Source organism: Scardinius erythrophthalmus (genome assembly GCF_964197995.2).
Source record: "Scardinius erythrophthalmus genome assembly, chromosome: 13".
NCBI classification, from domain to species: domain Eukaryota; kingdom Metazoa; phylum Chordata; class Actinopteri; order Cypriniformes; family Leuciscidae; genus Scardinius; species Scardinius erythrophthalmus.
The window spans coordinates 6,037,947-6,109,492 of record NC_138233.1 but is presented as its reverse complement, the minus strand read 5'-3'; the positions used below and the strand labels follow the sequence as shown (position 1 = coordinate 6,109,492).

Here is a 71,546-nt window from a genome sequence, read left to right as displayed (position 1 = left end):
TTAATCAAATTTGTTTGTTTTAAAATTGATTAAATAATGAGTCAAGAAAGAGATGGTAATGTTCATGTCACACTCAAAATTTAAACTGAAAACAAAAACTATTAAATACTGTTTTCGGGTCAATGCAGTGAAGCAGAAACTAAATAAAAAATAAATATTACATGAAAAACTTAAACAACTTAAAAATTAGAATAAATGATTATTATGAAATAAATCATTTTAATACTTCAATCAATTTAAGTTAAATAAAATAATAAAAAAATAGATTTTTTAAAAAACTAATAGAAATGACAAAAGCATTAAAACGAAGTAAAATGAAAATTTAAAATATAAAAAGAAACACAAAATATAAAAGTATATAAATAATGTTGCAAACTGCAGATTTTGTTCAGTATAGCCGGTCATCCAGGTATTCTGCAGTAAGAGTGTGAGAAGTGTGTGACTGAGTTTCTTACAGGACCGCAGTGTGTTCAGCATCAGATCTGTTGACACCAGCGCCATCAGGTGTTTGAGGAGCTGACACTGCATTCATCCGCTCTCTCTTTCTACGGCTCACCCTGCGGACCTCAGCTTTATCTGAAGAGCTTCTCTGAGGAATAATGGAAGCGCTCGTGTGTTCTGTGTCTTTGGACGACGTCTCATCAGGGTCTGTCACATGATCTGGAGGCTTGGGGTCGTCACACTGTTTTGCTGAAGACGGGTCTTTTTTAACTGAGCTTCTCTTAGCCTGTAAAACAGGGAAATACAACTTGTTTTAAATTCCTCTAACTTTAAGATTATAATCAGAAATTAATATTTAAGCACAAAAGCCACATATTTCAGTTCAGAAAGTATAAAAGAACTGTTTTCTGTTCTAATATATTTTAAAATGTTTATTCCATTACTCCAGTCTTCAGTGTCACATGATCCTTCAGAAATCATTCTAATATGCTGATTTGATGCTCAATAAACCTTTTATGATTATTATCAATGTTGAAAACAGTTGTGCTGCCTTATATTTTTGTAGAAACTATGAGACACTACCATTCAAAAGTTTGGGGTAAGTAATTAATACTTTTATTCAGCAAGGATGCATTAAAAATGTTTAAGCAGCAAATCACCATATTAGAATGATTTCTGAAGGATCATGTGACGCTGAAGCTGGAGTAACGATGCTGAAAATTCAGCTTTGATCACAGGAATAACATTTATATATATATATATATATATATATATATATATATATATATTTATTTATTTATTTATTTATTTTCACATTTTTGCTGTAATAAACGCAGCCTAAGTGAGCATAAGAGACATGTTTAGGATTTTTAACTGTATGCTTTGATCATCTATATTGTATGAATGTATTTGAATGAGTATCGGCCACGACTAAGCTTGACTCGTAGCACAGGTTTGAGGACTCACTGCTGCGACCCACTTCCCCCCGAGGTGTTGTCCACAGTCAGGGCACTGGGGCGGTTTGTGACGGGTGACGTATGAAAACACACACCCGGGTGTAGTGCAGTTGCCCCGTCCTCTCCGTGTGTATTTGATGGGCTGAGAACAGAACACGTATGAGAGTTACAGAACATAAACTGACCTTTTCATGCATTGTGCACAGAAAACTGGAATGCGGGTTTATTATATATGAAACGTGTTTAAAAGGCAGTGGATTAATATAATGCTTGTGAGGAAGAGTTTTGTATATATATTGTATATATATTGTTTTTGCTGATGCAGTAATGTGATCAGCTAAGAAAAATAAATGAAAAACACATTCAAAGTGTATGCACAACAACAACAACATTATTATTATCATTATTTTTTGTTTTTATTTTATTAATTTAAATTATACAAATTAAATCGATAAAGAAATATATTACTATTGGACTAATACGATTACTGCCAGATTGTAAAAAAAGTATTATTATTATTTACTTCTTTTTTGTTTTATCATTTAAATTATAAAAATTAAATACATAAAGCAATATTTTACTATTGCATTAATAGTATTACTGCAATATAATATAGTAGTTAATAATAATAAATCAAAAAATAAATATATTGCTATTGTATTAATACTATTACTGTAACAACATTTTTTTATTTAATAATAATAATAATTTTAATTTACTGAAAAACAATAACATTACAATACTAAGATTTATGTCTGTCTATATTAAACCATGCAGCCTTTATTTTGTAGAAAATCATCAGGGAGAGCTTAAAGCTTCTCTTTTGTCAGCAACAGATTTATGAATGATGATCTCATTCTCAAATACACGTTATCAGCCACTCAAACTCAGAGCAGAGGCAGAGATGAAGTTTGTGTGGAGAAGCATTTCCACGAGCCCCGGAAACACAAACCGGAAACAAGCAATCCATGCATGAAAGAAATGCATTTTAAATGCATTTGAAAAAGCCATTTTTTCCCTTTTATTACTTCTCGGGTAGGAAAATTTACATTTACATTTAGCCATTTAGCAGACGCTTTTGTCCAAAGCGACTTACAAATTAGGACTAAATTAAGCGAGTCATTGTGAAGAGGCAAACGCAACGCAAGAAGTGCTCAAAATACGAAGTTCAGTCCGATAAGGGAGGATTAAATGAAAAGGAAAGAATTTTTATATATATATATCATACAGAAAATACAGAAATCTGTATGAATAGGTAAACATCACATCTCTGTAGATGATTTACTGACCAGTTTAAAGGAGGGTTTGGGTTCTGGTTTCATAGCGCTCATTAACGGAAACATCATTATTGGGCTGGCCGTGCTGATCACTTTATTCTCGAGGCCCTGAGAAACACATGGCACAGAATAAATATTAATCATTTAGAAAAAATGAAAAACTAAAGCTGTACATTCATTAGTTTAGCTAATCAAGGCTCCTTCATTCAACTGCTTTATGTTTTAATGTGAATGTTGCAGTGATGATTGACAGCCCACCTGATTGGGTATTATGGCAACTAGATGAGTGGCATCTCCTTTGATCTGAGGCATCAAAGCCCCGCCCTCCATTCCATTCTCTATCGCTACGCCAACGTCACCATAAGACACTCGAGACTCCTCCCTCTTCATCAGCAGAGTAACAGCTTTGTGACCGTCCTGCCTAAGACTCGTCAGTCTGTCACTGGGATTGTGGGACGCGGTTGTGTCCTCACTGAGCGCCTCGATGGCGATGCACTGCTCCGAGAGCTCCACCTCACTGCCCAGAGTCATGGGGGACACCAGAGGCTCCTGCGCGGGGGCCCGAGGGGCTCCATCCACCGCCCCGTCCGTGAGGGCATCCATGTCGCTCTCGCCCTCGGCCCGCTCTCCTCCCGCAGAAGTCTTGGGCAGGAGCACATAATTCGCCCTCGGGAGGATCTTGCGGAAACCTGGGACGTCCTGAGACGACGCAGCTGCTGATTGGCTGCTCTGTGAAAAGAGACATAAAATTTACGGTCATAATTTTATCAATTAAAATATATTATTTATAAATTATATACATTTTAATATTTTAAATATCACACAGACACTTAAAAATGTATTATAAATCTAAAGACTATATATATGAAGACTTCAGATGCAAAAGCCTCTAAGTGCCATCTGAAATTTTCTTCTAGAATGATCATTTTTATCAAGCTCGTATATTTAAGTTCAGTAATTTCACTTTAATGAAAATTAATAGATAATTATCATTGCCATTAAAGTGAAATAACTGAACATAAACATACAAGCTTGATAAAAATGATCATTCTAGAAGAAAATTTCAGATGGCACTTGGAGGCTTTTGCATCTGAAGTCTTCATATATATATATACAATTTTCAGGTTAATTTAATACATTTGAATTGTGTGTATTTGTATGTATATATACAGTATACATACATATCTACATATACATTATATATATACACAAACTTAAAAATGTATTATAAATCTAGAAATTATATACACGCACATATTGTTTAAATGACAATTACATTTAATCTAATCTAGTTAATTCAAAAAATAGGCCCAATTTTCAATAAATACTTTAGTGAAAACAACAACAAAATAGGATTTTCTTCTTATTACCAGGAGAATTAACAGAATGAAGCACTTTTGAAATCACCATGAAATCAAAATTTACCATTCTTATTTGTTTATGAAAGACTGCAGTATTTATTATAAATGATGTATCTGTGCAAATTATTATTAGTTTTTAATTCATGCTCCTACTAATCTTTAATAAAAGCATCTTCCCCTCCCTCTTGCAGCTCATCTCTTCTCTTCTCTGATGATGTGTTTACCGGCGTGAGGGCGGGGCAACCTGTCACTCACATGAGATCCACCAATAGCAAACCACAACCATCCAATCTACTCCCCACAGACAAAATCCTGCCCGACATTTATTCTTGACCGAGTTTTTATACATCATAATAGAGAAGAAAAGACCTCCGTTTCATGCTGATTTTAATGTCAGATTAGTGAGACCTTATGAAGATCGTGAGACCGAAACGTTGCTAATAAAATTTTGATACACATTTGCGAGTACTGATAGTGTACGGGAGTTCCTTGTTTTTTTAGATTTACTTATTTGTTTTTTCCCCCACACGTCTATCACCTACAGGTGTGCGATGGTGATTGCTAATTAAATTCAGATTAGAAAAATGTATAGATAAATGTCATGGAATTAACCATATTTAGCTATTCGGTTAACTTCCACCACCCTAGCTGAAATTCATTTACATGGGTCTTCTCAAAGTGACAGACTTACAGGGTCGACGCCGTCTTTCTCCATGCGCGCTCTCTCCAGGTAATAACCTCGATCCGCCACGTTCAGCCTCTTCCAGCTGTCGCTGATGCATTTGTTGATCTCCGACTGAGGCAGATCGGGATGCTCCTGCTGAACGCTCTGATGCACGTCAAAGTAGTAGAGCAGGTACGCTGACCTGTGATAGCAGACAGGCTGTTAGAGCAGCTCAAATAACTATAGATGTTAACGCTTCTCGCGCCTTCAGCTTTCTCCATGAGGGTCTACCTGGGCTTCTTGGGTTTGTCGGAGTTCTCCATGCTGCTTTTGCTCTTGCGTTTCTTCTTGGGCGAAGGAAGCTCCAGAAGCGTGTAGCAGCTCTCCACCTCCATCTCTCCATAAATGGCCTCCATCTCTAGGAGAAATAGAAGAAAAGAAAAATGTCAAAATGTTTCAATTCAAGCCTTCAACAGTGTTTTTTTGTATTACCAAAAAAATTTGAGAGGTATAATTTAAAACTGTTCACCAGATTTATCCTGTACGACTGGTGATTGCAAGGTTTTTGACTTGAAAACATAGCACTGTACATTTATTTTATGATCGTATTGAATATTTTGGTGTGATTTGACTTTTATTTTGTTAAATGCTACTCAGGGAAAAGATGTGTTATGTTTCTAGGATATTGATGCTGTGTATGCTAAATGTATGTAGTATATATGGAAAATTCTTTATCCGCAAATGTAATGGGCATCACAAAAACCTTCTTTTACTTTATTTTAAAATAAAAATAGGTCACTAACTTCATTAACAGCAACAAGAAATAACGCAATAAAGACCAAATTACTGCAAAGCCTTAAATATATCCTTTGAACGATTGATTATTTGTCAATGCAAAACATGTATGTTATTTGCTTATCAAGATGAAGATATAGCCTAGGCTATCCTATTTACATGTTTTATTTATTTATTTGTATTCTTCTATTATTCTTCTTGTGTTTATCTCCAACTGAAATAATTCAAATGTAATTAATATGAATTATGCAATTCAAGGTGTGTAGTGAACTTTAATAATCAGTGTGAGTGAGACAATCATGGAAATAAAACAGAAGCAGAACTCAGCTGTATCAGCCTTCAGGAATCAATATTTTATTGCCAAATTGCTTTTTTGGTTGGAAATGCGTTTGCACCATGCCTATAAATAGACAAAATAGACAGATTATAAATAAATAAACAAATCTTTAATTAAAAAAAAGACAATCATTGGCATTTTTCTTTCTGCAAAATATATTTTCTTCAGTTTTATATTTCATTTTGGGGTGAAATATCCATGTTTACATGCTTTTTAAAAGGTATCCTGAAATTCCTTACATGATCCTAACGAACTTCAGAGAATACTATACTATTACTATAGTACACATACAAGACATGGTGCTACCACGGTACGTATATGCACTGTTTTGCTAGCATTAGTTACACAGCTGGAACAGATGCAGCAGGTAAACAACAAAAACGTTTGAACAACATCACGTGACACTCCTCAACAGCTTCATATAAAAATAAATACTCATATATGATTTTAACTGCAGTTTATTTACATAAAGCCACGGCTAAAGTGTGTATGCAGACATGTCAGAGTGTGTTTTATTCCCTCCCGTCACCGTGAGTGTGTGTGTGTGTGTGATGTCGGTTATTGTTGAGTGCTGATACTGACTGTCTGCGGCCAATGAGCGCGTGTCTTATTGAAGCCTTACCTGAATGAGCGCAGGATCGGTCCAAATCCAGCCGAATCTCTCAGCATAACACCGGTAAAGCCGCGGGATTGGGGATTTGGATCGTGTGTGTGTGGGGTGTGAGAGCTCAGAGCTGAGCCGGTGTTTTAGCGGTGTGTTTCCTGCAGAATAGTGCCGTAAAAATGGCGGAGGAGAGATCAGATGAACGACTGGAGGCCCAATGAGAGTTTGATCTACAGCGTTTCCAACTGAATAGAGTACGAGCTTTATTTTGCCCTTGTGTTTAAGCGATATTTATTTTTACTCTATTTCAGGTCTGGTACATATATGTAAAAACTAAGACGCAAATAGAAATCAACCCCTACAATCTCTATAGGATGATAACACAAAACTGCATTATGCCGCAAAGAGGAACGACAGTGATTGGTCAATCATGAACAGCGATTAGAGAAGTAACAGGTAGCACGTGACAACCGTCGTTCTAATAACACTGAGAAATTATTATTTAAATAATTAATTTATGTATGTATTTATTTATTTATTTATTTATTTATTTATTGCACTGTTTAGTTGTTCTGTTGTATGTTTGTAGAAACCACATAGTGGCAAATATCTATGGTAAATATCTGTTTCCTAGGAGACAACGTTTTTTGAAGGTTTATATACTTTATTAACAGAAAACCGATTTTTATTTTTTCATAACATGTCGTTTTTATTAATGCAAAAATACAGAGGTGACATGTTTATAAAACACATTTTAGTGTATAATACACAAAATTGAACAACAATACCCATTGTCAACAGAATACAGAGGGGGGAAATTAGTTAACAATTTGCTAACGACAGAAAAGGGTAAATCAGAAAGATATGAGGAAAAAGAATAAGAGATTAATCTATAATCAATTAATAATATTTATTTCTCAGGCAACATAAAGTAGTTCTAGCTCTGTTGGGAGCCGAATGATCCGTTGAGCCGTAGTCAAATCTCAGGATATGTTTGTCATAAAAAAAAATATCTATAATAATATATTTAAGTCTTTCCAAAAGAGGCATGTTTTAATAAAACGTAAATAGAAATCAGCCCCTACAACCTTGATAACACAAAACTGATAACGTAATGAAAAACTGCAGTGATTGGTCAATCATGAACAGCGATGAGGAAAGTAACAGGTAGCACGTGACATTGCCGTTTATCCCAGACCGGTCTGGACAATTATTTACACCTGAATAATGATACATTTAGTATATAATGAACAATTAGTGGAAAATATGTATTTAAAAATTTATATTTATCATTTCAAGCCATTGTACTAAAAGTAAAACAGCGTGAGTAACGTTAGTTGTGTTCGAGCGAGTCGTCATTCATTCAGGGCAAATGAATCGAGCGCACTGCGCACATTGAATCGTTTATCATTTCTGCAGTATGGCGGAAGACAAGGTGAGAAACCACGGTCTGTCTAAAACAACGCTTTTTTCATAATGAATTAATGTACAGATAGGGACAAATCGGGTATGTCGTTTATATTTAAGTGTTGTGTTATCAATGTCACCTGCTGTTTGGTTATTAGAGATGTTGTGACGCTTTATTGGAGTAATGTAAAGTCACTGCTGCCTTTCTGAACTCTTGGCATTTGACGGCTGTCATAGAAAGAAAAGCATCACACTTGTAAGATCTGATTAACTGCAATTACTAGAGATAAGAAATGTATAGAAACATCTTATTTTGAAAAATGTCATCTGTAGAATTTAGAATTGTGTGATTACAAAAAAAATGTAAATTGATCAAAATAAAATAATGTGTGATTTACAATATCAATAAGTATGTTGATATTATACTGAGTCTAAAACTGTCTTAAACAGAAAATACATCCACTAAATTACATTCATGTAACATTATTCAAGTCAAATGATTTATTAAAACATTATAATATAAGGAAATAAAACTATTCGATTTTAAACCTGCCATAGATAAAGAGTATGTGTTTGAAGTGGAAATATGTAATTATTATTTTTATTTTAATTAAAAGTAATAAATTAGTTATGACATACAAAAATGGCCACTGATATAGGCCTAAATTACATCTCTTTTATTTAAAGGAACACTCCACCGTTTTTTTAATTAGGGCTTGTTCACCTTCTTTCCTACATTTAGATAGGTGGGCAAATGCATTTTTGTCTCAGTGCATGCATTGTTTTAGTTTGACAGGGTCGGCGCTAGCTAAGCAATATCTGCCTAGGAAATCGCCTAGTGTAAATCTACATCGCTGTTTGTACTCGTTGTGAATACGCAGGCCACAAGAAGTAATTAGGTGTTTTGTTTTTTATATATATATATATATATATATATATATATATATATATATATCACTTTTACTCAGGACATGCTAGCTGGCAACAAAGGATTCAATTCATTATGCTAAGCTAAGCTAATGCCGACCCTGTCAAACTAAAACAATGCATGCACTGAGACAAAAATGCATTTGCCCACCTATCTAAATGTAGGAAAGAAGGTGAGCCCTATTTAAAAAAACGGTGGAGTGTTCCTTTAAATAGCTTGTGCCTCCACTATATCATAGTGCAAGCGTTATCAAACTTTTTAATGGTAAGGACCCCTAAACACAATAATAGATATGTTATATGTATATCCTCCTCTATTGTTTGATGTTAAGAGTCTTTGCATGTTTTCTGAAAGTTAATAAAAATAAAAGATCTGAAAATGTGCTTAGAAATTGAGCAAAGGGAGTTCATCTGTCAATGAAACGTAATTATAAAATGGATTGTTCCAGTCCTTGATTCTGATTGGTTGAGCTGCGTTCAAAGCCATTTTAAATTAATATACAAACACACACTTGTATGAAACTTTTTGATAAACTGATGATAACTGTTTTATGAAAGCAATAAGCCATGTGAAGCCATGATTAACAGTGAATTTCACTGTACAGTAAATCACACCACGGCTTCTTAGGGTTTATTACTCTAATAACAGTATGTTGTTTTAGTGCATTGATCTGGATGTGTCAGTGGTCTCATGTGGTCTGATGTGTGTCGGATCCGTTTCAGGATCCGGTGACCCGACTGAAGGATCTGGCTCAGCTCAAAGACCAACTGGAGGAGATCCAGAAGAAGGTGGAGGATGAGGTTCAAGCTGGAATCCCACAGGTACCACAGAACCAGATCCACGACTGATCCGGCCCGGTCCTAACATACTGAGGAACACATACAGAAACTTTGGTTCTGCACTGTTTATTAGTTTTGCTTTAGCCGATAATAAATGTTGATATTATAAATCGACACAGTTTTGCCTATTCTTAAACAGAAAATACACACATTCATGTAATATTATTCTAATTAAATGATTTATTAAAACATAATATAAATTAGGAAAGGAGAGAAACCTGCCATAGAAGAAGAGTGTGTGTTCGGAAAGATATAGTTATTTTCATTTCAATCAAATGTAAATATAAATCCAGCCAAATATTCTTATGTATAAAAATCCATTTACACTGTGTGAGGAAAATATTAAATCTAATATTATTATGACAACAAAATTAAATAATTTCCTTTACATTAATATTATTATTATTATTATTATTATTATAAATTAACATAATTTCTGAAAAATAATTACTTTTATGTCATATACAGGTGAAACTCGAAACATTTGAATATCGTGCAAAAGTTCATTTATTTCAGTAATTCAACTTAAAAGGTTAAACTAATATATTATATAGACTTATAATTTTGATGATTATGGCTTACAGCTTATGAAAACCCCAAATTCAAAATCTCAGAAATTTTGAAAATGTTCATAAGCTGTAAGCCATAATCATCAAAATTATAACAAATGAAGGCTTGAAATATCTCACTTTGCATGTAATTTTCTATATAATATATTAGTTTCACCTTTTAAGTTGAAATACTGAAATAAATTATCTTTTGCACGATATTCTAATTTTTCGAGTTTCACCTATATAGCATTATAGCAGATTTTTTTGCCACAAATATATTTTTATTTTAAATTATTGTAATTAATGCCATGACCAGTTTTTAGAAAGCAAAATGAAATATTTATTTTAGTGAATGAAAAAAAAAGAATACGTTATACATACTTCATTAATGCCTTTAGTGAATTTTGTAAACAAAAACACACAGAACGTCTCCGTTTGAAACCCCTGTCCTAGTGGTTAAAAGTGGGCTGGTAAGCAAAAGATAGTACGTTATATAGATGTTGCTCTTTATATACTGTAATATTGACAGCTCAATGAGTGCACACTTCCCAGGCTGCAGCTGAAACTGTCCTGTTTGTGTTTCTTAGGGTGGGTCATTATTAGCGTCTCCTTTCCTGAAAGGATTCCTGGCTGGGTATGTGGTTTCCAAAATGCGTTCGTCTGCCATCTTAGGAGTCGCTTTGGGAACGCTGACGGGAATCTTCGCTGTTCAGAGCTATCAGGTGCCCAACATCGAGGAGACCGTACGAGACTTCCTGAACTCCCTGAAGAAAGGACCCAGTGATTAGAAGTGGACTGAATTCAGACTGAAGAGGAGAGCATGTCATTCAACGTCACATCGGAGCTCCTTCCCTCATGAACGAAACTGCTGATTTAGAAAAAACTGTGTTTTGAGGTCTATATGTGAGTGTGGATTTGGACTTTATAATGAAGACATCATGTAGGGCTGCACGATATGGCTTAGTGTGATTATCACATCGCAAAGGCTTTGATTCAACCAGATAAATATATGCTCTGCGTGTTTCAGAGTGAAGCGCAGCACTGTGTTTATTTACACACGCCGGTGTTTGCAGCATCTCAGAGCGGCTTTATGGTTAGTTTTTCGCCAAAATACAACTTCGATGGTTTAACGGTTGAAAATGAAGAAATTAAGACAGCCATAAATATTAGTATTGTAATTTTATAGTTGTACTTTTATTTATAGTTGTATTAATTTTCTTAAATTCTTCATTTCTACCAGTAAAATATTACAATAGTTTTTTATTTAATAATAATAATTGTCAAAAATATTAGTATTTTAATTTTACAGTTGTACTTATTTTTCTAGTTGTACTGTAAAATTATTACATTTTTTTTTACTTATTTTTTATTTTACCTTTGAAATATTACAATAGTAATAGTTTTTGTTTAATATTTTTATTTAGTCATTATTATAATTTTATAATTATATTGATAGATAATTACAAAATCTTCAGCCAAATTGTGCAGCCCTACAAACAAGCACAGCAAACCTCAAAACGTTTTTAAATCACATTTTACATTGCAATTTAAGCAGGAAAATCGCAAACCGGATGTTTTTCCCAAGTCGTGCAGCCCTAACATCATGTCCATTTTGTTTTATACTGCGCTGTTCAAGAATCAAGTTCGTCCTAGTGCTTTTTTGTTTGTTTTTTGTAGGGTTTGCTGAGTTTGTACTTTCGAAAGCAGATCGCGAGCATGATTGCGGTAGATAATGTTGGTTCTCATGAAGCAGAACCTCCTCTCAGAAGACGATGGGTCCTTCTCCTGCTTCTCCTGGTTCTCATTTACGGTTCCCACGCTCCCCTCATCTCGCTCACCAAAGTCGATGGTCACGTTCCCTTCAGCCCGTCGTCATGTGTGGTTCTGATCGAGTTCGCCAAGCTTCTGGTCTCATTCGCCTCCCTGTTGGCATCTGGGAATCTTTCCGCCCTCAAAGTGTCGGTGTCTGTGATGACGGTGGCGCCGTACGCCGTTCCTGCTGTGCTCTACGCCTTCAACAACAACCTGGTGGTGTTCATGCAAGCCTATATGGATCCCAGCTCCTTCCAAGTGCTCAGTAACCTGAAAATCGTGTCCACCGCTCTCCTCTACTCGTCCTGCCTGGGAAAGCGTCTCCGGCGTGGGCAGTGGATCGCGCTCGGGATGCTCGTGGCCGCCGGCGTTTCTCACAGCTACTCCGGTTTAGATCGGGAACCATCACTGGAGGACGAATCCACAGGCCGGCTTCACATCACATCCTGGGGTTTGCTGTTGGTGCTTGTGTACTGTTTCATCTCAGGATTGGCTGCCGTCTACACCGAGCGGGTGCTGAAAACCCAACGGCTGCCTTTGAGTCTCCAGAATTTGTTTCTGTACGTCTTCGGCGTGGCCATCAATCTGGCGTCGCATCTCTCCGGCGGCGGGCGGCAGGGATTTTTGGAGGGTTTCTCCACGCTCGTTTGGCTCATTATCGCGGGACAGGCCGCTAACGGGCTCCTTATGTCCGTCATCATGAAACATGGAACGGGAATCACACGGCTCTTTGTCATATCTTCTGCTATGCTGGTGAATGGTGTGTTGTCTTGGGGGCTTCTGGGAATACAGCTCACACCTTACTTCCTGTTTCCTGTTGTGCTGATTGGATGGGCTGTGTACCTGTATTACAGGTAGAGCGGACGACACCAACAACAAAATTAAATAATTGGCCTTTACATTGTCATCATTATGCTAAAACAAATTGTTGTTTTGGAAGATATGTAATTTTATTAAGTTGACAGTATATCTGAGATTAACACTTCCCACAAATATTTTTATTTTAAATGTAAAAAAATGTAAAAATGTTAAACATGCTTCATTAATATCTGGTGCAATTTGTAAAAAAATTAATAAAAATAGAGCGTACGCCACTGAGGACAACCACAAAAGACTTTTTCAAAAGACGTATATCATTGCGATTGCTTTTTTTATCGTTCTTTATGTATGAACCACAGCGTCTCTCTCATTATTTCATTTCCCTCTTCTGTTTTTTTTTTATTGTTTTTTTTTCTCAGCATGTGCCCTAAAATATCTCTGTTGCCTTCGTCCTCATTCTAGAAGTGCATCTTACTGTGAATGGACATCATCTCATGAAGACTGAATGTCTGCTGATTTGTTGTTGTTTTTATTCATATGCATCTGTCAGTATTTATTTTGATTAAATGTGTTGAAATGAATACGAATTGTACAGCGCACATATTTAAGACTATTATGCAAATAAATATATATGGACTTGGTAAGTGATTAACATGTCTAAAGGTTTTACTTGTAAAATATATACAGTACTTTAAATTTTAGACTTTTTTCATTTTGCAAAATACATACTGGGCAAAAAAATGGCAAATTATTTTGTGGTCTTTTAATGGTTTTAACCATTTTAAACTCAAATCACTGGTCAGGAAATTCGCAATAATTGCACAAATACTGTAGATAAAGTAGCGTAGAATTGAATAGCCTTATTTGTTTTCTTTAAAATGTTAAACTTGCAGACATCGTTTTACAGGAAGAAGAGTCAGTGTTGTTCCACTCAATGTCTTCAAACTGTTTATCAGTAGTTGAAAAATGTCTTGTGGTTCGTTTCAGTTTAATATGAGACTAAATATTCACTATAAAGTTCAAATCTGGACTCTGACCAGGACAAAACATGAGCTTGATGGACTTGATCTTTGGGCAGGAGCGTCTTGTTGAAAAATAACATCTGATCATTCCTAGATAACAACTTTCCCTTTGTGGGAAGCAAGCCATTCTGCAATATTCTCCTGTTCTTTAAAGCATTAATTGACTTTTCACAGTAAAGTAGCTCACCAATACGTAAGGGATAATGTAGAGCGAGGCAGTTGTTAATGCATTGAATTTAAATTTACGTTGTTTAAATAGGTTTAAACATGAATACGTCTATTAAAGAGTGTAGGCTATATGTGTACAAAGAGAATCGCAATGCTGACAAAACTTTTTTTAATAAAAGTTGCTGATAACTTCTGGATTTCATGGTTTGTGGTACAGCCGTGGATCAGTTACACGCTGCAAACGCAGCATATGTGAAAGCACTAAAGTGTGTGCTGCTCCTGTACTGCATACACACTCTGCACACAGAGTAGGCCTATGTGTGAAACAGGCGTTAACCTCTGCTTTCTTATCTTACACATCACACTCCACTGTTATGGTCGCCATTTCAGTAGATTTACTCACTAACATTGTTGTGGAAACACAATAAGCATGGAAACTAAAATATGGAAGTATCGTGCTAAAGCACACATTATATCAGCTGCAGTTCTGGCGCCTCAGTCCCAACACTGTAAAACTCGACGTACATTTAATGCAGCAGTTACACTCACAGGACACTGCACTTATTCGCAATCACAAAAGTTCATTATTTGCTTGTGCTTTAAGGCTTTGCCGGGTAAACATTTCATTGGCGTTATGATCTGACACGCTGCACTTTTTCTGAGCGCGTACACCCGAAGCGCGCGCACTGTCAAATAGCGCCAAACTGGAGTTTTGTTGGGTCAGACCCATCTGGGGTGTTGGGTGACCCTCCCCTCAACAAAGAATAAAAAGACATGACCCTCCCCTATTTTCCTCCGGTGATCCATTCCATAAATACCGAACGGTCCTTAATATATTAAAGCATCTTTGGTGTTTCCATGGTTTATACAGTATAAAACCGGAAATGATAGGTGATGCACAGACACGATCCATGTAAAACTGCTACATTTAGGATAATGTAAGTAGCCTACACAAATCAACAAAATATAAAACATTGTTCTAGTGATTTTTGGTTATTTTGATCCAAAAAATCTTGCATAGTGTGCCTTTAAATAGATATCAAATAATACAATGTATTTTAGTAAAAGAGTCCAGCTGTAACTCTAGTTTCCTCCTGCAGATGTCGCTAATAACCAGGAAACTGTCTGTCTTTGACACTTATTTGTTAAACATAAATAGACTTTAATTACAGTTAATTTTTATAAAGTTATTTGTTTAAAATTGCACTAAAGAGCTATAGGCTATCATCCACCATCTGTGTGTGAAAGATGAAATTGCATGTGATGTGTGGAGTAGTTTGAGTCAGTTGTGCTTCTTCTGTACGGATGAATCTGCTGGTTTGAGGAATCGTACTGGTTATTAACAATGATCACAGTATCAGAGCGGATCTGTCATGTTGTATCAAGACCGCTGACACTAAGAAAAGTGTAGGCCTATATCAAGATGCCATATGATCTACTGTGTATTATATTTGTCGCTGTGGGTTATTCCACAGGGGTTATTTAGAGACCAGTGTTTCTCAACGGGTCGCGGAGTGAAAACATCGACAAAAATACGAGTAAAGGAAGAGAAGAAGAGCCCTCAGTGAGAGATGCAAGAGCAATGTATGAGCAATATTCCTTCAGATCAGGAAAGAATATGTTAATCATGTCAAAAATATATTTTATAAGAATCAACATTGCCTTCTAACACTATAGAAGCAAAACGAGCCAAATAAGCCTTAATTTGTGAAATCAATGTTAATACTCTCTGTGCCTTTAATTCTATAATTGACACCTTTGCTATTACACTGGATAGGGGGAGACCGGGGACAGTTGCAACACTTTTTGCATTTTTTTCAGTTACTCAGAGACTATTTGGACTAGACCAACCAAATTTGTATATATTAAACTTGTATCTGTCTGCTAATTACCCATACCATTTAAAGATGATTATATAAGACATATCTTTCACAGTATTTATTTGAATGGAAGAAGTCAGATGTTGCAACTGACCCCAACCCAGGGACGGTTGCAACACAAACCAGGGACGATTGCAACACGTTAAAAATACCTTAAATTTCTCTAATTAATTTTAGCTTTTTGTCTCAATGAGCATATAATCCTGAAAATATGAACTGTTTTAGGCCTACTATAATATTATAGTATTATTTATTTCAATAATATTATTGTAGCCTATAATCTATTTATTTAGTCATATTAATCAAATAACAGTTATTGAGGTTTTTTTTGTGTATGTGTAAAACATAGGCCTACATAGATTCAGTGTGCAGATGTTACAGATGCTATTCAATCTCTCCATATTTCAGTGTCAGACAGGAAGAATTGAACAATTTGCAATGCAACAAACCTTTATTAAACATGCAATTTATAACTTGTTGCAACCGTCTCCAACCCTATCAGCCATGACAGAATATCATACGCCTGCTAGACACACTGACTTTTACACATGCTAACCATGTCACAGAAGTCAACAAAACAATAATTCCACCTAAGTAAGTTTTGATTAATTCATACAAAATGTCTGGAAAGTATGACAAAAAATATAGCCTATCATGAAAAAATGTACTTTCATACCTCCAAAACAAGTTTTGTACAATAAATGCAGCAGCAGATGCATAATATGTTTAGAATTATTCACAAAAGAACAATCATGATAATCATAAGCATATATTTTTTTATGCACCACCTTCCCACTTGCTGTTTTAAATGTATGATTAGCACTTTTACACTTATTTTTGGAAGTGTGCCTGAAAATGTTACGTCTTTTTACACCTTTCTAGTTTCACTGTCTTTAGTTAGACTTGGTCTATGTCAGTGCACCCATCATCTGCCTTCCCCCATATGAGGAAACTTCCTCTTTTCTCATGAAGCGGTCAGATATTTCCTCATGTGTCAGTCCAGAGTGAGTCTCTCTGTGAGGAGCTTCATGAGAGCCAGAACACAGACAGACTGAAGTCCAGACACTCATGTCCCCATCTGAAGCTTCATCCACACTCTTCTGCTGCCGCTGGGCTCTTCTGGAAACTGGACTTTAGAGAAATGATGCTCATCTTTGGACTGATGCTGATGCTGCTGCAAACTGCTGCATGTGAGTCAACTTTACAATGCTGTTCAATCTCATCAATCTCTCAAATAAAAACACTGTCATATAATATTACATTAACAGTGTTTCCAAAACAGTCTGCAGTGATCTATAGTCTTTGTGTTAGTGGTCTTATTCATAGTGTGTATTTGTGGAGGATTTACAAAATGTGAGAGGAAGTGTGTTTTACTGTACAAAAAAGTTTCATATTTTGTAAATGTAATCATTAATTTAAAAAAATATAATATGGGCATTCATCAAATCATGTTTCTCCATTACATCTGATGTCACAAACATCAAGACAGTATTTAAAAAGAAAGAAATGTCACTGTTTGACTGGATTGAACTTTTTTTACGTAATAAACCAAGTTAAATCTCCAGTAATATGTTTTATATTCAGTAATTCATGAGAGTAATTCCTTAGAGAAAAGATTTGAACATTTGTGTTTATGATGAAGATGAACTGAGCTCAGATGTTTCAGTGAGATCAGATCAAGATTAATTTAATATTCTTTAATTCTGTGAATGTTTGTGTAATTTGTGTCTGATTTTAAATTATGATGAGAGAAATATTTACATCAGCAGTAGGACTCTTATGTTGATCTCTCTCTCTCTCTCTCTCTCTCTCTCTCTCTCTGTGTGTGTGTGTGTGTGTGTGTGTGTGTGTGTGTGTGTGTGTGTGTGTGTGTGTGTGTGTGTGTGTGTGTGTGTGTGTGTGTGTGTGTGTGTGTGTGTGTGTGTGTGTGTGTGTGTGTGTGTGTGTGTGTGTGTGTGTGCGCGTGTGCATGTGTGTGTGTCAGTGTGTGTGTTTTGTTCTTCAGGTATGGAGTTTAACTGCAGGTTTAATCAGTCAGATCCCTGTTACGCTGCTCTGGATCACAAACTCAATCTGCAGATGGTGGATGCTGGAAATTATAAACTGAGGATAAGAAAGAGAAAATTCAATAACACAGTTGATCCAGTTTGTAGAGTAAGGAGTGACAGTAAAAGTGGGACCGAATGTGATCTTTATAATAACAGACCTGAAGTGACAGTCATTAATGGGACTCTGATAATAAACCGTGTGATCAGAGCAGATTCAGGGAATTACACTTTATTACTCGAACACTCAGACGGCAGAGAAACATCTGCAGATCTTCAAGTGAAAGTTGAAGGTACAATAACTCTCATCAGACTCATTACAATCTCATGATCTACAACGATCTCACTCTCATGCAAATGAATCAGTGGAATCTCTGTGAAGGTTGTTATTAGGGCCCGAGCACCGATGGTGAGAGGACCCTATTGTTTTTGCTCCGTTTCTTCTTCTTCTCCTTCTTCTTCTTCTTCTCCTCCTTCTTCTTCTTCTTCTTCTCCTCCTTCTTCTTCTTCTTCTTCTTCTTCTTTTTCTTCTTCTTCTTCTTCTCCAAAGTGAATCGCTTTTTAGAGGGCCTTAACGTGCTCGAAAACTCATGAAACTTTGCACACGCTTCAGAAGTGGTGAAAATTTTCGTGTGATGTGGTTTTCAAAATTGGGGGGGGGGGGGGGCAAATTCGGTAAATTATTGCCCCCACATTTTGCCCCGGCTCTAGGTTTCACGTACAGGTATGAAATTTGGTACATACATGTAATGACCCAATACCTACAGAAAAGTCTCTTGGAGCATAGCCCTAAACACAACATAAAGTGAGCTATTTTGAACTTCCTCCTAGATTTTGTGCATTTTTCGCAATTTCCTGATGTTGTACTTTAACCAGCTCCTCCTACAGTTTTGATCTGATCCTCTTCAAATTTGGTGAGTGTAATCTTAAGGCCTTTGCGACGTTAAATTGCGAAGATCTTGAGTTTTCGTCGAAGGGTGTGCCCTCAGCGGCCTGACAAATGTTCACCCAATTTCGGCCTTCTGGTGATATATGCATGATCAGATAAGTTCAATATTAATGTTGCTTGCAGTTCCGATGTTGCTAGGCAACCACAGACAGCCTGCAGTAACTCAGCCATACAATTTCCAATCTGCCCCAAACTTCACATGTTTGATAAGAGTCCTGTCCTGAACACATGACCATGCTCATATTAGGTTATAGCAATAGCGCCACCTGCTGGTAGCAGGAAGTGTGGCAAATACAAAATGTGCTCGAAAAATCATGAAACTTTGCACACGCTTCAGAAGTGGTGAAAATTTACGTGTGATGTGGTTTTCAAAATTGTGTGGGGCAAAATGGCTGATCCTCTTCAAATTTGGTGAATGTAATCTTAAGGCCTTTACTAAAGGTGCCGGGTGGCGGTGGCAGGGGTGCGAGGGCCCTTTTCATCGCTGCTTGCAGCTTTAATTATTATTATTATTATTATTATTATTATTAAAAAGGATCTGAACTTTCCATGTACTAAGACTATTTTCAGAATTGAAAACTTGTTGCTTACTGTATATTGCCTACTGTTTCAAAGTAGTATATGAAAGCATTTCAAACAGTAATTTGCTACACTGTTGTCACATGAATAACCTGCTGCATGTTTAATTCAGTGATGTCCAGATATCATCGCAGCAATAAATGTGGTTAAAAATGTCTTGAAATTGAGTTGTGACTGTAGTGTCATGTGACTGTCATGTGTCCCGCCCTACAGCTCCTATTGGCTCAGTGGAAGTGTCAATCATCTGCTCCTCCAGTGGGGTGAAGTCAGTGTCCTGCTCTTCTGACGGGGATCAGCTCATCTACAGCTGGACTCTGAATGGAGATCCACTGATGGATGGAGACACCAGCGTTGAGCTGAATGACACAACTCATGGAGACATCATCATCTGTAGTGTGAAGAACCACGTCAGTGACGGACAGAAGAACATTAGTGTAGAACAATGTCCTGGTGAGCTTTTCATACATAAATCTCCATGTATTTACTAAACTACAGCAACAAGAGTGAATCTCACAAAACCTGTCAAGAACATGTCAGTCACATTTTAGTCAGACACAGCAACATCAATTGCTGCGGCCACAGGATGGCCAACACTTCAATGGACACAGTTCATTCTCGCAACGTTTCTGGCTGAAAATGAGTTTATTTCAGCCCGATCTCAGCAGTAATTTGTGTTGAAGTGTTTTCAGTTTCGGTGATTATAGTGATGTTTTATTACAGGAACAACTACTGCAGCTGTGACCTCTCGTTTGACCTCTACACTGACCAATAGCACACAGACATCAGGACATGGTACGAGTTTTAAAGAACACGCTACAGGAAACATGATGGATTGATTTTCTTTCTAATTGTTGTTTTCAGTGTGTTCAGAGTCTGTGGTGTTTGTGCTGGTCTGGAGTTTTCAGATGATGGTTCTGTTTGGTCTGTTAGGAGGGTTTCACATCTACATGAGACACACGTCAGGTGAGAGACATTTATCATCATCATTGAGGATTTAACATGCAAATATTAAGAGATGATGATGATAATGTGATGCTTTTAGAAAGAAAACAGGACGATCAAAAACTGAGAATGAGAAGATTTGGAGAAGAACATGAACACACAGTAGAAGATTCATGAGACCAGCGGCAGATCTCAGCACATCTATGAGAATCTCCTCCTTTTGCTTTCCTGTTTCTACGATGTTTTCAGGCGACGCCAACAATTGCGAAGATTTCAGATGATGGCAACTTTGGATCGACATGCCAAACTTTCAGATATTATCCTATAATATTTTAATATTATCATTATATTGTAATCGTTAAGCCATATTACTGTGACACACTCATCTCTGGCAGATAACAGAATATTTCCTAAATTGTAACATTAAAACAAGCATTTTCTGTAAAGCTGCTTTGAAACATGTATCGTCAAAAAAGTGCTAGAAAAAAATAAAAAACTGTTGCTCTTGATCATGTCTTGGTTTTGTGGTGTCTGGTGTTTTGCTATCCGTGCTTTTACACTTCTGCTTGCATTTGCAGTTTTTTTGAAGATGTTAAACACGTTTAGCCACATGCGTGCTGTGATGCAGCAGAACTGAATCCACTGTGGACATGTTAAGATCCGAGAAAAATTAAGGCTGAACCCGTAGATAGCTACTCTTCAGAGAATGGGTGGGGTGAAGGGCATCATTTTCATTGCATGAATTATAAACATACACCAGTTTGAAAACAACCACAAATTTAGAAACACACACTTTTGTTCCCATAGACCCCCATACTCAGTGAAGACACAAGTGTACAGTCCCGTAAAACAACGTAAAAAAATAAGAAAATAAAATCAAAGATATATAACTATACAATATAGTATATATAACTATATAACTCACGATTTTACAATAAAGCATGTGTGATAGACTATGTGTGATATGTCCGGAGGGAATAACAGAAGGGAATGTGGGAATACTGCTGTTCCCAGCGGTGAAGATCATACAGTATCAGTATATGTGCATTAATCTTTACGAGATCTTTGTCATTATAATATTGATAAATATTCTTTAAGAATTGTAAATTGAGTCTGTGTTGACACTAAGTAAATGAAAATAAAACTGTTATATGCAAGCTCGTAAGACTTTTATATTTATATTTTTTTTATAATTTTCATTTTAATTAACAGAAAGTGCACATTGTTCAAATTTAAACATTTGGAAGTTTGCAATATAGGCTATAAAAAAAATGAAAGGCACACTATGTAATTTTTCGCCACTAGAGGTCGCTTTTTCTAAACAGAGGCGTAGCTTGATGACGGCTTGATTTCACGGGATCATGGGAGTTGTTGTCTTCACTTTTACAGCCGGTGGAGAATACGACGGGACTCGGGCAGAAATCATATTCATGGATGACCAGTAATGTATTAAAGATTTATTAATGTTAATCTAATAATGCCAATATTCCTATGTTCAGATCAGGAAAGAATATGTTAATCATGTCAAAAATATATTTATAAGAATTAGCTCTGGTTTCTTGGTATCACATTCTGCGTAGCTAAACACTGCAGTTTTAACACTATAGTGAATAAATATATTATATATATTGAAGAAAAACGAGCCAAATAAGCCTTCATGTCTGAACGTAATGCTAATGAGGCAAATTCAAACTTAAAAAGTCAATAGTGTCATTATTTAGCTCGAGTCAGTTCAGTGTTGATTCATTTCATCTCATCAATTATTAAATGATTTCCATTTCTAATCACTGAAAAAGCTTGATTTGATCTTTTACAGTTACTTATTGGGTAACCATGTTGGATCAGCGGTGTCATTGAGTGGGAATGTGCGTTTTCCGGAGCTGCTGAACTTCCTCCTGGAGCTGCAGGTTTTGTGAGGACAGGTGAACCGTGTCCTGGATGGCGTCTATGAGAAGAGCCCTGTACCTGCTCTCTGACATCCTCCTCTGCTCCTCCAGAACCTCACGAAACGCCCTGAACACCTGGACACGCGTGCAGAACACAGACCTGACACTAGATGGCAGCATTCAGATGGGAAATGGAAACTTGGGCAGTATATTGAAACAAAACTTTAGCTCATGAGTAATGCCTAGTCTTCACATTCAGAACTGGAAGAAGACAGATATTAATGGCGTCTTGTAACATGTTGGGTTTTCTTCATTTCTTAATTTGGTTTTCCAATCATTAAAAGCCATAATTGTTCAGTGTTGTCACCTGTAGACTCTCCTCTCTGAGCTCATGGACCTCCTGCTGGTGGTGTTGGTTCTGGTCCTCCAGGTCCACGTACGCTTGCTGGTTCTCCCTGCGCAGCGCCTCGATCTGAAGAACCAGGATGTGTCTCTCTCTGCGCAGGAACGACATCTCCCCCTCTACACCACTCACCTTCGGACGGGACAGGGACAGACACATGATCAGAAGAACGGCCCGTTTGAGGTCTTCTTGTTCATCTGCTCTCACCTGCTCCTCTTGTAGTTCTCTCTCCATCTTCATCAGTTCATCCTCGATCAGCCTCTCGTGAGTCTCTCTCAGTCTCGTTCTGCGCTCCAGGAGTTTCTCATGAACCCCCTGAGAGACAAACACATTCACACACACACAGTTAAAACTCCTGCTTTATATGTTTTTGTGCAATATGCTAACACTTTAAAATAACGTCCCATTAGTTAATGCATTTACTAAAATGAATGCTGGTTGAGTGCTGGACTGTGTTATCAGGTATCAGAGTTCCTGTCTCTTGATTGGCCACTCACCATGCTAGTGGCGTGTGATTGGTGGGATTCTCTGTGCGTCTCCTGTAATCTGATCTCCTCCTTCAGTTGTCTGATTCGGCTCATCCTCTCCTGATTCCTTTGAATGCTGGTCCTGCCCTCTGAAACCATCATCATCATCATCATCATCATGTTAGTGCAAGGATGTAAGTTCCCTCCAATAATTAGATATGAACACATTGTCCCCCAATATTTGATATTATTTATGTTGCTCTGCACAGCATTTTGCTTTGTGTTGTTAGGATGACAGCAAGTTTTCAGAGTTATTTTATTAAGCCGATCCGCCTCTGAGGTCTAGCAGTGCTCGTCAATGTCAAAATATTTGAGATGGCCAATCAAATAAAAGAAGGCGGGGTTTAATGTTCACAGAAGTTGAATATATATTCCAGCACGATGCTTCCATTCAGTGCTATTATTGTTAACTACAACTAAAACTATTAAAAGCATTTTGTTAATTGAAATCAAGTTGAATTAAATGAAATATAAATATTAGAAAAAAAATATATAACAAACAAACAAATTTGTAATTGAATTAGAGACAAGAGACTTTAACAGATCCATTTGCATATTAGGCATGTTAAATATTATACTGGATATTTTAAAATACAAAATATGATTTGCAGATAGTTCAAATGCATTACTATACAATAGATTCTAGTTGATTCTCTACTTTTTTTTAAAATTCCTTTAAATCCCTTATTTCTTTAATTTCTTTAAATGAATTATATATTTGTGAAAGCAAAAAATCTAGCAATGGTTTAGTCGTGGTTATGGTCAATATGTAACTGATGTACCAGTAATATGCATCTCCATCTCCTGTCTGAGGAGCTCCTGCAGATCTGTCTTACTGTCCGCTGCCTCACACACCTCTTCAGCTCTGCCTCCATCAGCCACCTACAACACACACACACACACACACACACACACACACACACACACACACACATACACACACACACACACACACACACACACACACACACACACACACACACACACACACACACACACACACACACACACACACACACACACACACACACACACACACACACACAATATCAACTCCATCAGCATTAAACTCATATTTCACAGAAAACACGAGCAGTTATGTATAGCTAAGATTTATCTTATTATTACTCTTTTGTTACTCACGGATATGTCCATGTTCTTGTGTTGAGCTGAAGAGAGAGAGTGAGAGTGTGTGTGTGTGTGTGTGTGTGTGTGTGTGTGAGTGTGAGTGAGAGAGAGAGAGAGAGAGAGAGAGAGAGAGAGAGAGAGAGAGAGAGAGAGAGTGTGTGTGTGTGTGTGTGTGTGTGTGTGTGTGTGTGTGTGTGTGTGTGTGTGTGTGTGTGTGTGTGTGTGTGTGTGTGTGTGTGTGTGTGTGTGTGTGTGTGTGTGTTTCACTCTCGTGAAATATTCATTACTCAGTGTTCACTTTCACCCGTGTCTGTGTGGGGCTGTTTAAATGTTGCATCAGGGTTATAGGGTTATATAACAAAGAAAAAAAAAACATTTTGTTACTTCAAATAAAGTAAACATTAACTGAAATAAAACAACATACAGTATACAAAAACTTAAACTTACTTTATTTCACCTAGCTGCCAAGGCAACATTTCTCATGTTTCATTCAGTTTAACTTGATGTACTAAAATAACTAAAAATGTAAAAAATCTAATACAAATAACAAAATGTACACACAAAAAATACTTAACAAAAACATTCAAAATAACAATAAAAACTAAATTAATACTGATTAAATTCATCTGTATAAGTCATAATCATGCGCTCAGTTTATTCTGATGTCTTCCGTGAGATTCATCTCCTCGCTGACCTCATATCTGTCTCTCATTTGCAAATGCATCATTTTAAGGAAGTCACAATGTCTTTTTAATCTTGTTACTTTCACATAAACAGGGAAATGAAACTGAGCATTTCTGTTTTGAGAAAGAGAAGGAAGGTTGAGATATTTAACAAGAAATAGATGTTTTAGCATCAGCTGAACTGAGCGAATCATTGGACAAATCAGTTTCACTGTATTCGTTTAGTGATTTCAGTGACATCACAAATTATTTCTACCATGAATTCATATGTGGACTTGAGGAGAACTGAGTTAAAATTCATCACAACTCTACCTGATACAATCAACAAAACTTCAGATATGATGAAAGAAAGTGACGTTAGTGAAGCAATTATATTAATCTATATATTATTATTATTATATTTATTTATACTGTATACTTTATAATATTGTATATTTATATATGAATTAATGTGTGTGTATATATATATACGTATACACACGTTTTCATTTTTATATTTTCAGTTTTATTTTCATTTACATTTTAGTTTGTCATTTGATCAGTTTTAAAAATATTAATTTGATATTTTTTCAATTTATTTTAATTTTAATATTATTTTATATACATTTAATTTCTATTTAGCTTTAATTCAATTTTATTTTAATTTGTTCATCAACTTAAACACATATGCTGATTTTATGCTCAAAAAACATTAATTATTATTTTCAATGTTGAAAACAGTTCGACCATTTTTTTCGAAATTCTTTGATGAATAGAAAGTTCAAAAGAACAGCATTTATTTAAAATAGAATATTTTCTAACATCATAAATGTCTTTACTGTAACTTTTGATCAGTTTAACTCATCCTTAATGAATAAAAGTATTGATTTATTTTATTTCTTTCCCCCAAAAATAAAATTAAAATTCTTACTAACTCCAAACTTTTGAAGGGTAGTGTTTAATGTTACAAAAGCTTTCCATTTCACATAAATGCTGTTCTTTTGAACTTTCTATAAATCATAGCATCATGAAATAAACATGTAAAAAACTGTTTTCAACATTGATAATAATCATTAATGTTTTTTGAGCATCAAATCATCATATTAGAATGATTTCTGAAGGATCATGTGACACTGAAGACTGGAGTAATGATACTGAAAATTCAGCTTTGATCACAGGAATAAATTACACAACTATATATTCACATAGAAAACAGCTGTTTTAAATTGCAATAATATTTCACAATATGACTGTTTTTGTTTGTATTTTTAATCAAATAAATGCAGCCTTGGTGAGCAGAAGATTAGTTCTTATTTTTTAATTAGGCTTTATTTTTATATTTATATTATCTTTTATAATATATGAATATTGTAACCACACTCCAAACTCGTAAGCAAGTTAGAACCCAGTTTCTGGAGGTTTATTACAGTAAACTGATCAGACAGCAGAAGATCAGTGATGGTGTTCAGGCAAGCAGATCTTCAACACAACAGAGATGAATACATTTACTCAGGTAAAGTCTCTTCTCTCTTTAAACGGTGATGAACAGGCTCTTTCAAACAGCAGGTCACAGTAGTTTTGTATTTTCTCTGTAACAGGGTTTTCATCAACACACTGCTTATACGTCCACACATCAGGATATAAACTGAAACTGAACTGAAGAGATCACGAAGAGAGAATCCTCCAGCTGGTAAACATCTCAAACACAGTTCTCAGATCTATCTATCTATCTATCTATCTATCTATCTATCTATCTATCTATCTATCTATCTATCTATCTATCTATCTATCTATCTATCTATCTATCTATCTATCTATCTATCTATCTATCTATCTATCTATCTATCTCTCTCTCTATCTATCTATCTATCTATCTATCTATCTCTCTCTCTATCTATCTATTCATTCTATTATTCAGTGAAAAGGATCTGAAAGAGGAAGTGCATGAGTCAGACGGGGTATTTAAAACCCCCTAATCTGCATGTTTTTCACATATTTACACATGCACTCTATGTGCAGCTGAATTATTAAATGATGAAATCATATAATTGCATATATTTTTACATTGATCAACATATATGCGATCTGAAAAGCACTTCATATAACTTTTCCTGTTATTTTATTGTATTGCAAAGATTTATTGTCTTATTTTATTGCCATGTGTGGTTTATTTAGTTTGCTCAGACAGCATATGTAATATTATTCAGTATATTTTAACCTCCAGCTGTGGCTTCATGCATTTATGTGCATATGATCTTCTACTTTAATGCACAGAGATCATTCAGATAGAGCAGGAAATATTCAATAATATTCATTCTTACACCCTTTTCTGGCTTTTCCATTATTTTTATAGAACAAGTCTTTAAATAAATACATCACAGATCACAGACACAGTCACATTTGGAAACAGCATGTGTTTATTAAAGGCCTTTTATTTACACTCTTACAATCGCTCTGATATTCATCCGCCTCGAACAACATGCCTTGGGTTAAAAATTAAAACAAAGAGATGGTATCACGCAGAAAACTTACTATAGATATTATTAGAATAAGGGTTATAGGCCAGCGTTAACATCTCATAGAACATCATACTTATGTGTATCTATATTAAACGCAGATCATAAGAGACCTTAAGTTGAAAGGTTATTAGATTATTTCCATTGAAGTACGTCCAAATGGACAGATTGATCCTCAGGAGCTGCAATAGTGACAGTTATTAAGATTTAAACTGTTATTCTTTATTGCTGGAGAAGATGGTCCTGTTGTGGATGCACTGGCTTTACTCTGGAGAGAGAGAGAGAGAGAGAGAGAGAGAGAGAGAGAGAGAGAGAGAGAGAGAGAGAGAGAGAGAGAGAGAGAGAGAGAGAGAGAGAGAGAGAGAGAGAGAGAGAGAGAGAGAGAGAGAGAGAGAGAGAGAGAGAGAGAGAGAGAGAGAGAGAGATGGGCATTAGTGCTGGTATTTTAGCTCATTATCACTACATGAGCGTTTTGGGGTAAAGCAGTAAATGACACACATAGAGACTCACCCAAAACATCAGCAGGAGCTGTGATGAACCATCATCAGAGAAATGCACAAAACACACAGAGAAAAGGATGTCAAGAATATTTACATTACAAGTGATTGACTAATTGATTTATTTTGATTGACTTTTCATTTCTAGTTTATGTTCCACTGAGAGCATGTACCTACGGTAAACTGTATTTACTGTACTACTTTGCATTTCATTCAACTCTTTCATGACAAATTATATTAGCAGACAATGTTGCTTTCGGGTATTGAAATAAAGCCGAAATAAAATAATAAAAATATAAATCTTAGATTAAAAAAACTTAAACTTAAAAAACTTGTTACATTGCAACTGACTAAAATGAAATAAGTTGAAGTTTAAGAAATAAAGTTTAAATAAAATAAATAATGAATTAAAGCTAAATAGAAGTTTTTTTAAATGAATAAAAATGACAAAAGCACATAATATGGATATAACAAAGTAAAATGAAAATGTAAAATTAAAAGCTAATTTAGAATATTGTTAAATATAATAATAGTATATAAATAATACTAAAATGAGTCCAGATTTATTTTTCATTTTTATGACACAATAAAAAAAAATAGACCTGAGTGTTGTTACATTGTTAACTGGAACTATTAAACATTTGTTTTCTTTATTTGAAATAAAGCTAAAATAAAATAAAATATAAATATTAAATGGAAAACTTAAAAAACTTGAATGACCATTAGATATAAATGTTGCCCTGACGACTCACTGAAATAATTAAGCTGAAGTATTAATATTACCAATAAAAATGTATTAAGGCTAAATAGAAATATGTAAATTATGCACACACTAATAAAAAAAATGACAAAAGCACATAACTAAATGAATAAAACTTAAACTAAAAATTTAAAAAGAAATGAAAACAATTTAATAATAGTATATAAATAATTCCAAAATAAAAGCATAATATAACATAGTCATAACATAGCAATTTGAGTGAGCAGATTTATTCTTTTACTGTACTAGGTACTGGTTTCTCAAAGGATCACATTAATACCCTTGTCATGAAGCGCACCTGAGTCACACTGGGGTCGCCCGCGCATGAGTGTGCCCGAGATCTCCTTGCCGTCTTTGTCCACACACCAGCAGTAGCCGGTGCTGTGCCAGCACTGCATGGGCATATAGTTGCCCTGCTCGTCACACTGAGGCTTGAAGAACCCGGGCCTCACCTGCTTCTCAGACTCCAGCTTACACTTGCTCTCCACCTCAACAGCTGCAGAGAGACACGCGTGTCACGTGGAGATCTGCGTGAGGTGTGTGTGAGTGAGTGTGTGAGTGTGTGTGTGTCTCACCTGATGCAGGTGAGCTCTTAATCTCCTCATCGGCGTCCACCAGCAGAGGAAGACTCCTCATTGGCAGATTCATCCTCTTCGGCATCAGTCTACCACCTTCGGACAGAACATGAAGAATTAGTTCAACAATAATGGACAAGAGCTTGTGAGACAGTATATTGGGAATGTGGTCACAGGTGTTGTTACGCATGACATTTTTTAATTAATTTAGTCAATTATGTGCTTTTGTCATTTTTTATTTTTTAATATATTAATTTTTTTTTAGCTTTATTTCAATTTCATTTTTATTTGTAATTTTTATACAAGTTTTTCAGTTTGTTATTTTTTCATCTAATATTTGTATTTCTTTTTATTTCAGCTTTATTTCAATTACCAAAAATGCCTATATATATATTTTTTTTTTTATATATATATATACATAAATAATGTAATACATATTATTTATTTATTTATCTATCTTGTGTTCTGGTGATTGTGTTGCTGAATTTCAAACATTACATATATTTTTTTTTTAGTTTTCGGTTTTTAGTTTAATTAATTTTTAATTTATTTAATCGTATGTGCTTTTGTTTTTTTTGTTTTTAATATTATTTCAAATAATTATAATATATTATATATCTTTAATATTAAATATTAATATTTCTTTTTAGCTTTTTTTTTCAATTTTCTTTTTCATCAACGTAAACATATTTTATTTCAGTTAGTTGCAAAGGCAACAAGTTTTTCCATCTAATGTTTATATTTAATTTTAGCTTTTTTATATACATAATTTTAATTATATATTTTATGTAATATTATATTTATATAATTTTTATTATATGTTAAATAATGTAATATATTATATTACATTTATTTTTCACATTATTTATTTATCCATCTTTCTTGTGTTCTGTAGATTGATGTTTTTTAAATATTGTATATTAGCTTTTATTTTTATAGTTTTGTATATTTAGTTTAAGTTTTATTGGTTTTTATATATTGCTTTTATGTGCTTTTTCATTTTTAAAATATTTAAATATATGAATATTTATTTTTGTAACATTAATACTTCAACTTAAACATATTTTATTTCAATTAGTTGCGAAGGAAACATTTCTAAAGTTTTTCATCCATCGAAATTTTTTTTTTCGGCTTTATTCAATTACTAAAAATGCTGCCAATATATTAATATTATTATTATATTTTAAATTTGTTTATAATATCTTATATATTTAATATATAAATAATGTATTACATTATATTACTTTACAATTATTTTTCACGTGATTTATTTATTTCTCTCTCGTGTTCTGTATGTTGGAGACCGTACCGTCCAGTTGTCCGCTGCCCTCTCTCTGGTTTGTGAAAACTGGCTGCAGTTTCTACAGAAAAGAATAAGAAACAGATATTCAGAATTGAATGAACAAAAACCCAAGCACCACTATTGACAACTATCATCCTTTGCTGTTTCTCCTCACCAAGAGAGGAGTGCTCTTTTTCTTGTCGGTGGTCTGGTCAGAGGTTTCGTCAGAGAAATCCTTCAGGAGGGGCATGCTGTTCATGGGAAGGTGCATCACTTTTGGGGGACCAGCTGACAGACGAAAGATGAACATGATATGCATGTAAGTCTCATTTGCCTTTTAAACAAATATTTTTGAAAGGTGTGAGGCCTTTATTTTATGAGAACTGGTATTTATAGACCTGGGACAATATGCATGAATAATTTGATGCTTGTATTTCTGTAAATTAATAGCATGTAAAGCGATCCGTGTTTGATGAATGTTTTTGATGCACTGGTTAAATATACCTGACATCTTTCGGGTCAGCTCATTCTTCAGCTTCTCCTGGCCGCTGGTCAGAGCACTGATGTGTTCCTTCTGGCCCCAGACGAAGTACGCGGTCAGCGCCTGACCCGCCAGCAGAAGACAGGCCAGAACGGTCAGTCCGGCCACCTTCAGCGCCTTTCCATTGGGGTTCCTGCAGACGGAGACACACACACACACACACACACACACACACACACACACACACACACACACACACACACACACACACACACACCATTAGACGAGGCGTTCTGCTGTTCAGGGGAGTTTCCACACTGAAGGTCACTGCTGTGGGTGTTTATCTGTAATAACACCATGGTCTGTCCGGTAACAAAAGTGCATTCCCCTTCAAGTAAAAGGGAATATTTTTATGATTCACGCCACTATCGTTTGAGATCCTAGGAATTTTTTTGTGGGTGATTTGCTTTTCATTTGATTAAAAGAAAAGAGAGGGAGAAACAAATCCTGCTTCTATTTTTGGATTATTTAATCTGAAAAATATTTGTTTAAAAGGCAAATGAGACTTATATGTATATCATTTTTGTAACTCTTCTGTAACTCACTTTGGAGTCTGCTAATTGAATAAATGTAAATCTATATGATTTAAATTCTTAACTAAAAATAAGATTGACTGATTCAGGTTTTCAGGAAGACTGAGAATAAACAACAATGAATGTCCAATGCAGGGATATTTTAGTCAGAATTCAAATTAAAACCATAAAAAAACTAATATTTTAGTTGCTTGAAATAAATAACATTAACTAAAATCAAATAAAATATGAAAAAGTAATCTTTTTTTTAATTTCACCAAGTTGCCAAGGCAATATTTCTCATTTTTATTTAGTGTCACTTCCTGAAAAATAACTAAAACTGAAACTAGTTTTAAAAATAACTAATATACATATGAATAAATAAATAAATAATATATGCCTATATATAAAATGACCAAACCAAACTACTGTTAAAACTGCTAATTAAAATTTAAATGAACATTTGATATGATATGATATATGATATGATTTGTTTGGGTATTTTATGTGCTATTTAAAAAAATTGTATCTTGTATAATAGTCTATTACATTCAGATTCATGGCGTCATATTAATTGAGACTATACATGGAATATTTGTAGTTTTAAAAATGTATTTGTCACACCACAGGACTTTTTAAAATGTAGGCTATTAGTGAAGGCAAAAAAAAAATATATAGTATCCCAAAATATAGAGTTAAACATTCATAAAATTCCATTAAAAAAGAAAATAATGTCAACAGCTCATAAAACAAAAAAAAACTTGTCCAGTATATAAACAACCAATCAATAACGGCAGCGCGTGTGACGTCACGGGTAGGGAGGCAGAGATTTATTTCCATCTTTCTCATTTTCCATCTTTCTATTGTGGAATTTTAAGATATGTATCAAAATGAGTTTATACTTGTTGCGTGCCTTTTGAGCCACGGAATAATTTTAATAATGATTCATTGCCATTAATAGGCCTAATTAATGCTTTTGTTTACACGCACAATACTGGAGTTTTGCATGCAAGAAAAAGTTTAAAGGATCATTCAAAGCATGCATTCTTGAACATTTACCCTCACAAATGCTATATTGTTATTGCTATCTTGCACTAATGCCATTTATTAATATATAGCCTACTGAAACTAACAAATTAGTTTATTATGTCCCACAAACAAACAAACAAATAAACAAACATCACCGTGTTGGTCCGCGGCTCAGGACGGTCTCTTGGCTCGGCACGCGCTGAATCAGCGCATCGTTTTGATGATCTTCCATCACTGCTGTTTCTAGAGTGAGTGTGTGTGTGTGTTTATTCCGAATGAAAGTCACTGTGACTTCCAGAAGGTTTTATGCACTAGCGAAACCCGCTTTTCAGGATGTGTGTGGCGGAAAGCCCCTGATTCTACAGATGTGAACCTGGACCTGATTCGAGCATCTTCACATCTGAAATGTGATTGGCTGATGAGAGCAGCGTCATTAGTTGATGGAGAGACTGAAACTTCAACTAATATATGGCCATGCGAAAGTGCTTGATAAAAACAAAACACTGAACATAAATATTCCACTTTCAGTTTTTTTACTAAAAAATTATCAAATATTTCAGGGACATCAATAGGGTGACACTTTTTAATAATTCCGTTAAATTACTATAAAGTTCATGTTTAGATTAAATGCATTCAGGTCCATATGAAAAAATATGCATCAAAGTGTGACATTCATATTTCTATCTTTCTGTCTTGCATAGCCTATTATATACAATATTATATTACTATATAGCCTTTTTGAAATTCACATATCAGGCTTATATACAGTAGGCTACACTTTAAAAAAGTTGCTGCCTTAAATTTTTTACTTGGGTGTTTAAGTAATTTCAACTTAAATTAGGCCTATAAATGAGTTGAATCTTGTATAACTTTTTAAAAAAAAGTTTAAAATTGCTTAACTTATTTTGATGAGTTAAAGCAACAAACATATTTTGTCCTTTTTATGTAAACTGCATAATGAGTAAAGTTTTATATATAGGCTAAGTAATGCAAGCTATTATAAAGTTTTATAGTCTTTGCAGAGCTGAAAAATGTTGTAGGCAACATCATGGTGAAATAAACACATAAACATGGTAAAATGTGAGTGAATTAGTGCAGGTTCTGCCGAGATACAGCTGATTCAAGCGTCCAGTTTCTCTGATTGGACACGCAGACCAAAACATTATGACATACAACATTCCTTTTTTCTAAAACACAGAACTGAGAAATAGAATCAAGTCCGCAAAACTCCACCATCCTTTCCAAGTAAAATGTCAAACATGAAGTGAAATCAGAGAGTATGATCTCTTTAGATGGCTTTTGCAAACTAAAACTCTGATTTATCAGAAATGTGTTGTGGAAGCCATGTTGTGTTGTTGTGTTGTGTCTTAAATGGTGTTTAATATAAGCAAAAATAACACTATTGCAAATGATTTTCTGTTGCTGCTGGTAAAAATAATCTCTGAAGGTGATTTTTGGGGTAATCTGTACATAATCAAATGATGAGATTTCCAAACACAGTTAAGTCAAATCTCAGTTTGAGGATCACTAAAGCAGATCATATGAAGGCTGACAAATATATGTATATATATGTAGGCTATATCAAATGAAATCATCAATATACACATACTCTTAAAATGCACAACATTTTTGCATAATATAAAACATATTTTTAAATTATATAATAAAAAAAAATTCTTTATTAATATATTGCCCAAATGGAGATGTCAGATCTAGTAGGGACACACACATAGTAAACATAAACACAACACAATGTCAAAAGATTTGCAAAATATTTAGTTTTGTTTCAAGGAAGCAGAGGAAGAATATCTGCAGACAATACTTTCACTTTTATTTTTGATTAATTAGAATATAAATCGAACATCACAGTTATTGAGAACTAATTTAACTCTTAAATCACTTTTAAGAACCAACTCATGTTATAATAATATTATTGAATACATACTATATTAAACAAACAACTGATGTTTTTGTGTTTGATGTGTTGTGTTGTGTTGTTGTTGTGTCTTAAATGGTGTTTAATATAAGCAAAAATAACACTATTTCAAATGATTTTCTGTTCCTGCTGGTAAAAATAATCACTGAAGGAGATTTTTTGGGGGTAATCATAATAAAATGATGAGATTTCCAAACACAGTTAAGTCAAATCTCAGTTTGAGGATCACTAAAGCAGATCATATGAAGGCTGACAAATATATGTATATCAAACGAAATCATCAATATACACATACTATTAAAATGCACACCATTTTTGCATAAAATAAAACATTTTTTTTAAATATTTATATAAAAATGATCTACTTTATTAATATATTGCCCAAATGGAGATGTCAGATCTAGTAGGGACACACACATATAAACATAAACACAACACAATGTCAAAAGATTTTTGCTAAATATTTAGTTTTGTTTCAAGGAAGCAGAGGAAGACAACAATATCTGCATACAATACTTCCACTTTTATTTTTGATTAATTAGAATATAAATCGAACATCACAGTTATTGAGAACTAATTTAACTCCTAAATCACTTTTCCAGTTCAATAATTTAACAACCAACTCATGTTATAATATTATTGAATACATACTATATTAAACAAACAACTGATTTTTTGTTTTGTTTTTTTTCATGAATGAGATTATCAAGATATCTTATAGAGGAACAAAAGAGTAGTTGAATTCAGATTTGCTGATTTCACATGAGAGTTAAAGACTGAATTCAGAAGAACCCAGCAAGGAATGCATTTCATAATTTTAAAGATGACTGAAAGACACATAAACACAATCGAAGGTGTGTTCTGTAACTGTTACTGTACTTACAGTGAACGCTCCTGCTGCTAAACTGTAAACAAACAAACAAACACATTTATTCTCCCTCATATAATAACCTTTTTCTGACTGTCTCTATCAGACACATAATTCAGGCAACATCAGAAATACATATACAACTGAAGTCAATGCAAGCATTTGAGGGTTTTGTAAGGTTTTGGATAGTAATTCTTCCCGATAGATTTGGCAACACTTGAGTCATTCTTCACTTTAGAGTTAATTATATTATGCATTATTATGTATATTAGTATAAAGTAGTCCTCTGGGAGCTATACAAAATATGGTTATTGATCAGAGAAGTGAACACTACTAAATTGTTAATCAAAGATTCTTGTTAATTAGTTAATACGTTAACAGTGCGTTACTAATTTGTTCCTGCAGTTATTCATAAATGACAGAACAGTATTCTCAGTGTTACCATCACATCTTCTCATTTCTTTCACATTCACTGTTATCAGCATCATGACTGCAGTGCTGAGGATACTAAACACTTTCCCTGAGGCCTTGTCCACACTATAACGTTTAAAAACAATGATGTAAGTTTAGTCATGTGACGCATTGAACCCATAGATATCACGTTTATACCGGTATTGTGCTTGTTATGTGCTTCACTTTCACACAGTTGCTAAAATATGTTACTTTGCACACTCTTCAAATCACAGTCCTGCAAAAATGACCGAAAATTCACTCGCATTTGCTGTCCTGCGGTAGGCTAAAACATGAGAGCAGTTGTGTTTTAGACCAAACATATAATGGTGAGTGTGTGCTATAGCCTGCGCATCAGCTGAGATATTCGGCTAAATAAAACCATCCTGCCAGAAGACTTGTGGGATAACCTGATTATGTCTTGTTCTGTCTTTTATCATCTCAGTGAGCTTTTATGAGGGTGAATTTGGTGTTTTCCGACGTTTCAGTGTGAAATTGTTTGGAAAACGCTATGAGGACGGAGAGCGTTTTGAAATGAATGCAGTTTTCAAATCTATCTTTATTAATGAAGGCCTAGACGTTGCAGATCCTCATATATTGTTCATCTCCTCAGACCATGAAATCACCGGCCTGAACTTTCCCTCTTCGCTTCCTGTTTTTCTGTTGTTCTTCCTCTATGTCGGATCCTCTCAGTTTCCTATCTATTACAGACAAACAAACAAATACGCTTCTTTATTTGAGCAAGTAGAAGCTTTTTAGGTTGCATGAAGAAGATGGACATAATCAAACAACACCCTACTTTTTTTTTTTTCTTATTTGAGAATCCGTTTCACTCAGAATTAGTGGCACTGTCTGTGACCAAGTTCAAGCTCCCCAAAATTGTCTACATATCAAATTGACCCTGATGAATATTAACTGTAAAAAGTCTAACAACTACTCCTTTAGAGCCTAATTAAGTTTATGTTAACATTCCACCATATAATCCACTGTTAATTAGCTATTTCATATTCAACTTTTTGTTATGGTCTGGCCGTCACATGGGTAAACATCACCACACCTTCCACAGATTATTAATCATAGTCAAGACACTTGTTTTGTGTTACAAGTTTTATGAAATGGTATGTTTAAACACAAAATGTGGCATTATATAATATGTGACCCTGGATCACGTCACCAGTCACGAGTCCCACGGGTATATTTGTGGCAATAGCCAACAATACATTGTATGGCTCAAAATTATCGATTTTTCTTTTATGCCAAAAAGCATTAGGAAGTAAAGATCATGTTCCATGAAGATATTTTGTAAATTTCCTACCGTAAATATATAAAACATTTATTTTTGTGAGTGAATGCAGCACAATCACCAACATAAATGGACAACTTTAAAGGGGATTTTCTCAATGTTTTGATTTTTTGGCACCCTCAGATTCCAGATTTTTCAATAGTTGTATCTCGACCAAATACTGTCATATCCTAATAAACCACACCTCAATGTAAAACTTATTATTCAGTTTTCATGATGTATACATCTCAATTTCAAAAATTTTACCCATATGACTGGTTTTGGGTCACATATCATAATTTTCTAAAATGATCGGTTCATTTGGTTAGAGTTAAAGGTTTTTACAGATGAGATTTTGGATTTCTCTTTTTATCACTCTATGAATCAGCCAGAAACAAGTCTTCTTCCAATAGTCTGAAAGAATACATGTTATGGAAGCAAAAAAAAAAAAAAAAAATTATTGTGATTTTTAAACTGGGGAAGGTATGGTGATGTTTACCCTGTTCACCAGTAGAGTCTTGTCTAAATGTTACCAGTTGACCAGTGCATGAAAAAAACTATGTTTTGCCTGAAGTGTCTTGCCTTTAATTGTGCATGTAGCCTATAACGGTCCTAGGTCTATGTCATTTTCAAAACTCACAGCTTTCCAAACTGTTTTATGGAGTTTTTGTATGAGTTTTTGTATGAGTTTTTGTTTTATGGAATGAATGTTTCTGGAAAGATGTTTTGTCAGCTGAGCATCAATCCATTGAACGCACTGTACTTCTATCACTCACCCTTGAGAGCCACCAGAGGGCACTCCACACCAGACTCTCATGTTCACTCACAGATTACATCTCCCATCATTCTCTGCCTGGACTCATCAGCACTCATTATCACATTCACCTGTATCTCATCTTCTTGTTTAGTTCACCCCATATAAGCCTGGTTCACCCCTTCACTCACTGTGAAGTTTTCCCTGGTTTTCTTGTCTCTTGTTTTTTTTTTTTTTTTTTTGATTTCTTGCCTGTCCCGTGGATTATTCTTGTGCCTCTGACCCCTGTTTGTTTGTTTGTTTGTTTGTTTGTTTGTTTGTTTGTTTGTTTGTTTGTTTGGACTGTCTTCCTGTGCTTGACCCTCTGCTTGTTGGATTCTGATTCTGATAACCCCTTTAATAAAAGCTGGATTTGGATCCTCTACCCTCGTGTCTCAGAGTGGTTCGTAACAATATCCAGGGATGGGCAGTGTTTCAGATACATGTATTTAAAACACGCATTTGAAATACAAAATACTATTTTGTATTTTGTATTTTAAAGCCTTTGGAAAAAATCTAATGTAATTTGTATTTAAATACATTTAAGATGAGTATTTTTGTAGTTTCAAAATACATAAAATACTTTTTGCCAGTCAACCTCTTTATCAGGGTATTGATTTTGTGCATCGACTAGTTCAGACATTCACTAGCTCAGCACTGGATCAGCGAATATATATATATATATATATATATATATATATATATATATATATATATATATATATATATATATATATATATATATATTTATTTATTTATTTTTGGAATAAGGTGAGAATGTCGTAATCAATTCTATTGTTGGTTAAAGTTAAAATAGTGCATTATTCACTTCCGTTAACATGAAAGAATAAAAGAGCACAGACAAGTGGAAAAATAGTGTTAGCCAATCAGTCTTGACTGGTTGTTGATTTTTATCAACTATCTTGTCAATTGTGTTTAAAGCATCACTGCATGTTAGGGCTGGGTGATATGACACTACATATCATAGTGATGATATAAAGTGTGAATTGATGGAACTTTATCTAAATCGTTTGCATAGATAGGCCTATTTGTGGGATAAGCAAATTTATCCGTGCAGCTTTTAGTGGGCAGGAATTACTGGAACGTTGGAGTGGAAAAAGAATTTCACAATTTTTTATTGTGCATAAAAAAGGGGGTAAATAGTGTCAAATGAATCTAAATTAATTCTAATTTTAAATTTTAGATACACTTTCTAATTTTAACAAACTTATAGAAACAAATAAACTTTACATAAAATAAACATAAAATTACTTAAAAAGCATTGGACTACCTGCAACAACAACAAAACAACAACAACAACAAAACTCAACAGAGTTTGAAATTCAGTTTATGCTGTGGAATCAGAACTGATATTGAGAATTGTGAAACCATGATATTGTTACTGTGAAGTAAAATTGAGATTTTGGTCATATCACCCATCCATATTCTTTGCTAGATAGCAGAAAAGGTTCCCACAGTTTTTCATACAGTATGAATTTTTTAATAGTGTTCACCACAATAATAGACTGTAACCAGAAATAAGTATATAAATGGCTGCTATTTTGCATACGTTTATTAGTAATTGCGAAAGAAAGAAAGAAAGAAAGAAAGAAAGAAAGAAAGAAAGAAAGAAAGAAAGAAAGAAAGAAAGAAAGAAAGAAAGAAAGAAAGAAAGAAAGAAAGAAAGAAAGAAAGAAGAGGTTAAGAATGAAAAGTCAGTAGGCCTGTAATTTCTTCATTCACTGTGACCTATACCTGCACCAGATTGTATTATCGCTCACTGAGCGTTAGTCGTCGCTCTATAACGCATTAGTAAGTGTGTGTGTGTAGACTATATGTGTGTGTTTGTCGCCCTCTATCACCGAACGCTTGTAAGGCGTCAGTCCAGCGCACATGTGTTTCACTCAGCTGGTGTCTCTCTGCGCTCGAGACGCGCTCCGCACCGGAGGAGAACCGGAGTCACCGGACGGCCGAATTTACCGGACCACCGTGAGAACAGCATCACAGGACGAGCGGTGAAGGACTGACGCAGGACACGCGCTCGGACGCGTTCAGCAACGCTTCTTCTGCTGTGTGTGAATCAGGTGAGAGAGGAAATCTGCTGCATGTTCTCACACTAAACAACGGCCTTATATAAAGACACTCTGTGCATTAGACACTGTACTGTTACTGTACCAGTGATGATGGGTTCACACTGCACCTGTTGTTAGTGCATCAATCAGTGTTCAGGATGTTTACAGTCATATTTAGTATGTTTTTCTGTAGTTTGGTGTTTTTTAGTGGATGTATGAATTCAGTTCCCCTCAGATTTCTGTGTAACCCAAACAATACTTTCTGGACCCTTTCTGTATTTGTGCTGTATTTCAGCAGTGGTAAATCATGGTGTATTTGATGTTTTGCTGTACTAGCCTACATGCATTCATGAGTCTTCAAACAGTCCTGATTGAATAACTCATCACATGATGGTAAATTGCATTATTAGGGTTAATTGTGTGTGAAATCTGATTTACAGTAGATTCACTGGACAATCACATGACAGAGAAAAATTCAAATGGAAAAAACTGAATCTGGGACAAAACAAAACAGATTTCATACACTCTTCATTATTCAATATCTTATACGGCTCAACAGTGTTAAAGATCACTGATCGTACAGTGAAACCTCTTTAGTAATGCATGGTTTTTGTATTGAATCTATAGTCTGTAAACACTCAAAAATCAAACCCATGTGACAGTTTCATGTCATTTGTAAGGCTTCTGGTAAAAAGTGCATTGTCTACAGGTTTCTTTACACGTGCGCGGGCAGAGTCTTTGAAGAAAAGTATAATAAAACATGGGAAATGAGTTTTGAGGATGTTTAGCTCCTCTCTGTTCTAAGACTCTTGAATCAGCTGAATCATGTTCTTGATTTTAAAGGATTAGTTCACCCAAAAAGGAAAATTCTGTCATTATTTACTCACCCTCATGTCGTTCCAACCCCGTGAGACTTTGGTTCATCTTCGGAACACAAATGCAGATATTTTTGCTGAAATCTGAGAGCTTTAAAAAAGAAAAGTATTCTCATCGCTTCATAACATTAAGGTTGAACTACTGTAGTCACCAGGACTATTTTATTTAACAATGTTTTTACCACGTTTTTGGGCCTTTTTAAAGTTGCAATGACTTCGCTGTCAGAGGAGGGACAGAAAGCTCTCAGATTTCATCAAAAATATCTTAATTTGTGTTCCGAAGTTGAACCAAAGTCTTACGGGTTTGGAACGACATGAGGGTGAGCAAATGATGACAGAATTTTCATTTTTTTTCACATCCTTTAATCTACTCATTTCAGCAGGTATGATTAACCAATTACCATAACCATATTCAAATCCTTGAGTATGGTTAGGTCGAGCGGTTGGTTTGGGTTTGGCTTCAGCAAATATCACCTCTGTATAAAAAACGATTCAGTCTGTGAGATGTTCTAGTTAATGTGTGTGTGTGTGTTTGCATGTGACCCATGAACTCCGTCCACTTCACAGCTGTCGTGTAGCGTAAAGGTTATTTTTAGCTGAACTGACGCCTGTTGTGTCTTTTCCTGATTTTTTGGGGTCTTCAGAGCTGATGTAAGGGGCTGATTGTCGATTTGTCTTGATTAGATTAGTTCTCGATTGATTAGTTGATTGATTGTGTTTCCAGTGGCATCAGAGTCAGAAAGATTCAGTCTAAATCAGATCAGATGCTTTCCTGAAGGGCTGCATGAGTAATTGAAATAAAACAGAAATCGTGAAAAAAAAAAAAAAAAAACTAAGGCTGTAATTTTACAGTTGTAATGTAAAAATAAAATGACTATTATTATATTATTTCTCTTAAATGCATCTGACTGTCTGTACAAAGAGTCGCATGATCAGTGACACAGAAATAGAGCACTGAAATGAATTTTTCATGACATTATTTTTGTTTTAAATTATTCAAACACACGGTCTGTTTCCTTTTATGATTTGTGTATTTCACAGTGAAATTTTACAAATTAATAATTAAATTTGTTTTATAATTTATACAATTCTTTTAGTAGTAATTTATTATTATTTATTCAGAATTTATAATTTTTTTATAGCCATATTGATAAAAAAGCTCAGCAAACCTAGAATTTATTTTTAAATTCTATTTTAAATCACTATTTTTTATCTGAAAAATTACAATTAGATTTTTTTCCCTAATTTGTGCATCCCTAGTTTTTAGTATTAAAATGCACAAATCCCCATTTAAACTGAATGCAGTGTGCAAATTAGGCATCATTTGGGGGGTTGTTAATTTAATGAATGACTTTGTGCATGTACATCATCATTGTTTTGTCTCCTCTTTACGATACAACAACCGTGTGCATGTTTCAGAGAGTCATTCTGTAGTCCTGCTCTGTCAGAGATCTCATGTCTTTGAGATGGAGATTCAGTCAATCAGGATGATGATCGTCCTGACTCCTGCAGATCGTGAGCTTCTTTAACACTTTAAATCACTGCTGCATAACGAGTTACCATCTGTGTTGAAACACAAACACTGGCATTTGTCAGGACGCAACAAACCGTTTATTTATTTTGTCCTGAGGAGAGGCAGGTTGGCAGCTGTCGTTTGGCAGAGAGTGATGGATTGTGGGTAATTTGACTCTGAAATCTTCATCTGCTCAGTGGGGTCTCATTTTGGACGATGTCATCACTCAAACTGTTTGCCCTTAAGGTGAGCAGGAGGAACCCCAACACACACACACACACATATATGTATATATACATAAAAGAAACCAGAAGCATTCAAAAAGTCTGTGGTTGGCAAATAATTTGGCAACTTTCTGATTTAATGCAGTTATTTGTTCATGCAAATTGTATTATCAGCAAAATGGAAGAACATCTGACCGTCTGTACAGTAACATGATCAGTGACATACATTTACTTTCATTTGATTAGTCATATAGTAATATTGATAAATAAAACTTAGCTAATTTCCTTGTTTATACCAAAAAAAATCCAATGTTCATTGAATAAACACTGTAAATATAATTATAATATATATATATATATATATTAGACGGAAGGAGTGAGAAATGTGTGTGTGTGTGTGTGTGTATATACTACTGTATATAATAGATACACACAGTATGCGCTCAGAGAGAGATTTCTTTAATTGTTGTTTTGCGTCCTTTTAACATTAGAATTTTTAGTTCTGTGGATTTGGGTTTTTAATTGTAAAATGTCTTTAACATTTGATCATGTTTTTGCATATTTTTAGCATGAAGTAAACTCTTTGTACTATGTATGCAGTGTGTCATTCTGAACATGTCATTTTGCTCTGCATTGGTATCGGTATTGTTGTCTTGTTTTCCAGTTCAAATATCTGAACATTCTTAAATCAAGATGCATTTCATTGAGATGTAAAATTACGTCAGATATTAAGTCTTGTTTTCTAAAAAATGAATCAAAATAAAGCAAGTTTTTGCTTTAAAAAATATCTGCCAATGGGGTCCAAAAAATAAAGGGAAACTAGATTTTTTTTCTTACCCCGTTGACAGTTATTTATTCTTGTTTCATCATAACTCATTTCATTTTTATCAATTTTCAAGACTAAAACACTGGTCGGTCCCGTGTAATGTGTGTGTTGGAGCGGCACAGAACAGACATTAATCAATCTGTCGGGCAGGTGGAGAGAGAGAGCGAGTGAAGGAGAGAATCATGGGAGATGTGTGTCTTCTGCAGAGCTCATTCATCATGCAGTGCCTTGTGGGATATGTGAGGTCACGTGTGTTGTACGTCTCACATCAGAGAGCAGGACGTTACACGCTCGCTTACACACGGATGGCTGATATCTCTCTTTCTCACTCCTTCTGCCTGACTGACACATCTCCCTCTGATATATTCCTGTCAGTGTCCCTGAGTCTGTTTTGAGTCGATATTGATTTGAAAATGATTTTGAATAGCGTTGTTAAAGGCCTGGAAATACTGCACTAAATGGCTTGACAAGTCCAGTTCTCCTACCTGTGTTGACATTCAGAGAATTAGTTAATAAATGGACAATAGACCTTAGTTAATAAATGGACAATAGATTTTAGTTTGTCTTAAAAATAAGTAAAATTACAAAATTGGCTGTAATAATTTGTCCATTTTCATATGTTAAACCATCAAGCCATTTCACTTCTCATTACAAGTTTAGGAATTTGCTTTTCCAAATGCTCATTAAAGCGACCCAAACTATTTGATTTTTATTCATATTTGATTTGCATTTGATTTCATATGCGGCAGCATATACTCTTGATTCAATTAATTGTGCAGCCCTATCATTATTTTTGATCCATTTTTCTGGAAGATAAAGATTACAAATTTCAGAAATGCGTTTGTATTCCTGTCATGAAGACCAACAGCAGTTTAACAAACAACTTAAGTAAGAGAACCATTATTGACAATTTGTTGATAATCGAGGGTTTCTTACGTAAAGGTTTTACTGCAACGGAACCCAAGCCCCGCCCCTTATGAATATTTGCATATCATTACCGTCACTTAATATAATAATGATACATCACTGAAGTTGTGTTTAGTCAGCGACACTACAGCCTGGAGTAAGCAAAGACATTTCAGACCCAACAGGTCAGAGGTCACCACACTTAAACTTTAGCAGTCAGCAAAAGACAAAAATTGGCATGAGGGCGGGGCAACCTGTCACTCATATGGGATTAACCAATAGCAAACCACTACCATCCAATCAATTCCTCGTGGACAAAATCAAGCCCCGCATTTAATTTGTTTCTTGTTTGAGAAGCCGTTTTACTCGGTTATACGTCACAGTAGAGAAGAAAAGGCTACCGAGTTTAAATGTTTAATGCTTCTGAAGGGAATATGAAGTGCACTTTCCCTCAAGACTGTGTCCTGCTCTCAGAGGTGTCAGACGACACGGTAGTTTTCAGGATCATGTTACATCATCTGACCCGTTATGAGCTCTCGGCCAATCCAGATGCAGGCTTGGAATCATATTTAGGTGAGAGGTCACAGGGCACAAGAATCATCTGCCGTCCGGCTCAAATCACCAGCCAGCGAGTGTGTGTGTGTGTGTGTGTGTGTGTGCCGATCTCATTACCCACGTGCCCTGTCATTTAAAGAGCAGTCAGTTCAGTCGTCTTGATGGTCCCGTGTGTTCAGAGTGAGTTTCACGACCCCTGTTGAGGTTCCTCGGCATGTAGTTCCTTTAGTTTTGAATTCGTTTTTATTGTAAGATGTAGTTTTCATTTTAATAAATGAATAATAAATTAATATTTTAATAAAATTATTAAATCTGATTAAGAATTAATAATTTTATTGTGTTTGTCATCTTTATTAGTTTTTGTTTTTCAATGTATCTATGTAGTTTTTAATAACTATTTCAGTTTTGGTTATTTTTTGGACATTAAATTAAACTAAAAGATGAGAAAAGTTGCCTTGGCTTCCAGATGAAATAAAATGGGTTTACACTTTTTCAAAATTTCATTTCGGTTAACGTTTCTTTAATTTCAAGTGACAAATGGATTGATGATTTTAGTTTTAGTTAACTATAATAACCCTGGTAGTGAAGCCTTTATTTCACCTCATACCATAACTAACATCAGCGAGAATGAGAAATGAAAGTTTGCCTGAAAATCTCTTTGCTCAGTTCAGTCGTCTTGATGGTCCCGTGTGTCCCGTGTGATACTTATGTGTTAAGTATCAACTTTGTCTCAAATTCACTTTAAGACTAAAATCTATAAATGGTTTGCTCTTGGATGCATTTAATGAGAAACGTTTGAGTTCATAGTGAGATCTCTGACTTTTGATTGCATAGAAACACCTGAGAAGCTCCAATTAGTTTTTGGTAATAAAATATAAATATGCTGTAAGTATTACATGAAAAACTTGCATAAAAATGGGAAAAGTCCTTGGAAACTGAAATAAGTTTAAGTTGACATACTTAAATTATTAAAACAAACTGAAATAAAAAAAAGAATGCTATGTAGAAATATAAAAACTCCATCCAAAAAAAAAATATGACGAGAACAATAAAATGACTAATACTCGCAATCAAATTAAGTTGCAATTAACTAAAAATATAAACAAAAGCTAATTCAAAGTGAATTAAAATAACACTGGCATTTAATATACAAGAAATGTGTGTGTGTGTGTGTGTGTGTGTGTGTGTGTGTGTGTGTGTGTGTGTGTGTGTGTGTGTGTGTGTGTGTGTGTGTGTGTGTGTGTGTGTGTGAGCAGCGTTGAGTTTCTCTCAGCTTATAGAGCAAACACTCATTATCATGTGGTTTTTGTAAGCCTGAAGCACATTGTTGTCGACTGAGAAGAGGAAAGCGTGACGTGACCTGCTGATCCTCTCTCTGGAATAAAAGACTAGATGTTTCACTAGTTCTGATTGGCTTTATATCAAAACCAAGTGAGCTGTCTACATAGGCAGGATTTGAAGACATCATAGGTGCTCCTTGCTCCTTTTTGGTGAATTGCAAGGAAACCAATGGGGCTCAATTTGACCCAACAACACTAAAGTTGTACCCAGTTTTTGACACAACAGGAGTTAAATAATGGATGATCAGTAAACTTCTCTCTATTTCCAGCATGGCTGTTTGACCAGCTTATGAATTGCTTCCATTTGTTTAGTTGTGGTGCCGCTTTTGTGATACTGTAAGTGTGTTTAGGAAAGATTTGTTCATATGGTTTGAAATTAAAGAGTCGCTCATTTTCCATCTGAGAGATTCAGTTTTCAACTCGTGCCTACAAAGCTGTTGTTGAGCACAAACGCAGAGCTCTTAATGAGCTCGTGTAAAATCAATCCCGTACAGTCATCGGTGAACACGTGTAATAACCGTCTCAGCGGGGCTCATTATCTCATATTAAGCTGAGGTCATTACTGCCCTCTGTGTTTAATGGGTCTCATGCAGCACTTCGTTATGAGGTTTCACTCGCTGAAAGTGTTTGACCACAGGCACAGACCTTTAAAAAGCGTTTGACCGTGTTCTTCACTGGCTTTTTTATTGCATAGATATATGCATGTTCACTGCCGTTCAAAACTTTGCTCACCAAGTCTGCTTTTATTTAATCAAAATTACAGTAATGTTGTGAAAATATTATTACAATTTAAAATAACTGATTTCTCTATATTTTAAAATGTTATTTATTCCTGTGATGCAAAGCTTCAGTGTCACATGATCCTTCAGAAATCATTCTAATATGCTGATTTGCAGCTCAAGAACTTATTATTATCATTTATTATTATCATTATTTAATTATATTTTAGGATTCTTTGAAATATAGAAATTTAAAAGAACAGCATTCATTTAAAATCTTTACAGTCACTTTTGACCACTTAAATGCATCCTAGCTGAATAAAAGTATTAATTTCTTAAAAACATCTTATCTCACTCCTAACATTTGAATGCCAGTAGTAGTGTATGTAATATCTGCAAATATTATTTGTAAATAATAATGTCTGAATTTAAGGAATTATCTAAAGGTAAATGCTCCATCAGCAGCATATGTGACATTGATTCCTACAGAAAATAATTCCCTACATTTATAAAAACATAAAAAAAATAGCATTTAAAAGCAAAAATTTCAAAGCAGAATGCATTTTTGTTAAAACACATAAATTCTAGTGATGCACTGAAATTAATTTTAATCCCAAAAATCCTGAAGAAATGCTTTCTGTTTAGATTACCCTTTATTTCTCTTCTGAAGGCAAAAATAGCATTTTCAGCTGAATATTTTGGTTGGCCTAAATTTAGCCGCATCCCTAATGAGTTCCTCAGTAGATGTGTGTTATTTGAGTTGTAAAGTTGTTTAATTCGTTCTTCTGAAGTGGGACGGCTGTTCTAGGTGGATTTTTACTCAATTAAAAAGTGCTTTGTGGATATTTACTTTATTTTCCTCTGGTGTTCAATCACATTTCAAGTCAGTCAAGTCAAATTTACTTATAGAGAACTTTTTCAAAGCAGCTTAAAAATCCTGGTGTTAATGTTTATTATATCTTAACTTCATGCTTTGTATAGTCACATTTTGCAGATTAGAGCTCGATGATAATAATAGTTACATTTTGAGAAGATACAAGCAATCAGCTATAGTTGAGATTTGTTGTATAGTATATATCAATGTACATGAGTGTACTGTATGTATGTGGATATACTTATAGTAACTATATATGGAGAGCTGGAAGATAATATTTGTTTAGTTAGTTATTGGCTCTGGGTGATTGACCGCAACGTTAAATTCTATAGTGTTTCTAATATGTTAAAGAATATGAAATTTACTCAAAAATATTTAATAATAATATTTTTTATTGACCAGGCCATCTGTAGATTTTGCTGCTGTACTTCTGTTCATCAATGAGACGAGCTTTTGTCATCAGATGATGTTGATGTCAAATAGCTCAATGTTGGCAGATAAATTGGCCTGATCAACATAGAAGTCATAATGGGTTTAATTTATTCTTAGATTATAGATTGTTAGAATTAACTTATTCTTCACCCATTGACTTTAAATCATCTGTGTCTTAAATGCACTTCTGATTTGAAGACATGTAACACTGCAGATCTGATTGAGGTTGTTTTCTGTGATGGGTTTAGGGTTAGGGGAGAGAACAGTTTGTACTTTAAAACAAACATTTATGTCAATGGAAAGTCCTAGAAAACATGGAAACCTAATGTGCGTGTGTGTTCATGTGTGTTTGCCACATGTGTCCTGACAGCTGCTGAATGATTTATATGGGGTGATTTGTGCTTGATGTCCATCCGCTGTAGGATCAAACTCCATGTACAGTCTGTGGTCTCTCCTCCTGGACTCATTCGTTTCCTTTCGTTATTCACTGAATCAAATCTGATCAGGTCTCATATCATCGTCACTGCAGTCCGTGGAAAATCCGACCCGCTGCGACATCAAACACGCCCACACTCACTCCCGAGATCCAAATCTCTATAGTACGTTTCATGAGAGCGTACCTTTCCGTGCATGTTTGATGTTTTTCCAGTTTTTTGATGCATTAACAGGAAAATCAGTCTTGCTGCTGATGAATGCATCATGACTGTACTGCTGCAAAACTCAATTGCATGATAGATTTTAAAATGTATAGATTCAAAATATTAATTTTTACCTTGTTTAGATTTAAAAGTGGCATCTTCTGAGGCACATGTGGTGTTTGCCAGCGCAGAACTCACTGGGATGTGGATCATTACCAGCAAGATGCTTCAAAGTGCTTTCTACATGTTTATCATTTCACATGTCCCTAATCAGAAAAACATCTAGTTCATATTGTCATGAACACCATAAAAGCACTCTTCAAGAACTGATTATATCTGTAAATTCTATCATCTTGGCCAGCGCCGTCACACTTGCTCAGAGCAACTGAAGTGATTATTGACTGAGTCTCTTAGTTTGATTGCAGTTGATGTCTGGATTGCGACTGCTGCTAAAAGCAGGGCTGAATGAACCGGCTCGTCATTGTGTTCAGAGAAACCCACAAACCCCAGAGCTGCCAAACGTGATAAATGAGCAGCCGCTCTGCCCTTCAGGTCTCTCATTGGCTGTCTCCAGGGGAATCTGCGCTGTTTGTTCCTGTAGCATATCCAATAAAATAAACACGCGTGTGTTGGTGTAATAGGGGTTCATGTGTGGGTCGATGGGGTTGAATTAAGCGTGTTGTGTTCACGTGAGGTGTGTCGTACATGGCCTGAGGTGTTACTGTTAATTCTCTCATCATGGATGTGTCACTCATGAGTGTGTTCCCGCTGATGATGTCTGATGACCTCGTCCTCTCGAGCCGCTCTCTGGGGTTCTGCTTCAATCATCACTCCCACTTCTGACTTCATAATTGAAGTCTTTTATGTCAGGGATCCGTCACAATCAGAATGTTGTTCCCAGAATGAGGTCATGAGGCAGAATATGGGTTAGATAGTGATGTTCAGAAGAATGTTGCAGGGTATCCTTTTCCTGTAGCTCAAACAGTAGAGCGTTGGCGCTTGCAACGCCAAGGTCATGGGTTCGATTCCCAGGGAAAGCTTTAGCTAATACTAACCATGAACAACTATTCATTGTTATTTCATGTCAGCTCAGGGCCATTAAAAGTCACACACAACTTTAAAGCTACACTGTGTAATTTTTTAAGTTGATTCTTAGCAAAAAACACTTTGTTCTTTCAAAATGATGTGTGCTCATTAATGTGTAATTACTTCTACCAACTAATCAAGTATTCTCGTAAGCGTAGAATCTGCCATTTAGAGTACATACGAGCGAGTCGCTCGAATGGCGGCAGCCATGTTGCGCCTCCATCTTGAAAATACATTAGCCAAAGAGGGACATACCTGGAAATTCAAGCTTCGCCTTTCGCGTTTTTACACTCAGTGGCACCGTGACGAATGCGAGGGGGAGATTACTCGCGACTGCCGGCAGATTTGAAATGATACGGCCACCGTAGGAGTTAAAAAGCCCTCGGAATGGGAGGGGCTGGAAAGTAATATTCAGTTGGTAGTCATAAACAATTTCACCGTGAGATGGAAGAAAATCCTACACAGTGTAGCTTTAATGATGGTTATTGGAGGAATGTGTCACAAAAGTGCATCACACTGAAGCTAAATGATGCTAAAATAATGGTAGGAGTCAAAGTTGACAGTACCTTAAGCCACTTTTGTGTCTCTAGAACTAAGTTCTGACTAATCTAAAACAGATTTATGAATCAGCCCATGCAATTAAAGTAGAATTTTCATTCACAGTTTCCATTGTGAGTTCCAAAATTCTCATCAGGAGTTCCAAAATAGATTTGTAGATTTCATCAGAATCCCGCAGTGAACTCTGGTTGAATCCAGTCCGATTGAGTCCCAGCGAAGGTCTCCATTCTGTCACACCGTTTCCACGGCCTTCATGCAGCGTTTCCATGGAGAGCTGGCGGTTGCTACGGAGCGTCGTTTGTTAGTGTCAGTGTGTGGGGCTGCGTGAGGATTCCTGGTGACCCGAGGGTTCGGCTGGCCTCTTCTCACAATGGGCCGACCCGTTCCAGAGTCCCAGCGCTGCTTTTGTTGCCACACTCATATATCAAATGCATTCTCCTGCCAGCGGCTCCAACTATTCTTCTCAAACTCTCACACACTCACATCAAAGGCCCAGTGGGGACGTTCTGTGAGTTCGACACATGCAAGTGCTGCAAAATGAGAACAAGCCCCACTCAACTTCTGTTCTGTGTGTGTGTGTGCACTTGTATCTTTCTTCTCCTATCTGTCTGAATGAGAAAAATCATAATTTCTCATGTCAAAATGTCAGTGATTGGTTACGCCGCTAAACCGAAATATTGAATTAATTGTAAAGTTTTAATGTGCGTTTTATCATGCATGTTCACATGATTTATATGGTAACACTTTACAATAAGATCCCATTAGTTAATGTTAGTGAATGCATTAGCTAATACTAACCATGTTCATTGTTAGTTAATGTCAGCTCAGGGCCATTAAATAATTTTAACAGACACAACTTTTGATTTGAGTAAATTATGAAATTGCCATTACTAAAGATTAATTAATGCTTTAGAAGTATTTTTCATGTTTACTAATGTAGTTAACTAATGTTAACAAATGGAACCTTATTGTAAATGTTACAGTTTTTCTGTTGGATTTTGCTGTTCATTTGTTGTTGATTACATTAAATTACAAACTAAAAAGCTGCAAACTCTGTGAGCACACTTACTCGTGTGCTAAATACACTGCAGTTTTTATCAAACAGAATTAATATAGACTTCTAGTCTACATCAGACGTGTGTGGCGAGTTGCAACACATCACAAATTAATTGCTCTCTTTATAATCAACATAACTTGATGGGCCGGTACAGTTGACGTGGTATAATCTCCTCGGTTTATGAAACACACCAACTTGTTTTATTCACCTAGTCGTTCTTCAGTCAAATGAATTTACTTAAATATCATATTCATTTTTTGCATTGAGTATGTATTTGTTTTTAATTTAAATAAGATTCTGGCTATTCGAGCAGCTCATGTCCAGCTAATTCAAGCCATCTTTTGTTTCTGATCATACCACGTTCATCCATTGACATGCAGCTTTTTTTGCATCTTGATCATTTGTTTTCATCGACTGTCTTCAGCTGAAACTTCTCTCTGAGTTTGTGGATGAATCTGATGGGTATTTTTAAACCCACTGAGAATCAGGACACAATTTCACAGCCCCGTTGAAGCACGCCCCGTCAAAAGACAGTGTGAAATCTATGCAAATTCAGCCCGAATAGTTCCTGAAACCCGCCGAGAACAAACCCATCAGTCCACAGCGACCCGCTGCCGTCCAGAACCGCTTCACTCCTGCCGAGTGTCTGAACTCACTGTCTCTAATCTGACACTGATATTCCTCCTCATGCCCTGAGCGCGGTGTCATCGCCACCAGAGTAGTGTGTGTGTGTGTGTGTGTGTGTGTGTGTTCCTCTCAGTAACTCAAACACACACATAGTTGCAACAATGCATAGTTACATTATTTGCATCTCAACTAAATGTAGATTCTTTCTTTTAAATATTTTTTCCTGACATATTTGTGTGCAGGTGTCTACTGGGATCCATAGCAATGATTGTCGGTGATTCACAGCAGAGCCGGCCTCCGTCAGCTGTCCGTGACCAATCAAGAGCCTCAGAGTGAGCAAGAGGGCGGAGCCAGTCTGATGATGGACAGACAAATCATCCACTCGAGTTTAGAGCCCCGCCCCCTCTCTCCGCCTCAGCAATGGTCACATAGAAGCACAGAGACATTTCTGTGTCATGTTCCTCTCGTTTTACTTCCCCGAAAGAACGTGAACATGTAGATTGAACTTCAGTTTTCCTTCTTTTAGCTGTTTGTTTGTTTATTTGTGTGATGCCCAGCGTGCTCCGCCTGCGCCGTCTCGTTCGCCAGGTGCCGCTACAGACCAGCCTCATCTTCCTCTTCTTCCTCTGCGTTCTCAGCGTGTTTCTCTCTTCCTACTTCCTGTACGCTGTCAAACGAGAGCTCGAACCGTCGGTCACAGCAGGGCATGCAGCGGTTGACCTCTACGTGACCTCTTCTCGACCACTCCCCTTTCTTGCTGGAGGGGGCGGGACATTGCCGTCTGATGGCTATCGGTCGGATCCGGTCGTGTTGGTGTTTGTGGAGAGTCAGTATTCGCAGCTCGGCCAGGAGATCGTGGCCATCCTGGAGTCTGCGCGATTCCGGTACCGGACGGAAATTTCTCCTGGAAAAGGGGACATGCCCACGTTAACGGATGGACAGCGGGGCCATTTTGTGCTGATCGTGTATGAAAACATCCTGAAGTACGTGAACATGGACGCCTGGAATAGGGAATTACTGGACAGATACTGTATTGAGTTTGGAGTCGGAATTATCGGCTTCTTTAAGGTAAGCGACTCTATACCAGTTTCACACACTCACTCATCAGCGTTTATATGGAATTCCAAAGCTGCCAAAACAATAAAAAAAAAACATTAATAAATATTTGAATAAATGTAAAAAAAAAGTAAAGTATTTATACTTTTATTTCCTTATTTATGTAAAATTGTATTTTTTTTCAACATATTTATTTATGTATTCATTTATTATTTTGGCAGCTTTGGAATTCCATACATTTCAACTTCCTACTTGGAAAAGTGCATTGTTGTAACCAGTGAAATTTATTACACATGGAGAAAGTGAATCGATAGTCTCAAAGCCACTGGCAGCAGACGGGACAAATCTAAGATGTATGATATAAGATTTAAGATAGTACCTGCCATCCAATAATTACAAAAAGCTTTGTTACTTTTGATATAAAGCTAAGTCTCAACTTTAAAATCTGTTGATTTTATTAAGAAATTCAAACAATAAATGTCGTTTCGAGGCTCTTTAATACATCGTAACAGATCACAGATCAAACACACGTGAACTGATCATCTCGTCTGCTTTACTACTGGTTATAGCACCAAATAAACATGGGTGAACATCAGAAGAAATGTTGAAAGATACAATACAACTTATTGAAATTAATCCTCTCTCATGTAATCACTCAACCAGTGTTTTAACCAGGGAAAGATGTCAATAAAACATACATACATTCATATATATATACATATATGATTTGATTATAATGTTCCAATTTATTCATTATTTTCTGAGTGTCTTGCACTATGAATATATCCCACATCTGACTTTGTTTGTATGGAAGCAGCATGTATATCAGATCATCTGATGTCACTTCCTGTCTGTCCCGTTAGGCCAATGAGAACAGTCTGTTGAGTGCGCAGCTGAAAGGATTTCCTCTGTTCCTGCACTCCAACCTGGGACTGAAGGACTGTACGGTCAACCCTAAATCCCCTCTGCTTCACGTCACTCGAGCACAGCAGGTCAGACGAGCTTTCAACGCTCATCAGCTGAAGTTTAACTTAAATAAAGCGTTCTCTGTGTCTCTGTGTCAGGTGGTCCGCGGTCCTCTTCCCGGGGATGATTGGACCGTCTTCCAGTCCAATCACTCCACCTACGAGCCGGTCCTGCTGGCCAAAACCCGTTTCTCGGAGAGCGCTGGGCTCGCTGCTCTTCTGCACACCTCTGTGGTGCAAGATCTCGGGCTTCACGACGGGATCCAGAGGGTCCTGTTCGGACACAACCTCTCCTTCTGGCTCCACAAGCTGGTGTTCGTGGACGCCGTGTCCTTCCTCACTGCGAAGAGACTGTCTCTGTCCCTGGACCGCTTCATACTGGTGGACATCGATGATATATTTGTGGGCAAGGAAGGGACCAGGATGAAGGTGTCGGATGTGAAGGTGCGTTAAAGAGATCGACTCAAACATCTGCTTTTGTTTAAGCTTTTTGTCACTATTAGAAGAAAAGTGTGGGGAAAAAAAGCATGGAAACTAAGGGAAGATCGAGAGAATGGATTTGGGTAATCACAAGCCAAATTACAGCTGGAATCTAAAGCTAAATATTATTCAGTGGCTTATTTATTTTGTTTTTTTTAATGCAACACAAAAAATATATTTCATATCTAATGAAAATATGTCTGGATCGTGTGTGTGTGTGTGTGTGTTTACTCTGCTGGAGTTTAGGGACAAAATCATCTTTAGAATGGGGATGTTAATGAATTATGTGTAGATTCGTGAATATCATAAATAGTGTGTGGTGTGTGTATCTTCTCAGGCGTTGGTTGAAACTCAGAATGAGCTGCGGAGGTCGATTCCAGACTTCACCTTTAACCTGGGCTTCTCAGGGAAGTTCTTCCATGCAGGTGAGTGAGAACTGCGCAAGATCCGCTTTTGATGATACAGTATTGATGATATATATGATGCTGAAAATTCAGCTTTGCATCACAGGGATAAATTACATTTTGCAAAATATTGCAATAGAAAATATTTCACAATTGTAACGCAGTTCGTTGTTGCGAGGAGGAGGAGGCGGGAACCATCGAACATTTAAAGACTTTAATAACAAAATAAATAAACAAATACAAAATGAAAGTAAAGACAGTAACCCCTCACGGACGACTGCTGTCACATATAACAAAACAGAAACATAAATCCAGGCCTGTCCTCTCTCGTCCTTCACTGTCGTCGCTCCTCCGTGAGAGATACGAGACCGGTGCGTCGCGCAGGAGTCGCTCATTAGCAATCACGCCACCGGTCTCGCGCCGTACTCGTCCCTCTCGCCACAACAATTATTACAATTTTTATTTTATTTTTGGGATCAAATAAATTCTGCCTTGGTGAACATAAGATACTTCTTTCCAAAACATTCCAAACTTTTTTGACTGTTAAATGAATAAATGTGTGTGCATGTGTACGTGTGTTTGTGTGTGTGTGTCAGGTACTGATGAGGAGGATCTGGGTGATGATCTGCTGCTGTCATACGTTCATGAGTTCTGGTGGTTTCCTCACATGTGGAGTCACATTCAGCCTCACCGCTTCCATAACCAGAGTGTGTTAGCGGAGCAGATGATCCTGAACCGTCGTTTCGCTGAGGTGACACACACACTCTCACACACACACACGGGTCTGGAGTGTTTTATTCCTCTGTCAGTTCTGACTGTCATTCTGTGTTTGTGGCGTTTGATTCTGTCCTGTAGAATCACTCTATCCCGACTCATCTGGGTTACGCAGTGGCTCCTCATCACTCCGGTGTGTATCCAGTCCACATCCAGCTGTACGAGGCCTGGAAGCGCGTGTGGGACATCAGAGTGACCAGCACTGAGGAGTATCCACATCTCAAACCTGCTCGATTTAGACGCGGCTTTATTCACCGCGGCATCAGAGTGAGTGTGTGTTTGTGTGTGTGTATGTTTGTGAGCTCTGCTCATTAATATAAACCCTCATTATGTTTGTTCATATGTGTCAGCAAATGAACAGTTGAACTGATAAATTGACACGGACAAGTGCATACGACTGTCACATTCTGCCCTCAGTGACATTCAGATCTTCACATTGTTATGAAGAGTGACAGCCAGAGCTTTTACTCTCCACTTACTCATCATGCTAGAACGAGTGAATAATGAATAATTTTATTCAACCACACAGGACAAATTACATCATCATGAAAAAATATCAACATAAAATACATAAATGTAATCAACATAAATATTAATTTTGTAATTATAAAATAAAATAAACAAAATGATATACATATTTTATAATTTGGAATTTATTAATTATAAGTTATAAAATAAATGATTTAAATATGTAATAATTATAAATAATTTATAAAATATAACTATTAAAATATTTAATAATTTGAAACAATTATGAAATAATATAAAATATAAATTTATTTGGAATTATCGAATACATACTTTATAAAATAACTAAAATAATTATAAAATGATTGTGTTTCCCAGTGATAATAACCATGAATAATTTTTAGGGGTGTAATGATACCCTAATTTCACGATTCGATACATATCACGATACGATATTATTGTGATACTCCAAGACATATGATAAAAGGTTAAGAAAAAATGTACTGTTGATTAAATGCTAAATTTGATATAACATTGAGGGTGTAAATGAACAGGCTTGGACAATGGTGACACCAGAATAAAAATATTCATGATTCTGAACCTGAAAATACAGGATTATTTTAGACGAATATGCTTGCACTCTGTCACTGGCTAGATATATTTAAAATAATGTAGGCCACTTTTTACTGGTAACATAAGACATTTGGCATTATCAGGACCCACTAATATTCCCCCATTAGTATACATTATATTCAACATAATATATATTGTAGTTTAATGTAGTACTGACTCTGAAAACTTCAATTTTTTCTCACAGGGTAATTTTGATTTTAGGTGAACTATCCACGATACATATTGTTGCATTTTTGTATTGCGATATATTGTGACACGATATATTGTTACACCCCTAATAATTTTGTAATTATAAAATCATTATGAAATAATTCTCATAGTTACTTCATATGTAATAATTATCTTATAATCATGAAATAATATAAATGATAAATTCTAAAATAACTGAATGCAATAATTATACAACTATAAAATATCAAATAAATAAATAATTACAGGTATAAAAATATCTAAAAAATAATTATAAAATAATATTAAATGTTAAATAATTATGAAATAATTGTTTCAGACTTTATTCTTCCTTCAGAGCTCAGCTCAGATCCGATTATTGTTCATGCGCAGCTCTCGTACTCTCCAGCAGAAATGAATGACTTCCAGTGTGTTCAGTCGTTTGTCAGAGATGCTGAAAAGCTTTAAAGCACTCACGGCACAAGACAAGATCTACAATCCCTGTTAATATCAAAGGTGTTTGTTTCATGCAAAGACCAAAAATGAACAATACGGCCCCTGAACCAGGCGTGAAAACAGTCCGCTTGAGAAAACGTCTCAGTTGTGCTTTACTTCAGGAGCAGATTCATATTCTGCTCGCTCTCTTTCTTGCGTTTCATAATGAGTTTGAGCTCCTGAGTTCAGTGTGAGATGTTATGAATATTACATTAGCTCACGTCTATTTATTCCCTCAGTGAGACAGGCGCTGTACTGCATGAGTGTGTGTGTGGCTCTCACATTAAGTCAGGCAGGCAGTGTGTGAATGCAGAACTGATTGGACGTCACATTTGTGTGTGTTTTCATCAGGTGCTGCCCAGGCAGACATGTGGTCTGTTCACACACACCATCTTTCACAAGGACTATCCCGGCGGGCCACAGGAGCTGGAGCGACTCATTGACGGAGGAGAGCTGTTCCTCACCGTCCTGCTCAACCCCGTCAGTCTCTTCTTACACATCAACTCACTGTGTTCATGCGCTTATCGTCAGCAAGACTGGGATATATAGCCATACAAATGTTAATCCTTTTCAGCATTTTGATGACATTCAGTAAACCTCTATTTGAAAAAGTCTTTCATCTGAAAGGAATTAAAAGGGTGTTTTGGGGTTCCCAATCAAAAATGTTTAATACTCACAGTAAAATACACTAATAATGTTAGTGAAATTAATCAAGATATGTTTTTAATAATTGAATTCAAGAATGACTGATGTGTAATATTTTTTATTTATCCAAACAAATGACCTGAAGAAGTTTTGAAGGAAAAATATGATGGGTTTTCCTGTGCTTATCAACGTAAATAATGATTTTTTAATCTTGAAATAATTAATAAGTAAATGAAACCATCATGTAATTATAAAATAACTATAAAATGATTATGAAATAATACTTTATAATTGTTTTAACTCTTTCACCCTTCCATTTGTCCTGTTGTCGACAGACTCGGATGTTTTAAGATATGAAACTTATGGTACAAAGACCTCTTATATGTCAATAGAGTAAGGATTAGATTAATTTTATGTCATGACCCCTTTAAAATCGTACATCTATATTTTTCAGTGTATGAAAATTAAGCATTCACTTTTATTTGAGTGACAAACAAATCGCTGAATCCGAGTTTTGAATTGAAATGGGCAGTTTGAACGGATTTAGAGAAACAAATCAAATTTAATAATTCTTACACTGTTTTTATTACAAAAATGTTATTATGAGAGATGCTATTAAACTTTCTCTGAACACTTTCAAAAGAGTCACGAGACAAGATCATGAAACTAGTTTAAAGGAACACGCCGACTTTTTGGGACTTATTCACCGTATCCCCCAGAGTTAGATAAGTCCATACATACCCTTTTCATCTCCATACGTTGCTTAACTGACGCACCCACTGCTAGCCTAGCTTAGCACAAAGACATGTAAACAGCATGTAAATAGGAAAATGTTGGTGTTATTTTGTCACTTTTGGGAGCATTATGCTAGCTGGAGCCATTTACCTCCAGTCTTTGTGCTAAGCTAGGCTAGCGGTGTGTGCGTCAGACAGAGTTACGGCACGCACGGAGATGAGAAGGGTATGTATGGACTTATCTAACTCTGGGGGATACGGTGAATAAGCTAAAGTCCCAAAAAGTCGGCATGTTCCTTTAACACATGGTACCAGACAGCTATGTAATGAGGTCATGTGACCACAATGTAGCGTTCTACTGTTTTATCATTGCATGCTGTTTACATACTAATTAACAGTGATACATGATCACAGATGGTATAGAATATATTTGGTGCAGAATATTCCAAGTGCAGCCTTAAAAAAGGTTTGATTGGCTGAAGTGTCTTTCTTTCTCAGATTAGCATATTCATGACTCACCTGTCAAACTATGGGAATGACCGTCTGGGATTGTACACCTTCAAACGGCTGCTGAACTTCCTGCTCACACGGACTCATCTGAAACTACAGACGCTTCCTCCAACGCAGCTCGCCGAGAAATACTTCCACCTGTTCCCGTCCGACGCCGAGCCGCTCTGGCAGGTCTGTGTCAATGCAGATTCATTTATAGAGGAGGATTTCAGAGCACAAATATAAATCTACTCAACATTGAACAAAACAAGAAACATGCGTAAAACAAAGATCTATGGTAAAATTAAAAACTGATGCACAATGCAGGATTACAGTTGGAAAATGCAAACTAGTCAAATGAAAATAGTCACAGTCTAGACATCCAAACTGCATTTGAAACATGTGATTCGAAACATGCGTCTCATTTGAATAAAGTCCAGCAGTTCCCAACAATTTGCTCAGTTCTCCTGTCAGTCGCTCAACTCTTTCTCTGTCTCATTGAAATCTCTGCTGTGTGTTCTTGTGTTCAGGACCCCTGTGAGGATAAACGACACAAGGACATTTGGTCAAAAGAGAAAACCTGCGACCGCTTCCCAAAGCTGCTGCTCATCGGCCCTCAGAAGACTGGTGAGGGGCAACAGCGCCATCCCATGGACACATCCAGATCCTGTTACATTTAATCACTACAGTGTGAATAATGAATGAAATATAAAATGGATATATATTGTCAGTGGTGGCTTGTGGGTTTTAAAATAGAGGAGGCACATGAAATTGTATTGTTTTCAGCTTAACTGCTTTAAAATGGCTTTTTTGGTCACTTTTAGATTAAAACAATACACATACAGCAAGAAAATCTAAATATAATTTTACTCATCCTGGGCTATCACTTTAAGCACAAATCCATCATTCTGTCTTTGTAAATGAGCATAAAAGAGCATATTCGGGTGTTTAATGAAGCTGATTGCTGTAGCCGATATCCAACTTCGGCTTGGGGTTTTCCTTCACTTTTAATTTGTAGCTTCTGCTCGAATGGTAGCTTGGTAAATTTGTTGGAAATCTAATATACATTATCTGTACTCTCTATAATTAAAGGAATAATTCACCCAAAAATGAAAATTCTGTCATCATTTACTCACCCTGAAGTTGTTCCAAACCTGTATGAGTTTCTTTCTTCTGCTGAACATATTCTGCTGAAGATATTTTGAAGAACATGGTTAACCGAACAGTTGTTTGGCCCCATTGACTTGAATAGAATGGAAGACAATACTATGGAAGTCAATGGGGTCCATCAACTGTTCGGTCACCAACATTCTTCAAAATATCTTCTTTTTTGTTCAGCAGACGAAAGAAATTCATGGTGCATTTTCTCTTTCTTTGCTTTTCAGGAGCGACGGCTCTCTACTTATTTCTGGGGATGCACCCTGATCTGACCAGTAATTCCCCCAGTAAAGAGACGTTTGAGGAGATTCAGTTCTTCAGCGGGCACAACTATCACCGAGGCATCGACTGGTGAGCGTCAGCAGAGCAACAGACAGCACACACGCTGTTCATCTTCACACTGTTAGAGTCTGTGTATTCATTTCTGTTTTCCTTTGGAACTTTAGAACAATCTTCCTAACATTGTCCGGGAAGCAGACACGCACTGTCAGTTCAAAGCTAGAATAAAAACACATCTCTTTGACCTAGCATTCACATAACACATTGTAGACTTCTATAATTCAATGTTAGGCTGCATAGATTAGGTCAGCCGGAACCGGGAACACTCCCAATCAATCCTGATGTACTTGTTACATCATAAGAAGAATGGCGTCTACGCTAATATTAGTCTCTCTGTTTATCCGAGGTTTACCGCAGTCCGCCGGATCCAGGCCGTATCCAGATCTGATGAAGGACCAGCGCCTGAACGCGGCGACAGCGCAGTCCTGAAGTGTCAACTAGTCCTCTTCCCTTCCCTTTACCTCAGTACAGATAAAATCGTCGGGATAATTCCGGTTCGCGTGGCTACGCAGACGTGACAAAAATTCCTGTACTATAAATTTTTATGGCCAGACAAGTAGTTTATTGAGGATTGATTTGTAAAGAAGGACTACACGCGAACATATTCAAACGCACATACCTTTGGTCTGAACACGTCTGCGTTTTCGCATTTTTGAGGTTTGTGCAGAGATAACGGATAATAGTTTGGCGGCCCCTAAGTTAGTAACTAATGATCATCGCAACGGAAGTGAATCAATCAATCAAAACTAACTTTAGCTGGACAATAACTTTATCCTAGAGCTGTTGTAAAGCCTAAACAATCTGTTACGGTAATTTCCTATTATCTCTGTAAAGCTGCTCTGAAACAATCCATATTGTTAAAAGCGCTATATAAATGAAGGTGACTTGACTTGACTTCCTCCCTCTCTCCTGCAGGTATATGGAGTATTTCCCCCTCCCGTCCAACAGCAGCTCTGATTATTATTTTGAAAAAGGTGCCAATTATTTTGATTCGGTTGTCGCCCCGTCCAGAGCCGCAGCGCTGCTGCCCAGAGCTAAAATCATCACGGTCCTGAGCGATCCTGCGGACCGAGCGTTCGCCTGGTACCAGGTACCTATACACCACTAATCTACCCATTTACCAGACGTTTACTATGGTAACCAACCATTTAGCAGTGGTATTTGTAGTAAAATGGTAGTAATCACAATTAAAATGGTACTTTATGAAAATTAAATGTTTTTGTATGGTATCAGTATTTTTATATAACCATGAATTGTATATAACCACTTAAAATCATGATGCCATACTTATTGTACAGTGAAAATCATAGTATTTTATCAACATTTCTTTGACGAACGTGGTTTGTACTTTAGTCGTTTATTTGTAGTATTTTGGCTATACAATTTCAAATTACAATTTGAACACTCAGTGTAGACTAACAATTCATTATTATTTAAAATGTAAAAAATAATTTTAAATAATAAAATTGTGCTCAAAATATTCTTTTTTTCTCTTCAGCATCAGAGAGCTCATGCTGACCCTGTGGCCCTGAAATACTCGTTCCATGATGTCATTACCGCATCCCACAATGCACCTGTGAAGCTGCAGATTCTGCAGAAGCGCTGCCTGGGTCCAGGGTGGTACGCCACACACCTCAAGCGCTGGCTCGAACACTACCACCACAGCCAGGTCTGTGTGTGTGTGTGTGTGTTTGTTTGAGGATGCATGAATGCATGTTCTAATATAGTGCTTTTCTTTATCATATTTCATGCGTTACACCCTCACAGATTCTGGTTGTGGACGGTCAGACGTTGAAAACAGATCCAGCTTCAGTCATGGAGAAGATCCAGACGTTTCTGGGTTTGGAGAATCGAGTCGATTATCACAAAATACTGGCGTGAGTTTTGAGCTAATATATACACACACACACACACACACATACACACATACATATAGTACACATATATGTGTCTGTGTATGTGAAGAAAGTGACAGGTTAATATTTGGCCTCTATCAGTATCCTGAACTATACATTTTATAACAAATATCAGGAAATTTTTCCAAGCCACAAAGTCATGCGGGATGTTTTAATAACCTTCCTACACTTCATGTTTGTGTCCTGAATATTTTCCCACACTAACTAAATGATGTTTTTCAGGTTTGACCCAAAGAAAGGCTTCTGGTGTCAACTACTGGACGGAGGACAGACCAAGTGTTTAGGGAAGAGTAAAGGACAGAGATACATGGACATGGACACACAGGTACCACACACACACACACACACACACACACCTGAATGCCAGCACAACATTTAGTCAAGTTAAGTCAAATTTAGTTGTTTAACGCTTTTTACAATTCACATAATTTTAAAGCAGCTTTACAAAAAGTCGCACTGTCTATTATGTCTTAGTGCTTTACCATAGAGCAAGTTTTAGGGTTTAGCTATGACGATATAAAAACGATGATACAAGACATCCTAGATCTAGCTATATTGTATTAATAGTGTTGTCTAACACATTTATTAGCGCCGCAGAAACTCAGGTACATGTCTGGGTGTTCAAAGGTAATTAAGAGATTTAAATATTGGTCAGTTTTGTTCTATTAAGAGATTTAAATATTAGTTCAATTTGTTCTATTTGTTCTATTAAGAGATTTAAATATTGGTCAGTTTTTTGTTTAAAGCAAGGTTAAGTGATTCTCAAACCGTATTAATGAAAATGAGATTGGATGTCACAGGTGAGAAGTGATGCTCAAGCACTAATTAATTATAATTTGATTAGAAGTCATTTAAGCAGCTTCTAATTTTAGCAGCATTTAAGCAGTCATTTTTAATTTTAAAAAGACGTAGTGTAAATTCACATTGACTGTTTGCCTCTCTGTCAGTCTCGGGTGTTTCTGAGGAACCACTACAGAGACGGTAACATCGAGCTCTCTAAACTGCTGTATAAAATGGGCCAGACTCTGCCCGGCTGGCTCCGAGAGGAACTCCTCAACATCAGGTAACAGAGTCTCTCGTGATGATGACTGTCACAAACATCTGGAGTGCCAGAAGATCATCCGGACCGGACAACACGTACAGGAGGAACAGTCCAGTTCTGACCTAGACGAGCTTCAGCCGTTTCATCATGCAAACAGTCACTGAAACTAGTATTTAAAGGCCAGTATTTATGAACGAACTGTTATTGACACTGGATCAGACTGTGCTGAACTCATATGAAGATCTGATTTCAGGAAGATCGTCCCACTGAGCTGAGACTGATGCTACAAACTTGTGAACAATTTTTTACTCAAGAAATTTGATACAGACGCAATACAGTTTTATAAAGAAGTCAAAAATCACGACAATGAACTAATATAGACATCTACATTGTTTTTTTTACATTTGTATCTAGTTCTGATTTTGAGGGTTTGTTTGTTTTCTAACATGGACGTCGTTTCACTCACCCTCATGTCTTTCCAAACAGAAGGACCTTCTTTCTTCTGTGATGCTCTAAGAATGACAGAAAAGTACCTGACAGAAGTGTGTGTGATTTGTGCGCTATATTCCAGGTCTTCCTGAAGTCATGTGATGCTTTGAGTGACACAGGCTGTTCATTCTATGAAATATCTTCTTTTGTGAATGACATTACTGTGAGTAAATCATTGTTTTTGGTGAACTATCCTTTTAAATTTGCAGCTCTCAAGCTAAATAGTACAGAACTCTTTAGTTTTTACATCAGCACAGACACTCATTTCTAATGTAGTACAGATGTATTTACCATTTCAAGTGCCATTTAAGTGTTTCTTGTATGAGAACAGCATGTTTTCGTAATGTTATCCTCATTATGGTTGAAACACAAAACTGGTGATTTTATTAGAGGGAATGTGTTATTAAAGCAATAGTTCATCCAAAAATTAAAATGAGTTTTATTTTTACTCGCCCTCATGTCCTTCAAAACCTGCATGACTTACGCAAAAAGCACAAAAATGTAGTATGAAGTCTGTGTTCTGAAGTTATACGGTGTTGACGCTCACAGATGCACATGTTCAGGTTTGATGTCAGTGAAATTAAACACCACTGGCTTTCATGCGTCTCAAACTGAATGTTTCCCTTAATGTTCCTGGCTTTTTTTAGATTAATACTTTTTATTTTTTCTAGGTGTCATTTTCTCTCATGCATGAAGATGAGATTAAAATGAATTGACTATTGGGGCAGATGATGGGAAACAAATCACAGATCTGTCCTTTATAGGAAATCTGTTGTGATACCATGGTAAAAATACAGTGGCGTTATCAGTTTTATTACTCTAATAGTGTTCAAAAACATGATATTACCACAGTTTCTATGGATTATTGATGTGGAAATACAAATATATGTGTACGTAGATTGAAGCGTCTTTCACTACATGATTCACAAATTCATTCTCATGTTTTCTTCTGTGTTTGATGTCTGACCTGGTCAAACAATGCAGAATAGAGGAAAATAAACCACACTGCTACTAATGCTGTGTGTGTGTGTGCGCGCGTGCGTGTGTGTGAGAAGAGATCTTAAGATGGCGTTGTTGCTATGGTTACACATTTCCTCATCTCCTAAATGTGTTTTAAGAGTTTAATTACATTCAGATTGTGTTTTGGTTTAAAAAGCTCCACTGAGAGTTTTAGATTATTAATGTGAGTTTCTCTTATAAGCATCATTTCCAATGAGGTGGGTTTCTTGAAACCTTCAGTTATGGCCAGGGACTTTTATTTGTTGGTTTTAAAACTAGAAAGCTTATTTATATTTCATGACACATTAGTAGTAATGTATAACAATGCTGTAGTACATGTGATAAACCACATGGTGGCAGCAGAAGCTTTAGCTTTCGTGTGTGTTTGAGGTGTGTGACCATCTGGAGAACTTGTAATGTGAAACTGTTCTATGTTTAACATTATTCCCTGCTGGAAAACCCGGTTACAACTATCTTAAGTACAATAACTATAACGTTTTAATAGTCATTCTAATTCTGAGAATAATACGTCCATACCTAAAGTATAACGATAGGAGGAACGATATCATTGGAACCACATTCAGAGCATTTTTTTTATTTATTTTTCAGCAATCAGAATCCACCCAACCCACTCCCTGAAACCATAGACAGTAAAAGAAACACAAAAAGCATGTTTACACTGTCTGAATATTTCCCTATCCCCTGTATAGTGCACTATGTGCCATTCACTATATAAAAATGAGTAAATGTGTGAACAAGTTACAGATTTTAGCCGCAGCTTCAGTGTCTATTTATAATGTAGGGGGCGGGGCTTTAGATTCTAGAGAACATTTGATTGGACAGAACATCTTTTTTTATTTTTTTATTTATTAGACAATAGACATCCAAAAAGATAGCAATCAACAGTAGTGATTTTACAATAAGTAAATAATAAATAAATTAAATTAAAAACAGAATGAACTAAAATAAAAAATAAGGGCTATCTATAGTGTATAATAATTAAGATAAAATAAAAGACCAGTAATTATACTACTTAAAGAAACAACATATATTAATTTACTTTTCAATTAGCTTCAATTCTTTAGCAAATACAATTGTATCACTACATTTTTTGTTATCGATACATTTGAGAGACTCAATATACAACTGAAAAACAGCCAAAAAAACCTTTAAACAAGGTTTGGAATTATTTATTTTACTCTTGTGAATATGAAATTGACCTAATAAAATCATAAGATTCATCATAAAATTAACAGAAGCATTTTTTTATCAAAAAATATGATAACATCTTTAGATGTTAATTTACAGTTATAACCAGATTTCTGTTGAAAATGTATAGATAGATCTTCCCAAAATTTTTTAGAATGATAACATTCAAAGAAAAGTTGAGGGATTTTTTCTGGCTGATCAGAACAAAAAGAAAAATTTTCATCAATATACAGAAATTTTGATAAAGTATAGTTACTAACATAAATATTATGAAGTATTTTCAAATGTATTTCTCGATGTTTGTTAAATATACAAAACCGAAAGGGAAGCAACCGAGCCTTTTTCAAGATAGCAAACATTCCAGAAAAATGTATTCCAGTATATCAATATATTCAATATATTCTTAATAAATTTATTGGTGCACTTTTTACTGTCAATGTCCACCCCATTTAAATAAAGTATGGGTTCAATTCTACAAATGCTAAAGGACTTGGACAGAAAATCTGATGAGAAGCTGAAGTGTCGAGTGATGTCTTCAAAATCATTGATTCATATTGGCGGAAGTGAGAGGCTGTAAGTTTTGAATGCTTATACGTATAATCTAAATATGAATTTATGTCAGTAAGGCCAATTCAAAAGCCAAAAAACTTTATATTAAAGCAAAAATATACACTGTTACTGTTTGTAGCCTCCTGAAAGTGTTTTTATTGAAGCTTTGTGTTTAAATGCAAATCTTTATCCTTCCATCATCCAGACTTAAATTCGACTAAATGTGTCAAACTGGCATTACATTACAACCGAACATTAATCTAAAACTGGACAAGAGTCTGTCTAGACAAATATTGAATCTTGGCTTGACAGCCAACTAAAGTTTTTAAAAAGTTAAAGTTTGAAGGATATGCAGCAATATGTGGTGTGAATTATTGAGCAGAAGAGAGATTGAGTGGAACTGAGCATTTGAAGGACAGACAAGAAAAATAGATGTCAAGCAACTTTAGATGTTGTATTAGAAGTGTGTAAGCCCGCAGGGGAATGCTTTTTTCCCTGGTCTCTCGTAGTCACTGTAAAAATGTCCACAAGTCAACTAAAAAACTTAACCCTATAATGCGTACGCTGTCATATTTGATGCATATTCTAAAGGCTCTAAAACAAGGTTAGCTAACCCTCGTCCTGGAGCCAATCCACCCTCTCCAACACACTCTTGTACAGGTGTGTGTGATCAGAGCTGACCTCTGTGGGACGGCCCTCGAGGAGCAGGGTTGGAGATCCCTGAAATGATCAAAACTTTGCTGAAAAACCTTTTGCACCCAGTCTACAACATGCCTGACATAGTAGATTGTGTGCCAGACGTTTCTACTAGTCTTTAAAACGTTCTCTTTTTGCTGTGAAATCTTTACTGATTTTTATAAAAGAACAGATTTTATGTTGTTAGTAATATTTCTAGACGAACACTTTGGTTTACTTGATTATCCATACATCATATTTTAGAAAATCATGTTAAAACGTGAGTATCAAATATGATCATCAGGTTTTTGAGGAAGGTCAGTCATCATTGCATTGCATTATGTTTTAAAACTACAGAGCTTTGATCATAAAACTATCCATTTAAATATCATCTTAATAAAACATTATTGGCAGATATAGAGTGATGACTGATATTTATAATGCATTTTATGTAAAATGACAACAAAACACATGCAAACTTTTTTTTTCAGATATTTTGTCTAAACTGCTCCATTTTTTTCATGTATTATTTCATGTCTTTACAGGGTTAAGTTCTCAGTTGAATTTCATTTAACTTGTATAGTTTGAAATGAGTCAAATTATTTAAAGATGAGCTGAAGTGGAAAACACACGTCGCCGTGATTCAGTGTTCTTCAGATCATGACTCTCATCCTTTATCTTCCTGCTTGTCTGTAAACAAATGTGTTGCCAGGGAACCGTGTTGTTAACCGAGGGTCGTGTCCGGTATTGTTCCCGAAACGCTTCCCCTCCCCCTGAAACACTCTTCTCCAGCGGGAGGGAGGAGACCGGCTTTATCAAGGCCTCCGCTTACGGGAACCAAGAACACATTCCTACAGACCATCCTGAAGGAATGTACAGGATTCCTATCGCAATTTAGAAACAATCCAAGAAAGAAATTCTGTAAGAATCAGAAAAGATCCGGATGAAATGTCGATTGTATTTTGACAGTAAAAAAAAATAATATTTACTATATTTACCCATCCATTGGGTCTCAATACTGATAATAATAGTCCAATAGAAAACTGTGAGCCGTTCCACAGCAAAAAAAATCTGATCTCTTTAATGTCTGGATTTCTCTTACATAGCAATGACATTAAATGGTCAAGTCACATTTATTTCTATTGCGCTTTATATAATAGCTTAGTTTCAGAGCAGCTTTACAGTAATAAACAGGAAAAAAACTGTGTTAATGTAAAAGTAATAATTTTTTTTTCTACAGAAGACAATAGTGTGACTATTCAGCTCAGTTCAGTTCAGTGTTGGTAAATGATGGCTATAATATAACGGCTATAATAATAGTGACTCATTTGAGTCGTTTTTTGGTTTACACTCTTAAAGCGATGCAATAGAAGAAGCACTTCTGGTTCCCCAAAGAACCTTTCACTGAACAGTTTTGAAAAGAATAGTTTATTCTTAATGTGAAGAACATTTTAATAATCCAAAGAACCATAAAAGTTCTTCATGGATTCCATTACTAAACCTTTATATTTTAAAGCGTATTAGAAACAGGAATGATACTTAAAAAGACTTCAGAGCAGTGAGATTGACTCATGTGCTTTGTTAGAGAGGTGTGATGTAGTATTGCTCTGTTCTGAGGTGTGTGTGTGTGTGTGTGTGTGGGGGGGGGGGTTCTCTGGGCCCCTCTTTTTCTCGTTTCCTTGGTCACCCTGATGGACACACACACACTTTTGCTATGGCGGCCTCAGAGACGTGCAGCACCGTGCCGGAGTCTCTTGAACCAGAGCCCTGTGACCGACCACAACTGGACCAGGACCAGAACCAGAAGAAGGAGGAAGAGGACGAGGAGGACGAGGAAGATGAAGGATCTGAACTTCAGAACCAGGAACTTTCGGATCCGGAGTGTGTGGAGGAGAGATTCCGGATCGACCGGAAGAAGCTGGAGCTCATGCTGTACGGTGTGTGTTTGATCGATGACTCTCTAATCTGTCATAGTTTTCTTTCCAGACGCTTCATTAATCTGTTCGATTTTTCTATGCAAACCAGGCTGATTTCCAGCTAAATGTGCTTGTGTGTGTGAGAGTTGTGATTGTCAATGGGCTTCAGATGGATGTGGTGTGTGTGTGTGCTGTGATGAACAGGTTTAGTGGTCTGTTATCATGAGCTGTCCAGGAAGACTCTGGAGTTGAGTCGAGTTAACAGCCTGCGATTCATCATGAAGTCGACATTTAAACCCCTCAGAGAGCGAGTGACAGATCGAGCTTGTCAGAGGAGAAAGCAGGAATCTGGTGCAGATGCGCCTCCTAAAATCAGGGTTATTCCTCAGAGTTCCTCTTTTAGAGACACTTCCTTTCAAAATCAACTTAAGATGTCAAATTCCTTATAAATTTTACAATTATTAATACAAATATTCTGGAGAGTCTTTGTCAAACTCACTGCTATGATACTAGGGTTTTGTAGGTGGTTGCCAGGGTGTTGCCAGGGTGTATTTGGCTGGCTAGCAGAGTTATTATATTTAACTAAAACCATAAAAACACATTTTCGCAAATGTGAAATAAATAAAATCTTGAAATAAAATAAATGTGAACTAAAGTACGAATTTTTTTTTAGCAAGTTCCCAAGGCAACATTTCTTTTCGTTTAATTCGTTTAGTTCAACTTCATGTAAGATAACTAAAACTGAAAGCAAAAAGTAATAAAAACTGTACAGATATATAAATAACAACAAAATTACTCAAACGTTTAACTAAAATGAAAATTCAAAATGTTAAAATTCAAAATGTTAATAAAAACCAGTATGTGAAATTATAATAAAACGCTAATTACGAGATGACAACCTGTGACGTTCTATGTTTTTATAGTGTTTTATTTCAACATTATCAACGCCAGAATGATGGTTGCTAAATAGTTTCTTTCTGTCTGAAGTGTCTCTTTCCGTGATCTTCTGGTCTGTAGACATGACTCAGTGTGTTTTCTGGTCCAGAAGGTGAAAATGGATAATCTCCTCAACAACACTCATGATTTGAGGAATCATTCATTACTGAAGCACAGACGCTGCACTCACACACTCTACTTTCACACTGGTTCTTGCTTTAATCTGTTTCCTCTTTCCTCTGTGTTTGTGCCGTATCGCTGCTCAGTGTGTTCTTAGTTGTGTGTGTTTGCTCCTTTCACAGGGAGGGGAATTAGTTTTGCGTCAGCATCCTTTGCTCTAACATAACTTTGCTGTTTGACGCCGTTTCTCAGAAGCGACTTTGTGGTCTTTTTTTGTGTGTGTAAAAACACACACACACACACACACACACACACACACACACACACACACACACACACACACACACACACTGGTTGTTCAGTCATTCTTGGTTGCAGAGCTGTGTAACCCGTGGTGACGAGGAGCGGCAAATGAAAGGAGGGATGTTCTGCCTAACCCTGTAAATGTCACTCTGGGGCAAATGTGTTTAACTTTACTACCCCTACACACACACACACACAGAGAGAGAGAGAGATGGAGAGAGAGAGAGTCTTTACTCTTTTTAAATCTTAAGATATTGTT

At 36.0% G+C, this 71,546-nt stretch overlaps 7 protein-coding genes across 11 annotated transcripts in view; 4 read left to right on the top strand and 3 right to left on the bottom strand.

Moving 5' to 3' along the window:
* Nucleotides 1-6,668, bottom strand: part of hmgxb3 (HMG box domain containing 3) — a 16,607-nt gene extending 9,939 nt beyond the window's left edge. The window contains exons 1-7 of one of the 2 annotated variants that reach the window (XM_081382741.1): nt 6,454-6,668; nt 4,991-5,115; nt 4,727-4,901; nt 2,933-3,403; nt 2,687-2,782; nt 1,408-1,539; nt 456-727 (exon numbers count right to left, since the gene is read on the bottom strand). In XM_081382741.1, the coding sequence (XP_081238867.1) occupies nt 456-727; nt 1,408-1,539; nt 2,687-2,782; nt 2,933-3,403; nt 4,727-4,901; nt 4,991-5,115 (1,271 nt within the window). In that variant the 5' untranslated portion in view covers nt 6,454-6,668. Of the gene's footprint in view, nt 1-455; nt 728-1,407; nt 1,540-2,686; nt 2,783-2,932; nt 3,404-4,726; nt 4,902-4,990; nt 5,118-6,453 lie in introns of both variants that reach the window. The other variant, XM_081382740.1, reaches the window with a different exon arrangement.
* Nucleotides 6,669-7,843: 1,175 nt separating this feature from the next.
* On the top strand, nt 7,844-10,948 carry LOC308700881 (SLC35A4 upstream microprotein-like; the record flags this gene model as incomplete). The annotated part of the gene is made up of 3 exons (XM_081382745.1): nt 7,844-7,870; nt 9,493-9,591; nt 10,748-10,948. Exons 1-3 carry the CDS (start codon nt 7,856-7,858, stop codon nt 10,946-10,948), a joined length of 315 nt encoding a protein of 104 aa, XP_081238871.1. The 5' UTR covers nt 7,844-7,855.
* LOC308700880 (putative UDP-sugar transporter protein SLC35A4) lies at nt 10,748-13,439 on the top strand. The gene is made up of 2 exons (XM_081382744.1): nt 10,748-11,063; nt 11,838-13,439. Exon 2 carries the CDS (start codon nt 11,877-11,879, stop codon nt 12,828-12,830), a length of 954 nt encoding a protein of 317 aa, XP_081238870.1. The 5' UTR covers nt 10,748-11,063; nt 11,838-11,876; the 3' UTR covers nt 12,831-13,439.
* Nucleotides 13,440-14,865: 1,426 nt separating this feature from the next.
* On the top strand, nt 14,866-20,884 carry LOC308701286 (uncharacterized protein; the record flags this gene model as incomplete). Its single annotated transcript, XM_081383486.1, has 7 exons — nt 14,866-14,872; nt 16,860-17,051; nt 17,867-18,199; nt 19,648-19,884; nt 20,155-20,226; nt 20,305-20,397; nt 20,477-20,884. The coding sequence occupies 7 exons, from the start codon at nt 14,866-14,868 to the stop codon at nt 20,551-20,553; spliced, it is 1,011 nt and encodes a 336-aa protein (XP_081239612.1). The 3' UTR covers nt 20,554-20,884.
* A 938-nt stretch (nt 20,885-21,822) lies between these two features.
* LOC308700682 (uncharacterized protein) lies at nt 21,823-25,045 on the bottom strand. The gene is made up of 7 exons (XM_081382413.1): nt 24,768-25,045; nt 24,336-24,640; nt 23,975-24,074; nt 23,163-23,281; nt 22,873-22,980; nt 22,630-22,797; nt 21,823-22,397 (listed from the first exon to the last, which is right to left on the bottom strand). Exons 2-7 carry the CDS (start codon nt 24,345-24,347, stop codon nt 22,227-22,229), a joined length of 678 nt encoding a protein of 225 aa, XP_081238539.1. The 5' UTR covers nt 24,348-24,640; nt 24,768-25,045; the 3' UTR covers nt 21,823-22,226.
* A 2,331-nt stretch (nt 25,046-27,376) lies between these two features.
* Nucleotides 27,377-33,103, bottom strand: cd74a (CD74 molecule, major histocompatibility complex, class II invariant chain a). 3 transcript variants are annotated; one of them, XM_081382425.1, is made up of 8 exons: nt 32,850-33,103; nt 31,117-31,286; nt 30,788-30,900; nt 30,640-30,691; nt 29,331-29,426; nt 29,036-29,251; nt 28,009-28,026; nt 27,377-27,766 (listed from the first exon to the last, which is right to left on the bottom strand). In XM_081382425.1, exons 1-8 carry the CDS (start codon nt 32,924-32,926, stop codon nt 27,762-27,764), a joined length of 747 nt encoding a protein of 248 aa, XP_081238551.1. In that variant the 5' UTR covers nt 32,927-33,103; the 3' UTR covers nt 27,377-27,761. The 3 variants fall into 3 exon arrangements, with proteins under 3 accessions (XP_081238551.1, XP_081238552.1, XP_081238553.1); XM_081382426.1 differs by having other exon boundaries at nt 29,054-29,251; nt 32,850-33,096; XM_081382427.1 differs by lacking the exon at nt 28,009-28,026.
* A 6,801-nt stretch (nt 33,104-39,904) lies between these two features.
* ndst1a (N-deacetylase/N-sulfotransferase (heparan glucosaminyl) 1a) lies at nt 39,905-65,013 on the top strand. Of its 2 annotated transcripts, XM_081383085.1 has the most exons (16): nt 39,905-40,107; nt 52,568-53,393; nt 54,245-54,373; nt 54,446-54,790; nt 55,164-55,251; nt 55,827-55,981; nt 56,086-56,271; nt 58,120-58,248; nt 59,646-59,828; nt 60,167-60,263; nt 61,022-61,145; nt 62,049-62,223; nt 62,632-62,802; nt 62,901-63,010; nt 63,272-63,374; nt 63,997-65,013. In XM_081383085.1, the coding sequence occupies exons 2-16, from the start codon at nt 52,875-52,877 to the stop codon at nt 64,114-64,116; spliced, it is 2,634 nt and encodes an 877-aa protein (XP_081239211.1). In that variant the 5' UTR covers nt 39,905-40,107; nt 52,568-52,874; the 3' UTR covers nt 64,117-65,013. The 2 variants fall into 2 exon arrangements, with proteins under 2 accessions (XP_081239211.1, XP_081239210.1); XM_081383084.1 differs by lacking the exon at nt 39,905-40,107 and having other exon boundaries at nt 52,730-53,393; nt 54,245-54,790.
* The last annotated feature ends 6,533 nt before the right edge of the window (nt 65,014-71,546 follow it).

What these genes read in the sequence shown, in the direction of transcription:
- cd74a (XM_081382425.1), bottom strand. Translation starts at nt 32,926, where the DNA reads ATGGAAGATCATCAAAACGATGCGCTGATTCAGCGCGTGCCGAGCCAA. An exon ending in AAAAGAGCACTCCTCTCTTG is followed by an intron (nt 30,692 to 30,787) that starts GTGAGGAGAAAC and finishes TCTTTTCTGTAG; the next exon opens with AAACTGCAGCCAGTTTTCAC. An exon ending in GGGCAGCGGACAACTGGACG is followed by an intron (nt 29,427 to 30,639) that starts GTACGGTCTCCA and finishes TTCTGTCCGAAG; the next exon opens with GTGGTAGACTGATGCCGAAG.
- ndst1a (XM_081383084.1), top strand. Translation starts at nt 52,875, where the DNA reads ATGCCCAGCGTGCTCCGCCTGCGCCGTCTCGTTCGCCAGGTGCCGCTA. An exon ending in TGAACCGTCGTTTCGCTGAG is followed by an intron (nt 55,982 to 56,085) that starts GTGACACACACA and finishes TCTGTCCTGTAG; the next exon opens with AATCACTCTATCCCGACTCA. An exon ending in TTATTCACCGCGGCATCAGA is followed by an intron (nt 56,272 to 58,119) that starts GTGAGTGTGTGT and finishes TGTTTTCATCAG; the next exon opens with GTGCTGCCCAGGCAGACATG.
- LOC308700880 (XM_081382744.1), top strand. Translation starts at nt 11,877, where the DNA reads ATGATTGCGGTAGATAATGTTGGTTCTCATGAAGCAGAACCTCCTCTC.
- LOC308700682 (XM_081382413.1), bottom strand. An exon ending in GATGGAGATGCATATTACTG is followed by an intron (nt 23,282 to 23,974) that starts GTACATCAGTTA and finishes TGATGGTTTCAG; the next exon opens with AGGGCAGGACCAGCATTCAA. An exon ending in AATCACACGCCACTAGCATG is followed by an intron (nt 22,981 to 23,162) that starts GTGAGTGGCCAA and finishes TTTGTCTCTCAG; the next exon opens with GGGGTTCATGAGAAACTCCT.